The sequence below is a fragment of the Centruroides sculpturatus genome, unplaced genomic scaffold (genome assembly GCF_000671375.1).
Source record: "Centruroides sculpturatus isolate CEXI.00-Female unplaced genomic scaffold, Cexi_2.0 scaffold68, whole genome shotgun sequence".
Lineage (NCBI taxonomy): Eukaryota > Metazoa > Arthropoda > Arachnida > Scorpiones > Buthidae > Centruroides > Centruroides sculpturatus.
Window position 1 is genome coordinate 1,184,105 of NW_019384331.1, and position 63,178 is coordinate 1,247,282.

The window sequence follows — 63,178 nt, forward strand, 5'->3', positions numbered from 1 at the left end:
TTGTATATATTTTAATATGATTTTATGTGCTTTAAACGTTTATCTAGTGATATTACGACTTCAATATTTGTGGCGGACAGACGTAAAGTCGAATAAAATGACTTAAACTTGATTTTTATTTTTCCATATACTTTTTTAACAAGCGACGTATAATCGGGAACGACGTAACTCGAAACCGACGTAAGTCGAGGTATGCCTGTATTATCATTTCCTTTGGTTATTTTTCCAAAATAATGTATCTTGTACAGGAAACTCGTAGTCTTCTTCCTTAGGATCTCCATCTAGTTCCCCAAAGAAATCTGATTGCAGTGGAAGAGGAACAAAATCACTGTTTGATTTCTGTATAAGATAATCAGTGTCACTACTATTGGAACTAGACCTATTAATTAAGAATCTGCTGTAAGCACTTTTCTCGTTTGATTATTACGTTGTTACTTTTGCTCCATAGCCTTACAGATTTCTTGTTTTTATTGGAGTGTCAATCATGATCACACTTTGTCCTTTTTTTCCTTCTGGTAGTCCTGTTTGATTTCTTGGCTGTCGCTTTAGAAAAACTCTGAAATACTTCGATGAAATATGACTTCTTGTAGAAGACAGTATAAAGTGGTATATGTCTAATCCCGCAACACTGAAAAAGCAGTTTCATGAGCGAAAAGACAGCTTAAAAATCATACTTTTACTGATATATCACATGAAACAGAAGTTTTAGTCGTCAGTATATTTTATAGCACTGAAGTTGTACTCCAAATATTTACTTTGAAGATTTACAAACAAAAGAAATCTTACTTACTGTGAAAGTTTCTATCCTTATAAAAATAATTTTAACTGTGTATGGGTGCAATTATAACAGTTATCTTGAAGATAAATTGGTTCTTCAAAACCGCATAAATTTGAAGTAAGCCGCATTGTCTCACTGAGTACCAGGTACCAGTCTCTCCCTATATATACAGTATATAACAATTAAAAGAAGGCTTGTATTTTAAATTTACAGTTCTTCACACTTAAAATAAGGCATGCAGTTAAATGAATAACTGTTTTACATAGCCCTCTTAGAGCTCACAGGACGAAAAGACCTAAAAAATAATATTTTGCAATAACGATAGTAACATGTGAAAACAAAACAGTTATACAACATCACAAGCATTGCGATTATATCACTGTATGGATTTTGTGTAATTTTATGTAAAAGTGTGTGCAACTTTTGTGTAAAAGCAGTGTTGTGCACATACGTTGATAATATTGGCACAACGAAAATAAAACGTTCAGTGGAGCTAGTAGATCCTGCAAAAATCTGTGATTATTTAAGTACAACGAATCATTCCGTTTCCGTTTCTATTCCCAGTATTGCGAATAAAGACAGAAACGGAATGCAATTCTTGATTAATGGCCTTGCGTATTTGAATGTCAAAACTGTCCGTATAATGTTCATCTCTACCTGAAATTTTTGGAAATCCTATTTCGGAAGCCCGAGACAAAAAATTTTCAATGTGTTATGATCACTGTAAACAATGATCCATTCCACAAGATTTATAAATTCATACTTATATTCAATAGTCTGGTTATCAACAGAAGTTTTTCTGTATTGTTCTCAAGTAAACTCGATTTAAGAGATATTTTCAAAATAAAAATCTGCTTTAGAAGCCAAAAATTGTAACAAGCAGGTAAAAGTACTAAATATATTATTAATATGAACATTTATTAGTTCAGGGATAATCTCCAATGACTGCAACTGTTCAAAACCTTCATTATCAGAACCTTAAGATTATTTTGAGTTCTTACGTTTGTATCATAACTGTTTTCTTGTAAACGAGCTGTGTTTGTATTAATAGATGTTAAACCGGATGACCGAGGAGATGGCTGCTATACTAGGTTCAAATTAGGGTCAGGAACTTAAAAAAGTTTTTACGAATGGGCCTAGTTGGCTTATTTGGTTACGGCAACGCCACACGTGGGCGATCTGCCGAGGAGGTATGCCTTCCCAGTAGGTCTTTTATGGGAAACTGCCTTTTATTTAAGTATTACAAACATGTAGAAAAATCCGAAAAACTACTCTGCAAGGTGCAAACCCACGACCAACTATCAGTATTCAGTGGTTTAATCCACTCGGTCACAGGTGAGCCATGGGTGGTCTGTCCGCGATACATCGGGCCTCATTCTTTATTTTCAGTTAAATAAATTAAATAAATTTAGAATTTTGATTGATCTTATAAATTATAAAAATTTTATTGTAATACATTTTCATAAAAATGTAATAAATAACAATAAACTTAAAATACTTCAGCAATTATAAATTTAAATTTAAAAATTAAAATACTATAATCATTTGATATAATACTTTAGGAAAGCTATTAAAACGTTAAAAAGATTAATATATTATTAAATAGCTTAAAAATTTATTAGGAAAAAAAACATTCTAGCATTTAACTTTACATTATTTATTAAAAGCAATTAATTAATTAAAAAATAAATAAAATATGAGATTATTAAACATTTTAAATCGGCAGAGGACGCTTCGATCGAAAATGAGAGGAAGAAAAGTTGGATGTGTCTGATGATCGATGACAGAGGTGTTAATTTGAATTTAGGAGAAAGTATACTTTAAAGTAGTGCTGTATAACCGTTAGTGATGATATTAATAAGTTATATGAATACGAAGGAATATATTATAACATAAAATATGACCAAAGATCGTTTAGCCGCACTCAAAGCGGTAAGCCAACGTTTTGTATACATTTTAATATTATAGGAAGGGAAGGGAATGATTTATAAATGCAATTTTCAAATTATATTATGCTTAAGAACGTAAAATTAAGGTTAAATAGTATTTAAGGCGCAATTTTACATAAAAAATGAAGTTTTTTCTTACTAAATTTCTCATTTTTACCAATTAAATCTCTATTTCCGTTGATAATCAAAGTTTATTTTTGAATGAAAGGAAGCAAAAATGTTTAAATAATTAATTAAAAATTATAAATATGTAGATTTATAAGTTTTTATTTTCCTAAATTTATTTAAATTTAAACTAATTTGTATATTTCATTTGGTTGAAGTTAGCTTTAGGACATGGTAAAATTGCAGCTTTCAAATTTGCAGCCCTGATAAGGTTGGGCCCTTACCAGAGCTGTAGACCATACCCATAGGAATAAAAAAGTCAAAAGAAGAAATGGCCTACATATGGCCCTTTCAAGCAGGGCCGTGCCATGATACGGAGAGGTGACCGCATTGGGTGGCACCGTAAGGGAGCGGCATTTAAGGGGTGGCATTTCAAAGACTTTCATCGTACTGAGAAAATCTGCATGGCCCTGCTTTAGAGATATACCTTTCTACTATGTGATATATCATATAATATATAATAATTACATATATTCTATACACGCATAAAATGTATATACAAATTTATATGCATTTTCTCTTAGGAGTGTTTTAAAGTTCTCTAATTATCAATATTATAAATTCATATTTTCTGATAAGGAAGTTTTTCTTTGATAGACTTAACAAATAAAATTATTTAATTAAAAATATAATCAAACACTGATTCATATTTTTGATTAAATTATCTATAGGAAAATTTATTTCAGTCTACTTTAAAAGTAAATGATCTTATATAAATGTAAGAGTTGACATTATATAAGATTTCTCTGTATCGTACAATGTATTATTTGATGAAACATTTATATAATTTGAAAAATAGTATTATGAAATATTGTGGATTTGACATTTTATGTGATATTGGAATCTTAAAATACTTAACACATTGTCAGTTTTATTACCGTTAATGTTTTTATGGTGCTTGATAAAAGTTCTGATAAAAAAAAAAAAAAGAAAATTATTAGCTTTTAAAAATATGAAACATTTGTATAAATATAAACTTAGATTTGGAATATTTTTCATTATAATTGAGAAATTAAATAAATAAAAAAATCAAATACAATTACCAGCAAATTTTTTAGCATTTTATCTAAATCTCTTCTCTGTCGTATTGCTCATATCCTTTTAAACATCTGTCGTGTTGTTGCAAGATGATAACCTGTATATAAGTAGTAGATAATTGTGATGCATGTAATTATTGATACTTACACATTTTGCATGTCTGATATAAACTATTAGCTTGGTGGTAGTATTAGTTTTTGGTAATAGTCAATTAAAATTTCTTATTTACAATAACTTTTTATAGTATAATAATTTGGTAAATATAATGTGGCCTATTGTAGATGTATGAATTATGTGATTTTATGCACTGTTAAGTTTGACATTAAATAATTTTTTTTTGTAGTAACTTTGTATTTTTTTTTTATTTAAATCAGAATATTTTTTTACTAGGATACTATGAATATTAAAGAATAATAAAGAAGTTTTTTCAATTTTATTTTCTTAATTTAAAACATACTTATATAAGTATATATATATTTTATTTTTGCTTTTGCCATTAGCACTTATTTTATACATATATTTTCATGTTTTTTATAGAAATAAATTATGTATAATTTTTAGATTTCCATATCTAACTTGATTTTTTATGTTTATATTTGCATTTTTTATGTAAATTTGTAGAAAGATCATAAAATACACGAGTGTTTTTTTCGCTATTAAATGGAAAGCATAACTTTTATTATTATTGCTACATATTTGTATATTCTACACATGAAAAGACATCTTTTTGTAATATAGGATGGGGAGAGAAGTTTATACAGAAATGACCAAATCTAAGTTATCAACCTGAAAAAAAAAGGTGGTAGTATAGTTAATACTATGTCTTAATTGCTCTGTGAGATTGCTCCTAGCTACTATTAATTAATAAGAGTTGAAAAGTCTTGGAATTGGATATTATCTGTTTAAATATTCAAAATAAAATTATTTTTGATGAATTTAAATAAATTTATGTATTATATTTTAATGTATATGAAATACATTTTAATTTTCAAAGGAATAATCATTTTTATTTGTAGGAATAAATATAAATTTGGATTAACTTGAATAACTGGTTTAATTCATTTAAAATACAGATGTAAGCGATCATAAAAGTTTATTAAAATTTAATTGTAGATATATAATAGTGATGCTATATATTTTACTAATTATTTACTAATTAATAACGAATAATTTACTAATTATTAAATATAGTATCTACACATTTAAGGTATGTTTTGAATCAACAATGTAATATAACTTAATATAAAATGGTCAGTTGGAAAATTTGAATTTTATTCATGGATATACAATTGTTTTCCTGTTGGCATCCACATAATTGCAGCATTCAGTGTAACAATATTTTATATTTTTTAATTGTTGATAGGATAAATGGTATTGTAATTGCCCATTTCAGATTTACATCTCTTTAATAAGAGTTCTATAAAAGCTATTCTGGAAATATTGCATGACAGTATTATACAAGTTTTTGTTGTCAGTAGATAGCAAAATTTCCACAGGTTTTTCTGATATGTGCCAATAACTATCTGTTTGCCCTATACAGTAATCTTTCTGTTTATACAAATTTACTTTAATGCAGTTGAAAAATTTTAAAAGTTTAAGTAATCAACTTTATGGAAATAGATGATTACATCAAAAAATATGTTTTTCATGATCAATAACCTCTTATATAGATGTATATTTAAAAAATTTTAAAAGTTTTCTACCCCAGTAAGAGTAAAGTACTGTGTTTGAGAATGTGGAACAATTTTCCTTGGCTCTATTTTTGCACTTTTCATTTGTGTGTTACTTTTGTGAAACCAATTACTCACATAAGTGGAGGGAGTATGGTATATTTTGTAGCACAGTCATTTATGAATTGGTAGAATTTATGATTATTGTTATGAAATAAAAACAAAACTATCACTTTTCATAACTTACAAGACATTTGGGAACAATGGATATAGAAACCTGGCTAGGTTGCAACTTGCAGCTTTTAAGTTAACAAAATACAGTCATCTATGGTTAAATTTAATTTTAAAATTACATTTAGAATAAATGATATTACTTGATTCATCTGAACAATTATTATAATTTGATTAATTTATAATTTGGGCTTAATTTAATGCATAATTGTATTTAGAACACACAATGTGATTTTTATAAGCTTACAAATGTAGAACGTTTAGTTTGATTGCAGCATGCATAGTCTAGTTAAACTGTTTGATTATGGGTCATTTCTCATACATTCACAATTGTATTGATTGTGATTACAGATCTTGAAACAGGTTAAAAAATTAGATCAGTATTGTTTAATCCAAAGTTCTTTGTTCTTTCCAATGACATTTTTCCAACTGATGTGGATATAGATTCTTATTAAATATATTGTTGCCTTTTCAGAAATATTTACAGTTTGGCAATGTACAAATCAAACTTTTTTAAACACACTTTCAATGGTTACAATTTTGATACTTGATACAATATAATCCTGAAAAATTCTTATTTATTCACAATCATCTCATGAAAGTATTTTTCTGCATCACTATATTGTAAATGCAAATGTGTGTGGAAGTGATGGGCCATAACTTTTGCTGTGGATAGTTTAAAAATATTCACAAGGGGACTGTTGGAGACCTCATATCTACGTCTTTACACCATCATTATTAAAGTTTTGAAAATTATATTTTATTTCTTTTTTATGTTCAACAATTGGTTTGATTAATGTTAACAATAGCAATATTTTAAAATAAAATAGGATATATTTTAAAAAAATACTACTAATTTTATATAGCATAAGATGGAAGATTTCGAGCTGAATGATTGCATAGATAGCGAGTGATAATTCCTGACATCAAATTTTGCCACCTTGATAAGATACTTTTTTTTTTCACAAGATAAGTTGATCAGCATTATAGAAATAGATAAATAAATAAAAACTCACGCCAAAACACTTTTTTATCAAGAAGTTGATCAGCATTGTATCAGCTTCACTGTTTTTTATGGTTTTGATATTAGAAATCTATTAGTCATTCTTTAACTCTTTTTTGTAGTCATTTTATTGTTAGTACTGTATTCTTTTCTAACTGTTTGACTTACAAATCTGATAATAGTCGATTTGACAATGTATTTGGTATCATAATGGCAGCATATATAAACTATGTTTAATGAAATTCAAAATTTTTTAAACAATTAGTTCACTTTTTACATTTTTATATATTTCTATTATCAGAGATAAAGAAGTGCAGATTGAATTTAATTTTATTAGTCATAATTATTTCAATATGTGAAAAGTATTAGAATTTTGATTCAAAAAGAAGTGGTATTTATTTTATAATGTATATAACAATTAATAGATTTTTATATAAAAATTGATTATTTAGTTATAAAATTAACAATGTATAACAATGTTGTTAATTTTATTTGTTAACAACAAATGTATACAACTACCAATTGAATTAGTATTGCTAAATGAATTAAATTAGCCTTTATATAATCTGATAAATAATTTAGTGACTCATTTGTCAAAATTATTAGTGATGCCACTTACTTGGATGATTATATAGTAGATATAAACAATAACCAAGCCTGATATATTAATAGCCAAATATCAACTGCCAGATTTTTGTACTCTAATTAAACTAATGATACTATGTAATTTGACTTAGATATGCTGTAAAATAATGCTGTATTATCATTTATCATATTATCATTAACTTAATTGCATTTGAAAATTTAATAGTTGATATTTGGTTATACAATGGGAGTCTGTAATGCCTTGAGGCTTTAAGTTTGAATTTGCTCTTGTTTCTTGTTATTTGACTAAGATTTTACCTTCTATTCTCTGCTGATTAAGACCATTTCATAGTTGACAACATTGAGATCAGCCATATAACTTTGGCAGACTTTCTTGTAAGAAACTATCATAATTATTAATTTGTTTTTAATCATAATTATTGTGACATTAATAAAATTATAAGTTAATTGTTGCCATCATAAGTTTTATAAGTCTTTTATATTGTAATGATATTGGATTGTGCAAATATTTGGATAGTGTCTTGGAAAGAAAATTTTATTTTTGTCTATGATGTATTAATTCTAATGGCTTTAAGTTTATTGACAGGCTATGTTAAATGAATTCTCTATTATATAATCTCATTCTACTATAAATACAGAAGTATATCAATTTAAATAAAAACATTCTCAATGAAAATAAATATAAGTTTTGTATAATAAATACAACTAACCTGATGCTCATCTGACATTTGAAGTAATTATCAGGATCAGGCTATTAAGGCTAAATAATTACTAAACAATTTGACAGGAGCCTGGTTGTCTAGCAGCCATAAAATTTTATTTTGAACTTTAACTTGCTTTATTATAGTCCACATAGTTCGATTATTTGTGAATATATGATAAAAATAGATTTTCATAATAGCTTTACACATTAATGTTTTTGAAGATGGATATTAAAATACTTTGGAAGTCTGTTAGTTTTTGATTATTGACATCTATATATGTACTATACTAAATAAATAAATAAAGCATGTTGTAGTTCTGATTATAAATTGTTTGGATTTTGTAAGATAGTGTCAAAACTTTGATCATTTAATATTTTAAGTTAATAATTAGTGAAATATTTTCTAGAATATTTTGAATAAATGAATGAAAAGTTAAACTATAGCAAGAACTGTGTTAACACGTTTAATTCAAAAATAAATCAAATAGCTAGATTATTTACAGATTACTCTAATATTCAATACCAAATTTCTTAATTCAATTTAAGATAATATAAAAATATTGATTATTTATTAGTATAAAATTTAATTTCTGTAATTAAATTATGTACTGTACAAAATGGAGGCATTTGATACTAAATTTTGTATTAATTTTATTGAATTTAACATTATAAATAATCTGGTTGTTTGGTTTGAATAAGTTCTGCTTAATAAAATTAATTTACTATGAATAAAATATAATGAAGTAAAAACATTATAATTATTTAATAATTTATCATTTTGTTGTCATTTATTTCATTGACCAACATTTTATCAATATCAAATTATGCAATGAAGTTACTAACTGGTAATGCTATTAATCTTCGAAATTATATCAAGCAAAATTTCTGAACACAGCATTAGGTGACTAATTTATGGCATAGTTAAGTTTGGAAAATTAAAAGTAACTTTACAAAAAATTAATTATATTTCAAAATCTATTTTAAATGCTTTAAACAACTTTTGAATTTAACAGTTGAATTACACACTTGTGTGGGATGTTTTGGGGCAATTTGAAATCTGTCATCATATTAGATTGTTGTTAAACATATTAAAATATGTAAATAAATATTTTTTTAATAATAATGAAAGGTGGAAAAAAAGCTATTCAAAAATTTCAAAATACAGTATTTGATTTAGAAAACAAAAAAAAATTATCATAATTTCAAGTTTTAAGATAAAAATTTCTTTTGAATGTTTGAAATTTAAGGAATTTAATCTGTGGAAAATTCTTAATATATATTATTCTAAGCAAGAGATCTGAAAATTGAGTTTATAAAGTATGAACTTGATTATTACATTTTCAAATTTTATATGATTAATTTTAATATCAAATTATTGAACTGTGTCAGTTTGTATAGAAATACAAATTGACTTATATTCATAATTCTGTAGGTAACACTTATTAAGAAATTTCTCAAATATGAAACAAATTCAAATTGCTTTCTGTAGAGCAAAATTGGAGAATTCGGTCCTATAAGGCTGCATGGTCCATCGTTAGGAGTGTATAGCTTGAAGTATTAAGTTTTGTAAATGTTACTCAAGAAAAGTGGTTTAAATTGAATTTTAGACATTTTAGAATTTATTTACAATTTTTGTAACTAATAAAATATATAATTAAGAAAGATTAGTTGCTGAAATTAAGTAAAAACTGTTAAATCAATTAAAAATAGAAATAGTATCTAATGATAAGTGTGCTATTTTTATTTTTAATTAATAATCTAAAGGAAGGTTAAATAAATTTAAATGATGAATCAGTTATAATGTCTTACATGTTTTTATAGGAAATAACACATACAAACTAAAATTATAACAAATGTTTTAATAAAATAGCTGGTATTTTTCCTTCTTGTATAATTTAACAAAGCTTTTCAAATTGTAGTTTGAATTGTTGTCAAGGAAAAATGTTTGCTATTTTAGTAACAGCAGTGAAAGTGCTCTTTAGAAAATGAATGCTTTTGTAGAAATGTTTAACTTTTTGAAAGAATTGATTAATGATATGAATGACTTCTGCATATAAAGTAACAATGAAAAAAACTATTTTAAAAGTTGAATAGTTAGAATATATGTTTGTTTATTCAACTGAATATAAAAATTATCTAATTATTAATTTTATTTTAAATAATTGTTACCTAGGAAATGCTTGATTATTATTTATTTTAATCAAGTATTACTTATTAATTTTGATGTTAATGGCAAAACACCCAAAGCAGACCTGCTATTATGGGGATTCTACTTCAGATCAGAACCTCAAATTTTTATGGGTGACTTGGATATACTGAATCACATCCCTCACCAATCTGCTGCCTCCATCATGGATCTGGCCAATGTATGATAGGTGTGATAGAGACATTGCCTCAAGGCAGAGAAGGTCAAATGTAGTTTGTGTGTTCTATTGAGATAACTGCTGATCAGTATGAAGAATAATAGTAATAGAGAAAGAAAAATATAAAAAAATCTTTATTCATAATTTTTAAATTATTTGAATATTTAAGTATTCATTATCTAATAAGAATTTAATTCTGCGATACAAAATTTTTGAATTCATTGTAATAATGTATGAATAAAATGTTTTTAATTATTAAAATTATGCATGATTAAAAATTATCATACACATATATTAAATACTCTTTTAGATAAAAGGAGGAATAGATTTCTTTTAATTCAATAATATAGGTGGTCTTTACTTTCAGATTAGACTTTTTGCTTTCAAATAATTTGTTCTTACATAATACTGTACTTTATTATTTGTAAATCTTTTCCCAACTGAAATTCATAGTGCTGTACATTTTCAGCTGACAAAAATTTTGAGTTATGCAATGGTGTTATTTATTCTTCCTGTTCTTATTTTAGTAGCATCAAAACCATTTTTAAACATTACTTTTTACAAGTTTGTTTTCTGTTTAATATATTATTTGAATGTTTTAATGTTTTATACATTATAACATATTGTAAAAAGTAAAAATTTCCTATCTTAATGTAAGATTTTATAATTTTAAAAGTAAACAGCTCTCTTTACAACATGCTATTCTATTGTTTGACTGTATATATTGGGTTGTTCGGAAAGTAAGTTCGTTTTTTTACCACTAGACGGATTAGTGGTATTTTTCCCGCCATTTTCGTTCTAAACCGTATTATCATTATATATTTTGACAGCTAGCATATTATGGCTTATTTGTAAAAAATTTTGTTTGATTTCGTGCAATTGTTTATTTTTTGTGTCCCATCAAATATGGAAGATCAAAAGCAGCATCTTCGGCATATTTTGCTTTTTTATTACCAAAAAAATAAAAACGCCGTTGAAGCAAGAAAAAAATCGTGTGACATGTATGGTGGAGATGTGTTGACAGAACGACAGTGCCAAAACTGGTTTACAAAATTTCATTCTCGCAATTTCAGTATTGAAGATGCACCACGTTATGGATGGCCAATTGAAGTCAATGAAAACAAAATAACAGTACCGATTGAAGCAAACTGCGGAATAACAACACGTGAAATCACTAAGAGATTAAATTTGTCAAATTGAACTGTTTATGAGTACTTGAAACAAATTGGTTTCGTTTCAAAGCTCGATACATGAATTCCACGAGTTCTTAAAGAGAAATGTTCTATTTGGTGGGATTTTAAGGAAATTTTTTTTGGAGCTTTTACTCAGAAAATTTAACAATTGATTCGAAAGTGTACTGCATTCGAGTAAACAAATTGCATAATATCATCAAACAGAAAAAGCCAGCCAGAATTGATAAAAAAAACAGGTGTAGTGTTTTACCACAATAATGTCAAATTTCACACAAGTTTGGTAACTCGTCAGAAACTGTTATAACTTAGATGGGACATGCTATCAAACCAACCATATTTGCCAGATCGAGTACACTCCGATTATTACTTGTTCCAGTCTATACAATTTTTTTTAACTGTAAGACATTTACTCGAAATGACAATGTCAAAAATCACTTGGATCGGTTTTTTGTAAGCAACGATCAAAACTTTTATGAATGTGAAATCGTGCTACTACCAGAAACGATGACAACAGGTATTTGACCAAAATGGTCATATTTATTATAAGAATATTGCGTTTTTTTCCACGGAAAAAAAATGAACTTACTTTCCGAACAACCCAATATTTTAGGAATGTATTGTCTGGAAATCAGAGATTGTCTATATTTATTTTTCTCTTCTGAAAAAATAAAATCCAAGCTGCTTTTCTTGAAATGAAAACTTTAGAAAACCAAGTAGTTTCAATTTAAGATATAAGTCTGTCATTGGAGATCAACACTAGAAATAAATATTGAAAGAAGACATCAAATTAGTACTATTAGTAAAGCGACCACTTGTTTCTGTCTTTATTTAGAATCTTGTGGACTCTTAATGATTTTCATATAGCTGGGAAACTTGTTTTCTGAAATGTGTTTGGTTCTGAGAATTGAGTTGAATTGTATGTACAGTACAGTATATTTTGAGGATCTTTTCGAAAAGTGTGTTTAATATTGAATTTAGTTTTAAATTTATTAATAAATTAAATTTTTAGTTTTTCAAGTTGTTGAAAATACTAAATTAGCATTAGTTTTGTACAATTTAATTCATATTTTTCACATTTAAAAGTAGTGTTGCCACCTTTTCAAAATTGCTGACCTGTATGGCAGATGAGGTTTGTTCAAACAGAAGTTCCTGACGCATGCACAATGTCATTTTGCAATGCGAAGAATAATGTGCAGTGCATGGTGGTTCTAAATCAGTTACAGTTAGGGAGACTTGGGTAGGATTAACATAAGTAAATTAAGAAAAAGCAACTACAGATGACTCAGCTGTATTGGGTATTGGAGATGTGTACGAATATGAATTGTACAAGCACCCCAAAAAAAAAAGTCAGGTTGCGCACGATATTCCCGGACAAAATTAATAGTTCACCCAAACAGTGAGTTGATTCCCAGATTGTCCAGGTGAAAACCAGATGGGTGGTAACACTATTTAAAAGCATTATATGAAAAGCAACCAATTGAAGTACAAGTAATTGTATATATTAACTTTTTTTTAATTACTTGGAATTGTTTAAAATTGGATAAAATGACAAACAATAAAAAAAAGTTTGACATACTGAATTAAGACTAAATTGTACTGTACATATATAACTTACGTGTAGGCAATAGGAAAGTGAAATGAATTTTTAACCAACTTTCATCATTTACTTTTCATTTCTTTTATTTTTCTTCCTTGCCTATTTCTGAGCTTAAAATCAGGATATGTCTTAAATTCAGAATGTGTGCAGTGAAAATTTGATAGTCATTTCCTATTTGTTTTATATTTCCTATTATGCTTTATTTAAAATGCATTATTTACATTTTTACTTTTTAATAGTTTTTTAGCTGCATTTATTAATCAGTTTTTCTCTCTGAAAATTCTTTTCTACAACTGGGACATACTTTAATGTGGTAATTTTGCTGCTATTTTATTATATGGTGTGCTGAATTTGAATACAACACAAATAAATTTCTTTCAAGTGTTTATTATTATTTTTTTCTGTTTAGTCTTTCAGCATCAGCCAGTATACAAATGTAAGAATATTTGTAATATAGAATTGTTTATTTTTACTGTAGGTATCATCAAAAATGATGTATTTATGCATTCTAAAATACTGAATTTATAAGTAATTTAGTTTTTCATACATATGTTTTACTATAGAAAAAATGAATTTTTTGTAATATCCGTGAAACAATGTTTATACCACTTTAGTCTCCTAAATCAATGATTAACTTTAAAAAATAGTTTATAAGAATTTTTTGTTATTTTAGTTAATTTTACATTTTCTAAAATTAATATTACAGAAAACAAAATGCAGTATAAAGTATCATCATCAACAACAATACGAAATTCTAGTAAGTTTTAAAATTCACTTTTAATATTGCCGATTCATCTTAAAATTATTGATAATGGCAGAAATAATGTTTTTCTTGCATCAAAATTATGACCTTTACATATTTTAAATATTTAAAAATTAATTTATTAAAAAATTGCTATTACATAAATGAGGATTATTGTAAGAAGGATGTGTTAATTTGTTATTTTATAATAAATTGTTGTACGAATTTGTAAATAACTAGAAATTTGTATGCATTGTTGCATATTTAATTGATATTTTTCTTCATTTTGAAAGTAAAATTCTTGGAAAGTATTGGTTTATTATCATTACTAAATATTAGAAATTTCCCTGCCAGCATTTATTCAATCTCTACTTTCTCATAGAAAGTAGAGATTGAAGAATTCAGAAGAGTACTGGGGCCATATTCTGGTCACCGTCTCTGGTCTCTTGTCTCTCACAAGACGGTCTCTGATTGGCTAATCCAAATGATTAGCCAATCAGCGACCGGCTTGTGAGAGACGAGATCAGAGACGGTGACCAGAATATGACCCCTGATTTCAAGAAATTCAAGAAGAGTAGCTAATGTTTCTACAAATTAAGTAGCCTATACTGCCCATCAAAGTATAGTTAATGTGCAATAATACATTATAAATAGTAGGCTCGTTAGATTGTTACTTCTGATTGGATAATAGAATGTCATGTGGTCACTATAAAAAGTTTTTTTTGTAATTGTTGTTGAAGTAACATGATGCGGTTATCTTTTTTTAAAGTTTAAATTTTAATTTAATGAAGTAAGTTTTTAAAATATACCATTTGTCAAAATATTTAAAAATGAAACTTAAGGGAAATTCTGTCATCAAGCATGAACTAAATGAGGTCGCTGACATCACTGCAATGTAAGTGCGATCATCGAGCTGAAATTGATAAAATGTTTATTCTATAGCTAATATTTATGCAAAATAAGTAGTCTATACTTTCCCTTAGGACATAAATTGAATATAATCAAAATTTCATCTGGATTGGACAAAAATTGCAGGAGTTTTAAGGAATTCATAGTTTCATACACACAGATGATGACTTTATGTTATGTAATAACATCATTATAACATCATTATGTTATAATGATGTTATTAATTAGCAATATTTTTGTTTTATCTAACAAATTCTCTAATAAAAAAAAATTATGCTATATCAGAGTTAAGTCGAAATATTTAAAATACTGTAGTTTCAAGCTTTCCTGGCTCATCTTTAGGGGTATAAATTTCTCCAAAATGTTTCCCCCTCCAAAACATTTTCCAAGTATCAATAATTTAATAATTTTATCTACAAAGATAAACCAAAAAGCTTGAAAGCTTGAGTTGCTTATATTTAATGATTTCATGCTGATCAATCATAGCTTGAATTCCAAGAAAATTATGGTTTAAGTTCTGGAAATTTGTTTTTAATGTTTAAATATTAATCTGTGTTGTTATAAAACTAATAGGCTGTCTTACAAATTTTTTGCTGATGTGACTATGTATTTGATGTACTTAATTTTTTGGAGTTTTATAAACAATTAAAATAAGTTTTATATACTTCTTGAATTTTCATTTTATTTTAATATATAAATGGCTAAAAAATAAGGAAAGAAAAGAAACAACAAAATTTGATATAATTTAATGGAAACTGTATTGAATAAATTAATTTAACATTAGAAATTACCACTTCATTATATTCAGGAATAGATTAAATTTTAAATACACAAATTAGCAAAAAGTATTTTATTTTGCTTGCAATAATTTGTTAAATAAATTTTAACTAAAGACTTAATTTATATAAATATCTCATATAATATTTTAGTACAATAAATTTTGTATTGCACTAAATACTGTTTTATGTAAGCCATGTATTGAAAATAAAATATCAAATTACAGTATAAAATTCAGTTTTAGTCTATCATAAAAACACATTCTTAACAATATCCTTGTATTTTTTGCTCTTTAGTTTGAAAGTACTAGGACATAGGATTTGTTTTTATAATAAACTAAACTTTGCTTTGGAGATTTATTGATTTTTAGTTTAAATATCATCAAACAGTATAATATTAATTGAGTTGAGGTGACTTAACTGATATAAAGTTGTGTAGTTCATGTTCACATTTTCATTTACTTTTGTATTCACAGAGCTTTTTTTCATTTATACAAAGATAAGCTAAGATACTAATGGGGATATGCCCCACTGACTTGTAACTATAACTCTGTGATACTGGATGTGTTCTGATATCTTTATCTTAAATTTCATTTATAAGAAATAGGTAAACTATTATATATCAAATAAAAATTTGAATTATTATACATTGTAAATTTAATATTAAGGACTGGACATGGTAACTGTCTAAACAAAGAACAAGCCGATCTGTTCAATAAGACTTGGCATTATTAATAAACTAACAATAGACTAATTATAAATTAAGATTCTATATTACATTATAGAATCATAGAATACATCAAATGTAATATGATATATATTATACTGTACATAAGTTAAAACTATTTATTTTAACTTATTTTTTTAGGCTCAAGGAGATGATGAGGTGACAGTTACTGTGGAAGATAGTCATGGGTCAGGATTTATGGAAGATTTCTTTGCTGAGGTAAAATTTTAAAAATTTAATTTTTAATATGACAGTGATTTTCAGATGATATATTATTAGAAATTGCATATAGGATTTTGAGATAACTATATGAAGATGCAATATCAAATTCTGTGAAAGGATTATCTTCATTAATTCTTGAATTTAAATGCTGATTCTCTCAGATTTTGAAAAATCTTAGATTAAAAAATTCTTTAAACAAAAAAGTACTAAAAAGAAAATTATTGGTTACTATATTCATCAAGCAATAAAATAACAAACTAGTTCTTAAATACAGGTGCTCTCCTACTTATGAACTGGTTAGGTTCCTGAGGTTTTGTCATAAGTTGAAAACTAAATTTTTGAAGCACTAATTGTAAGTTTATAAAAATTGTAAAGAACAGTGAAAAACGTTACTCCAACATTACAAACTTCAACACCATCGATAGAACCTCAGAAGTTGTGCAAAAATGAAAAATGACAATACACAATAGAAATTGGTCTACGTTAGTTATTTATTAAAATTTTATTACTGGCTGAAGACCGATTTCAATGCACTCCACTTTCACCGAGATATTTTCAGAATCTGCACAGAATTTAAATTTTAGACATGGTCAAATTGTTTGTAAATCTGAAAGTTTAAGTTGAACATTTGTAAGTAGAGAGCTCCTGTATAATCTAACTTTATCAATTGAAGCTGAATTTTTAAAAATTTTAATCTTAAATAAATTAATTTTTTATGAATTTTTAAATTGTAATAACAAAATTTATAGCAATAAATTAATCATAAAAATATTCAATTAGCACCATAAAAGTCAAGTAATCAAAAGTTAATCAGTAATTCATAAATTAATAAATTTGTTTTTTATTTGATATAACCATGTTTTTATGAATTGGATATTGATGGAGTTTTGTATTTGTAACCTTTGGTAATGTATGTATGTGATTTCATCTCTTTTGAGGAAATTTGGGCAAAAATAACTTCCAGTTGGCAATTTATGTGCTGGTTCTGATTGTAATTTGGATCTGAATGTTTCATTAGTATAATTGGAAATGCATTTTTCAGATTGTTGAAAATGTCATGTGTACAAACTCATTCATTGAATGGTTTTGTGAAATGAGTTAAAACTATGTGACATTTTCAATATGCTTATGTTGCTGTTTATATAAGTTTAGTTGGGTTGCAATTTGAAAAAATTGTAACCTATAAATTCCCACTGTCATCTATTTGTCAGTCTTTCTTTAATCTTGAGAACAGTTAAATAGTTGAAATACAATATATGGAAACTTTACGGACAGGAGGCCCTGATTAACTATATATGAACTTCAGTATGCACTGGAAGTCATGTTATTTCAATTTAAAATTTTCTCCTGAAAGGTGTTATATGATTGGCATGACTGTATTGTTAAAAGAAAAGTATGATGTAAGACACTATAGTACTAATTTGAGGTGGAGAGCATATATTTTAAATTAAATAAATTAAAAATACGATTAAAAATTGCAGCCTGGCATTGTGACAATACCACAAAAAATAATTGTTCATAGTGTACTTAGTTTCAAGTTGAGATTGACTCATATCCTGTTCCATCCTACTTTTCTGGTTTTTGTAAAATTATTCAATTATATAACATTATTATTATTATTATTATTAATAGATAGCAACATACCTAGTCTCATTAATTTTTTTTAAATTAATAAATTCATTAATTAAAAAGTGGTATTGAAATAGTATTTCACTCAACAGATAAGATTATTTGAAATTTCTAGTTTAGTTNATTTGTATTCTAGTTAGAGAATTAAATCAAAGTGAAGTTTATTTTGAGTATTAAACGCTATGTTAATGGTGAGTATTAATTAAACTAACTAATAGTCATGTCTAATTAAAATGATGTCGTTTCTGATCAAAGTTAATTTAAGATATTTTTTTTAAAAAGCTTTATTTAAATTCTAAAACAATGAATAAATTTTATTGTTTGATTCTAAGAGACATGATTTTGAAATAATAAAACTAATTTTAAGATTCTAAGTAACAGTTAGAAAAAAAAATAAAAGTACAATGAAATAAGGATAATGTTTGTTTCTGAGCTTTGTTTCCATTTATCTTACATTTATAATTACTTTTGTTTTAATGCTATTTTAATGTTATCTTGATGACATTTTAAAAGTTAATGAACATTTAATTTAAACTTTTTCATAAGCAAAGCTCATTTGAACTGATGTAACCATTTAGGAGTAATGCTGAAGTATCTGTTACTGGAGCATAATATGCTATATAATTTATTTCTCAATAACTGTTGATTGTAGTTTTGAAGTAAATGAAAAGTGCCTTTGACTGTAAGGTGAACTTTTGTTTTGAACATTTAAAATGAATTAGAATTGAGGAAATACAGCATATATACATTATAATTTCTTTCAGATAACTTGCGAGTTATCTGCATAAAATTATGGTATATTCTATGTTTAAAAGTCAATTTAGAAACAGATGAGAGTTCTAAATGAGATCATAAATGCAAGTTAAAATTGCATTTATGATCTCATTCAACTCTTTTGTGTAATCTTACCAATATTATCTCTGGAAAACATAAAGTTCTTTGCATACTATAGACTTATTTGTCTACTATCATGATTTTCTCTGAAACCATCTACTAAATGTGTTTATCTCACCTTTAGTTCTTGTTTTTGACTTATCTATCCACACTTTAATCAATGTTGCTAGTCATTACTACTAATTTTTTATAGGAAAGATTAAGTTTTAACGTAGTAGAACAGTTGGCTGAAATACAGGAGATTGAACTTGTATCGTAAAAACTGACAAATTTCTGGTAATTCCTTTCTGTATATAATGACTCTTAGGCAACTATCTAGAAATTGCCAATTTTATTATATGTTAGTTCTATACAGAGAATTAAGAGTTGAGTGGTAAAGTTTTGAACCCATATCATAGGAAAGGAATCTAACTTTTTCTGAGAAGGGTTATGTGAGCTATAAAAGGCGGTGAGGTATGAAAGATATAGTCAAAGATTAATATCAAGAATTTTTTATTTCTGAATAAACAACGAATGCAAATCAATGTGTTTCAACTACTTTTTTGAAAAAATGTTATCAAAATTAAGGATAAATTTTGTGGCACTCAATATTAAAACTTCCTTTAGACATTCATTGGAAGATAAGGTTTGATTGATATTTTGATTTTATATATTTAATTTTCAAAAAGATTAGTTCACATAGGTATATAGAAGCAAAAACAGAAAATATTCCTTGTGCAAACTTTATAAGTCTTAAAATTTTCTTTGTTAAATTTTTACAAATCTCTGCCTAAACTTTTTTCTTTAAATAGGTTTTATAAAAATCATTTGTGGTAAGATCTATTGGGGTGGTTGTAGGATTGATTGGATAAGACAATGCAACATATGGGCCTTCTACCAAGGAGTGCTTCCTTGAAGAACTTATTGTCCCTGCCTCTATTCAGGAGTTATTCATGATAAAAACCCAGAAAACTCCATGTGGCCTGCCTGTTGAAGTATGAACCTGAAGCTATCAGTGTTTAGTGGTTTTATTTACTAGGCTACTGGTTTGGGTTAACAAGGTCTGTTAATTCTAGTTGACTTTTCAAAAGTTTATATGCTGGAACAAGTTCAAATATTGCTGATAAAATACAATGAAAAAGAGATATGCAGACTGGATAAATGTTCTTTAGGGATAGTAAGTTGGAGATCCCTATGTAGGATATCAACATTAAAACCTTTGCTATTTAATTTTTTAAAATTTATTTTAGAAAAAATTATTATTTGATAAACAAAGCAGAAATGAAGCAAAAATTATAAAGTTTTATCATTTGGAGGTCATTTCTGTTTTCAATACTTGTGCAGTTTGAGATGTTTCAAAATACAGATGGTTGTCAACTTTTGGGTGTTTTGTATTCCTAAAAATTTGTATAAAAGTCATATGTCTGAAAGTTGAACAGTAGAGTTATATTATAAAGAAGGTTCCATTCCCAGAGAATATAGAAGAAAAACTAAAATTCTTATCAACGTAGGAAAGCTTTAGTTGTTTTACAATATGCAAAAAAATATTTAATATTTTAAATAATAATATTTAAATCACAATAAAATATGAAAGATAATAAAAAATATATTTTTTTTTGCAAATGATCTTGATGTTATTGAAACCAAAATTGACAGTGGCATCATATAATAGCTCAAAATTTTCATTTGTTGGCTAGAAGATATACGAAAGTACAAATTTGATGCACAAAAAGCAAGCTAAGGGTCCTTAAGTATCATTTACAAAAGAATTATCCAAAAGTTGAAGACTACATGCATTCCACTTTTTCTAATTGTTTCTTTGTTTTATATATATATAATTACATTTACAATGAACTACTAATGAAAATGAAATAAAAGTGGAGGAAATGAAATGTTTGATATGTCATCTTCAAAGCTGGACAAGAGTAAGCTTCTAACAAACTTTGGAGATGCAGGATATATAGTGTGTTGATTATGTGAAGGTTTTATTTATATTCTAACAAGTTTTTAAGGTTATATGCTGCTGTGGGTTATCATGCAAAATTATAGTAATTTATAAGACAAAGGATATTATGATTGAAAAATATAGTAAAACAACATTACCTGCACTTGTAAATTTCCATGAAACTAAACTTGAATAACTTTCTTGTTAGTTAAACATAAACTAAAATATGAAGACATACAAAGTGGATGAACAATTTTTAAGCAGTCTTGAAAACAACATTTTATATATGGATTATACTTCACATTTTTTTCAGATCGGTTGAAATAATCTATATTAACATCTGGAACATTTTATATATATTAAGTGTTCAAAAACAAAATACAGATATACTTTGACTTTTAATCCTATGAAATATGACTATTACTAAATGTACAATGCTTGCCCCATAAAAAAAAGTAATAGTAGTTGTATGGAAAATGTTGAAACAATATAGTTGTATGCAGTGGTGATATTCGAAATATTTAACAAAGGGTTCGCTAGCAGAAAAGTTTTTCTTTTAAATTAAACCCCAAGCCCGAGATATCTCTGGCAAGTTACATAGCGTTACATAAAATTTGGGCATTCAGACCTTCTAAGAATTTTTTTTTTTTTGGATTTTTGGAATGTTTTTTAAGTCTCCAAATTTTTTCGATTTTAATTTACCTTTAATGACGCACGATTCACGCTTAATTGCTTTTTAATTGTTTTTTAATGGAAGTTTGATATCAAATTTCATTCATCGTTCTAAAGTTGTAGTGCACAAATTTTCCTTCGGTAAAGTTATTTAAAGCTAGTTTCTGATGTCAAAAACGACCCCCGATAGTTTTTAAATTTTTTTAATTAATAGATTTTATTATATATAAGTTTAATTAAGTCAAGGGGTCGAAAATCGCAATAAAAATTTTAATTTTTTAAAAATATACGGCCAGCTAGTATTCACCCTACTATAAACCCATCGCCTCCCGAGACTTCTATGAGAATGTTCCGGGAAATCCAACTCCAGCTGTGTTCAAGGTCATCTAGCTGTTTAAACAATGACTCATCAGCGTCAGATTTCACAGAAAGACCAGACAAAGGAAAATAAAATCTGAAGCTTTTTTTTCAGAATTAACGCATTTCTTTCGTTTTTTCAGTTTTAAGTAGTTTTTATGTTTAATTACATTAATATCAACAATTGCTAGAGTCCCAAGGAGTTAACTGCTTTCCCTATGACTTTTTCTCAAGAAAAAACTTTTCTAAATCATTTATTTTATCATTAGGTATTATTATAATAATAGACAGATGTCATCGTTTCTCGAAATACAATATCTTTTTTATTTCCGCAGCCATCTTTATTTCGCTGTCGATAGCCCGACATGTGTTTCGCAGCCATCTTGTATTTTCTCGTGCGCGTGGGATTGTGGGATCCCTCGTATGACTGGACCTAGTTTCAAGAACTCTCTTGAGTCGATCGCGATTAAGGCTGCGTACACACTAGGCATTTTTAAACGTCTAGTGTGTACGCGCGTTTTAAAGAACCAAGAGTTCTACATAGGCGTACACACTCAAACGTGCGCTTTTGGCCAAGCGCGCGTTAAATGCGTGTTTATAGATTTTTCTTAAAACGCGCGTTTTTTGGGCGCTTTAGTAGAACTCTTGGTTCTTTAAAACGCGCGTTTAAAAACGCCTAGTGTGTGCGCAGCCTAAATCTCGTTTCAGTCGAGATTGAAACGGTCGATGGAGGTTATATGCGAACGGCGTACAAGGGGAACATAGCGGACGGGGTATAAGGCTCTAGTTTAGTAGTGTTACAGAGTATAATACGTGTATTTTAATATATTTTTTAAAAGAAACAAAACCGCTGAGAAATGTTACATGTGTTTAACAACGGGTTCGGAAAACTTTGAAAATGTTAACAACGGGTTCAGCCGAACTTGTGCGAACCCGCTGAATATCACCACTGGTTGTATGGTTGAAACAAAGCAACAATGCTGTCAGTTGTATAACTGCATACACAATGTCATATTTTTATAAAAAAAAACTTTAAATAGCTATAAAAAATGGTTTTATTAAATGTAATGTACAGTACTACACATTTTGTTTTTGTCATTACTGACATTGATTACTATTTATGGCCATCTTAGCATAAAAATGTCTCTCAGTATATTTTTGTAATTATAAACAAATTTTTTCCTAAAATATTTTTAATCATCCCTCAATTATTCTCCACTTTAAATGTTTTGGATCTATTTATCATCACTTAACAGCAAAATTAGTTTTTTTGATTGATTAATGTCATAATAAAAACTGAAAAAATAATATTATAAATAGAAGTTTTAATGAATGATATACATCTGTTATACATAATTTATTATTAAAAAAATGAGCAATTATTTATTGTGACATCATCACAATGCTGGGCTTCAAGTTATAATCATGCTTTTAATAATTTCTATTGATAATTTAAAATATATTTTCTCCATCTCAAATTAATAGTGTTTTTCCCTTATACCTTATACTTTTCTGTTAGATGACTGGCACAACTCTATTGCTAACTCCTTTCAGGAAAAAATTTTTAATTGAAATAATGTGACTTCTGGTTCATACCAGAAGTTTGTATATAGTTAATCAGGCCTCCTGTCCCTAACCTTTCCATATCTGGTCTTGGCTTTAATCTATCTAACTCTGTTCTTAATATTAAGGAAAGACAGATGGACAACAGTGGGACTTTATACGTCTACAATTTTTTCAAATTGCAGCTCAATAAACAATCATTGAAGATTTTCTTCATTTTTGAAATCTCTTTTGTAATGGATGCATCTTTTAAAATACAAAAATATTTTAACTTACTTTGTATTAAAATATTAAACAAAATATCTGCTGTTTCAGCACAGCTGTAAAATGTAACCATGATCTCACTGATTATTTTCTCATCTCACACTTATTATTTAATCTCTCATAAATGTTTCAATTAAATTTATTATATGATTAGACTCAATCTAACATACAAAGTTTAAAATACCTTAATGTAATTTGAAATGTAATTAATATATATCTTTGGCAAGTGATGTCATCTATATATATATAAATGAAGATGTATGTATGTTTGTTCGTTATGCACGTTTTGGCTATTCGACCAATTGCTACGAAACTTGGCAGTTACATTCAAATGCTACTAACTTAGATGATGAAGAACATCCCACCCCAAATTATTGATTGGATTTCTATATATTGATTAATTTCTGTGTACAGTACATTTGATTGCTGGCTTTACATGTACCATTTATTGGAAAACATTTAACAAAATAATTAACTAAATATATATTTATTCTTAAAAAAGAGGACATAATTTTAAAAATATATATGTATTATATTCACTGAATTACTGCAACAATGATATAGCACAAAATATATGCACCATAATGCCATTACTTCAACAGATATCACATAGCTCTTGCCTGTGTGGAGTGTAGTAGTGTTTTGCCCTTGTACAATATACTTTTCCTGTTAGCAATAGTCATGCTGGTTATGTATCTAACTTCGTTCAAGGAAAAATTTTTGAATTGAAATAATGTGACTTGTGGTACAAATTGGAAGTTTATATATAATTAATCTACTCTTTTCTCTTATGATTTCCATTTCTGGTCTTGACTTTCATCTCTCTAACTCTGTTCTCGAGATTAAGGAAGGACAGACAGATGGATAACAATGGAAATTTATAGGTCTACAATTTTTTCAAATTGCAACCCAATAAGTATTCTCCAATAATTGAGTGGATAAAACCACTGAACACCTGCAGTTGATTGTTTATATAAGTGTTACTTTGAGATTTTTTTTAAAAATTTAATTTTAATTGGACTGCAATTTGAAAAAGTTGTAGACCTATAAATTCCCACTGTCATCCGTCCATCTTTCCTTAATCTGAAGAACGGAGTTAGATGAAAGATAAGATCAGACATGGAAACCTTAGGGACAGGAGACCCCAATTAACTACAGTAGAGCATCGATTATCTGAAACAATTCAGGACTGGGGTTGTTCAGATAACTGATCATTTACAAAAAAAAATATATTAAACACAAAACTGTACTGTATATATATTTGTATCACACATCTTACAAATACATACCTTACATAAAGTAGTACATTAAAGTAGGCCTAAAGTTGAGGTTGGCAGGGATGCGAGAGTGCTGCAGTGCCACAGCACTAGTGTAAATTTGAATTTGCCAATTGGAATGCTTTCAGTTAACCGATGTTTCGATTGATCAGTATTCGGATAATCGATGCTTTACTGTATACACAAACTTCCGATGCAAGTCGGAAGTCAAGTTATTTCAATTTTCCCCTGAAAGGAATTAGATAGATGACCAGCATGACTCGATTTGCTAAAGGAAAAGTATGATGTACAGGGGCAAGACACTGCTAATTTGAAGGTGGAGAGCATATATTTTAAATTAAATAAATTAAAAATATGATTGTCACAATGCCAGACTGCCATTTTAAATGTCAATAAAATAATTCTTGTTTCTTATAAGTTTACACATACAGGATGGTTCAAAAGTCAGTTAACTGACATATTTTTTAAGGACAATTAAAACTAGTTTGGAAAGCTGCTCATTGTTTAGTTGCTTCCAACGAAGTAACTAGATCATAAAATAGCTGTTCCAAACAAGTTTTAATAATTTTAAAATATATCTTGGTTGACTGACTTTTGGGCAATATTGTGTATTGATTTGAATTTTTATTATGAGAAGGCACTTCTTATAGAATTACAAAGTTTATTTGCAAGGCATTTTTTTAAGTTGAAGTCATTTGATTAATCATCTAAATTTAATCACATCCTTTCTCTTTATTCTGTACATTCTTAGAATTGTTCTTAGTCTAACCCAATTAGATTAAATACATTTTAAATGAGTAATTTGTAAAATTATTTATAAAACCAATTACTTGAATAAACTTTTTAAATGACTAATTTGTAAAGTCATTTAGTAAAATAATTTTTAAAAGCTTTTATAAAATAAACTTAAATTAATTATCCTTTCCATTTCCTTGTTTAGTCTCTATAAGGAAACAGAAAAAACAGTTTGTCATTTAATTTCAGTTAATGTTTTAATCAGTACTTCTCTACGTAAGGAACAGATTTATAAATTGAATCAATTCAAAGCAATATTTTATATTAAATTAAACTCTTAGTGAATACCAAATTTTATAGATTTTTTTTGTTTTAAGTTTAAAAATTATTTGTCAAGAAATTTCGCTTGGAGATACAGCATTAGCTGTACATCAAATTTTATTAATTAATTTTCTACCCAAAAATAAACATAAAAATTTAGTAAAGTTTGATTCTTTAAAGAAACTTCACGAATTTACTAATGTAAAAGCTGCAGAAATTGAACCTTTTACTTTTTCTCTGTAGAAATTGTTTTTACATGTTATACTATTACTAGTCTAAAGTAGGGTCATCATTTTAACAATGTATTGTGTACTTTATCTGCAACACCTGCATTATACAGACTTAGTATCCTACCAAATGTTTGTTTTCCATATCAAGAACATTAAATATATTTCTCAGCCAAAGTTTTTCTCGGTAAGAGATAAATCTGATTTTAAGTGATGGGATGGTATCGGAACGGAATTAGGAATTTTTAATCGGATTATAAATCTGGAACATTTTCAAAATCCATTTTGCGATGCAAATCTTTGTATCATATTGATTTTTGAAATTCATCTAGCATTATAAATCTATACTAAACTGTAGATTAATACTTTGGTATATATCTTTCCACAATATTTTCAAGTATTTCAAGGATTAATAAGTATAACAATAATTAAACATTCTTTAATAAAGATTAATTTCTTTTGATGCTATATAGTTGTTGCAAGTTTGGGAAAATTGTGATCAGAAAAAAAAGTTTTGAGAGAATTAATAAGAAAGATAGAATAAAATCTTTTAGTTTCTAATTTATATTTTTGTTAATGTTTAGTATAAAAATTAGCAAAATATTAATTATTTTAAAAATTTGTTCATTAATTTAATTTCTACAATAATTTGCTCTATTCTGAATTATCTTCCCAAAGCTAACCTCTGACTTTAGAATTAAGTCTAAGGTTAGATTATCCACATGCTCACTATACAAAATTGTTTGAACTACAAATGTTAGAGATATTTTAGTACATCAGTTATAGCAAAGTAGTTTGATTGAGAGAGAGAATCATACTAACATGTTTTGAATTTGTGTCAAATGCATTAATCAAATTGCTACTGTATACATTCACTCTGTTATGTTGTTACAACATAAGAGAGGATACAAATTGGTAAGGAAATTGGAAGAGGAAAGTATAGCTTTTGTTGGGAATTGGACACTTTACCTTGTTGCTCTCAAATATCCAGAAAATGATTGTCTCTACTCATTTCTCCATACAAATGAATGCAATTTATCTACCAATTTATATTTTGTAATTTCAAAATTTTTTTTCTTTTAATATATAATATTTTTTATGATATAAATTTATTTTAAGTTAAACTTTAATATTGTTATAGCAGAAATATGCTAATTATTCATATAATTAACCAGTTTTAATTGAAAATTTATTCAGTAAGTATTGATGGTGAGAAAAGCATTAGCTAAAGAAAGAGAATATTCTTTGAATTTATACTTAAAAGCACAATTCAAACAACTGAAATTAAGACTTTGTAGCTTTTTAAATTTTTTAAAGTTTTTTTTAAAAGAATTTAAGGTTTGTTTTTTTAAAAGTTAGATTAAATAATACAATAGAAACTATAAATACTAGTTAGGCCATATGGTCCAGGCAGTAAAAGCAAGAGTTTTATGGACCCTAGAAGGTTGGCTCAGAAATTTCCTGGATAGGTCGGCACTAGATTGTAGATTGACCTGTCCAATTAATCACATACAGTCTAAATGTAGAGTAACAAATACTTAGCTTTTCCATGAGAAGAAATAGCAGATGAGAATTGTATCAATATAAAGGAAAATATAAAGAACTGGTAGTAGTAGTAGTAGTAGAATAAGAGAGATATTTATCTTTCTTTTGAAAAATAAGTAGAAAAGTGAAATATAACTTTAAAAAAAGTAATTGAGCGCTGTAGAAAACTCATTATTTCTCTTCGTTAAAAAATTGCACTTTGTAATAAAAAAATTCAATTTAAATTGAGTTTAAAAAACAATCGAGTAATCAAAAATGTCTGAAATGGTTTTTTTTCCCATTTTAAAGAAACTTTTATATCTTCAAGCTAATGCACTTAATTTACTTGTTTTAATTTTTTTTACCTATATATATTTTTTAATCTAATCGCACGATCGATCATGATTAAAAAGTTTCTCTCCTGAAAATAATCGAATTGTTCATAAACCAGTCTTACTATGGTTAAATAATTTAAACGTATGCTTATTTAAATATACAGTAAAACCTATATAAACATGTATCGTACAGAACCGAATATTTTTTCCGTTTTATTAATGTTTCGCTTTGAATAGGTTTTAATGTGTGCGTGGTTTTTTTTATAGTTGCACCTCAACGCAATCGAACAACTGTTTTAAAGATTTGTTAATATTTCACTGATTAAATAATAATAATAATTAAACTCTGTTCAATTTTCGATGCCTTTAGTGAATCATTTTCTGATTATTCAATAAAAAAAAAGCACCAAAAATTAATCTGCGGGCAGTTTAAACAGCTGGAAATTTGAAGAGATTTTGTGTAGAAACTTTTATATTTGTGAAATTTTGAGTTTTTCAGTATTCTTTTTGGAAAAAATTCTTTTTATTAGTTTAGTTTATCGCTTTATCATGTTCGATTTCATGACTCTACCTCTCCTAATGGTACGCAAAGGTACGTTCAAACCGATCGATCATAGCGATCGATCGGTGCAAATGCACTTTTATATGTCGAACGTTAGTCTAAAGGGTGGGTCTATCGAAATCGGACAATTTTTCCTAAAAATTGAAGCTTAAAACTATTATTTTCTTATATTAGAGACGTTTGTATATATTTTTTATAATGTAATTTCAACTTCAACACGAATTTTTCGTCCTTAGTTTTCATAAGAACTAATCGTTTTACAAAAAAAAAAAAAAAATAGCATTTATTTATAGAAAAATTATTAAATTTTAAAGTAGTTTGCGAAAAATACATTTAAAATATTTTAATTTTTACGATGTTAGGAAGCGTTTTACGTATTTATGATGCTGCTGATGATGCTATTACTTTCGAGCCATTTATTTTATTAATTACTTCGCATTCCTTTTTTAATCTTGCGAAAAACTGTTAAAAAACGTAATTAATTATCCCGTTAATGCCAAGATTATACACAAAAGTCACGCTTCTATAATTTCGAATCGTTCGAGTTTGTATGTCGAGTTTTGTTGAAGAGTCGTCAGTAAGTGTTCACCATTCTACAGCACACAAATCAAAAAATCAATACACACGCCGAGTCGTGTACGAGAGTTTCGTTCGTTTAGTAACATTGAAAATGTCCACTCAGCTGAGAATTGCAAATTATTTTCCTTTTTCTCCTCTTCAGTTCTCATCTCGAAAGTGGAATTTCTCCAAGGAAAATCGAATGTATTTCATTCTAAAGCGCAATTTTTTTTTTTTAAAGCGGAGTGCTGAATAATTTCTTATTTATCTACTTAATTAGCGAAATTTCTATGAAACTTGTGTAAAATTTCATTAAATTATTACGAAGTGAACTCGCGTGACGTTTTGCCAGGGATGACACGTGATGGGAGTGCTCTTTTGCATGTTCACAACTTCCGTTTCCGGTAGAGGAAAACCTGGAGAAGTGTTTACGAGTATAGCGTCAAATCAGTCTTCCTTTACTAAGCTGACTTTTAGTCGAGCCGAACGAAATGATCTGTTTGGATGCCTGTCCGTAGAAGGGAAGGATCGTTTCGTGAACATTTATCGTTATTCGTTACGCTCCTATATCGATTTTTACGTGTGTCATTACACGTAAAGGTAACTACATACAGTAAAGTTACGGAGATTCTGCCGAAAAGAATTCCGATTACACATTTTTCGAATAAAAATATCACTAAACGGCACGTAATTAGTACAGGAAAACATCGACTTTTATACGGGATGATTCTAGTTTCTAGATAAAACTTTAATTTTCATTATTTTACAAATATATCTTAAAAAATGTATATACATCTACAGAAAAGTGCTTATCACCACATTACAAATGTCCTCCCGAATATATGCTAGAGATTGCCGCATTCGGTACGAATGTCTGTCCGTAACGGTGTTCTTCGAACTTCCGTCCGAAGATTGCCACCCGTTAATGAAATTCTCTTTGTTTCTTAATGCGTAAAAAGGGGGTTTAACTCGATTTTTCACGTGAAACGTCCCACGTGCAGCTACATTTAGCAGGTATACACACACAAATATGAAAGTGCTGAGTCGAATGATGATTTTTCTTTTTGTTTACTCGTTTGACTTGTAGAAACACGAACGTACTGTACTTTCGCAATATTTACTCAGCTTGGGACAGGTTAAAATCGCATTAGCCAGTTTCACCGACAATTGTTGTAATATGGACTCATAGGAAATTCTCGGAAGTCGACGTTGTTTTTTAGTTCTTTTATTATCGGCCGACAAATTTCCGTAAATTTTCAGGAAGTGACGTCAACGGACAAAGTTTTAAAAAATATTTTTAGTATTAATTAATACAGTTGTTTACTTCTTAAATGTTTAAACGGTGTAATTGACGAATTGTTTCTATTGGTTCAGAGTTTTTTTTTCGTTTTTTCAAATTCTGAATGACGTAATTTAAAAAGTGTCCTATTGGTTTATATTTTTTAATTCGATGCTCGTGATTTATAAGACTATCTGCTATTGGTCGAATTTTTCTACTATTAAAATTCAAATTTATATAAAAAAGCACGTCATTGGCCCGTTATTTTTTGAGTTATTTTCCGTCGCAAATACTCGTAATTTTCACAAAAAGTCACTCGCCCGTACAAAGAATATTTACGGAAGTTACATTAGCTTAATTACGATATTGTTTCGCCTGGATCCGCGGTATACGCTCCTCTTACAACTTCCGGTTTCGATACCGCGCGGTATCGCCTGCCTGTGACGTAATGGCGTATCGGTTGGATGCGAAATCCGACGGCACTGCAGCAGGCTCGGTCGCGTCACGTGACGTCCACCATCCCTTCTGCACGCGAGGTCGCACGACCGATATTCTTGGGGGAGAAGAATATACTCGAGTGTTACCTTTTTAATATACAAAAATGCATTATTTTATACGCTGTAGAGGATGTCCAAATTGTCATTTTCCTCCTAACACGTTGCTATGGCAATCTTAACCGTTGTAGCGTGGAACAAACGGAATTTATCTCATTTAATATTGCTTTTGTTCTTACGAAGCGCTTGCGGACAGGAAATAATGCTTTTTATATATAGAAACGGTGTATTAATTTAAGAAAATGCGAATAAAATTTCGTTTTTTCGTTTATTATTCGTCGAAAACGTAACAATAAACCTAGAAAATGTAATATTTGGTGGATGTTTACGCCCGCAAATTCCAAGAAAAATCGATAGTATACTTTGACCTGTTGCAGGCTTTATTTATTGTGAAAAATTCAATAATGTAACAATTGTTGACTCTAGTTAGGATTTATACATTACCTACGTCCAGATCTGTAGTTAGTTAACTGTGATAGATGCATAATGCACTTGTATACAACATGCTCCTATCCTCTAGTGTTGCATAAGCATAGTTTTGTTAAGCATCTGTGCATCCGGATGTGGAATTGATGCACTATCGTGATGCATTTCGTTGTAGTTAAGTGCGTGACAAAATGCACCCAGTGTTTGACAAATATATGCCAATTTCTTGTGGTAATTTGGCCGCTCTGGTTTGTGAACTTCAAAATCTGGCCAGATTTCTTTTGGTAATATTTGCTTACATATATTGCAAACTAATTGTAGTCTAGCGACAGTTTGCTTAAGTATATTAATGGCGAATTTGGCTGGCTGCTCTAGAGTACTTGTAGTTCTCTACAAGAACTGAATGACGTAATTTAAAGTGTCCTATTGGTTTATATATTTTTTAATTCGATGCTCGTGATTTATAAGACTGCTATTGGTCGAATTTTTCTACTATTAAAATTCAAATTTATATAAAAAAGCATGTCATTGGCCCGTTATTTTTTGAGTTATTTTCTGTCATAGTTCTCTGCTTACATCTTTCCGTTTTTGACTGGTCATTTGGGTCACTTGTTTACTATTAGTTGATTACTCCTGTGGAGTGATAATGGCATTAATCTACTCTTGCTGCTCGGTAGAGCAGCCAGCCAAATTCAACATAAGTATACATGCAACATAGGTATATATGCATTCAACATAAGTATAAGTGCAAGGATTCTTGGTATGTCTGTGCAATTTAAGTATCCAAAAGTAGATTTTCAAAAATTGGATTGCTGTGAAACTTTTATAAGCATGTATTGAGCAGCTTAAAAATTAGGGTAAATTTTGTATGGATTGAGACAATGGTTTGAGAATTTAAAATGTTTAGTTAATGTATTATTATAATAAGATACTTAAAAAGTTTGACCTTAATGCATACACTGATCTACTCAGAGCATTGTCTAATTCAAATTATTTGGAAGATTTACACGTAGGCTATTTTTTTTTTTATCACTTTAAACTTTTTAATGGTTATACATTGTGTTGTTAAATAAAATAACTTGTTTAAATATGGAGACATTTTCACAATGTACAAATCAATATCAATATTGTAACATTATGCTAAATTGTATTCTGATGTCTCATCTTTATAATATAATTGCATTTGTAATGTGAAAATTGTATAATATTTTCTCACTGGTTATTGTTGGCATTTGCACGATATTTAAAGTTTAATTTAATAATTGATAAAAGAAATGTATATTATGCATTGAAATTTAATATGATTGATTCTTACATTAAGTCAAATCTTTTACTAAGTTGAATCTTTTCTTTATAATGTAACTCCTGTAAATTTAATGTATTTTGTGTGTGTAGAAGTCAAAATGATTTTGAAGACATGTTTTGTAAATTCTGTGTAGAATTCCAATGAATTTCTTTCATTTTTAATTATTTTTTTTCAGACAACAGAGCATATTAAGACAAACTCGAACTAGAAACAAACATTTAATTATTTTCACTTGCAGATACATATAAAACAACTTGATGTGTTGGTGCCTCAAGCCAAAATACAAGAAATGTAAAGGCTAAGGGCATTTTATGCCTTCATTCTTAAACTCACATTGGTTAGTTAAATCTTATAACTAGCCTCTCTTTTTAAATGATTAAAGGGCTTCTTAAAGATTGTATTACAAATGAAATAATGTGTTTTCAAGGCAATTGAGCAAAGCGAAGATAATGTTGAGGGTGAAACAATGAATTGTTTGTCAAATTTATATAACAAACAAACAAAAATATAATGTATTTATTTGTAATTGTATTGTAATATTTATGATTTCACTAATGTAATGGTAATTTTTATAAATAGAAATTTTGTTAACTCAAATTATTCTCTCTTCTTCCCTTCTACTTCGAATAGAGACAACGTTATATAATTTTCACAAATCTTAAATTGCTCAGCCTGTGTTTTCTTTTATTTGTTCAATAGTTCTTTGGTTATTAAATATTTTTTTTTTATGCATAAAGATTTATGCTTATAAGTAAAGTTCTGTACTAGTACTGTGTATTTTCAATATGTCTGGAGCATATTCTCTGTTGATTATTTTTAAGCTACATTAAAAGTAATTTAATTATTATCAAAATTTGGCGCAAAGATTGATAGTTCTTTTGCTGCATTTTGAACTTAATTCATAATTAATTTCTAAATTTAATTATCTTTAAACACAATGGTAATAAAACTTAGCTTATCTTTAGGTCAAAGCTTGATTATTGACGAAAGGAGATCTCTCTTATAGACGACTTTGACATTAGTGCAACAGTTAATGCCTCTGAAACCACTTAACCAATATAAATCATTTTTTGCATACATATAGAATCCATCTCAATCTAAGTTGTGAAGCAAACAGCATTTTAATATTCGACTCGTGACCGGATATATACAATGCCAAATTTCAGAATGTTAATTCTGTGGGCAAGCTGAACAAGGTGTCTAGTCCATAAAAGTGAACTTAGCACATAATTAAGTAATCTTAATGCAACCTGACAATTATCCAATGGTTTATGTTTTGGTTGTATTCTATATATAATGTATATAAACTATTAAATGAAATGTACATTAAATTTTATTATAGTATATAATTTACATTTTATTTACATACTTTATTGTCAGTTTTAAGACAGATTTATACTTTTCTGTGTTGTACTCAACAGCATTCCAGCAAAAAAACATAATTCTAAGTTTTTAATTAATGAATATCACTTTCACATTTCAGGATAGTTTTCAGATACTTAATACACATTCTAGTGCTGAGTTTGCTCTCAATTAAGATGAGTACATGGAATTCTGCAGAAAAGTTTTTGAATAATTTTAAGCTAATTTTCAATCTAAATGACCTGCATTTTTTTTCTTTTTCATAAAGTATTAAAAATACTCAATTATCTGATATTTAAATTACTTTCATATAACTAATTATGCTGTTTTTCTAATGTAATTAAGAAGCTTTGCTATTAAAATACTTAAATTATTTACAAAATTTAAGTTTATAAGATAATTATCATATATTTCCTTCTATTTTTAGGTGGAAGAAATTAGAGAAAATATTGATAAAATACAGACAAATGTGGAAGAAGTTAAGAAAAAACACAGTGCAATTCTTTCGGCACCGCAAACAGATGAAAGTACGTGCTGTAAATATTCTTAAATTTATTTATTTGTTACTTTATCTCCTAATATTTTCTAAATAATTAATTTAGAAATTAAACAAGAATTAGAAGATTTAATGGCAAACATTAAAAAGACTGCTAATAAAGTTCGGGCCAAGTTAAAAGGTACTTAAACAGATATCTTATGCAAAATTTTGTGCTTTGAATTTTATTATCTTATTGGATATAATTATTATTATTTTTAAACTTAATTTCCCCAGTTATGGAACAAAATATTGAACAGTTGGAGCAGACGAGTATGATGTCGGCAGATTTCAGGATTCGCAAGACCCAAGTATGATTTATAAATTGTAAATATCACTTTATAGAAATAAGAGTGTTGTAGTCTTAGAATTAATCAGGTTTGGTATGAAATTTCTAATTGCAGCATTCCATGTTGTCACAAAAATTTGTTGAAGTCATGACTGATTATAATAAAACCCAAACCGATTACAGAGAAAGATGCAAGGCCCGAATACAGAGGCAATTGGAAATAAGTAAGAGAACTTTGTTAAATTTGATTATATTTTGATTTTATTTATTATGCTAAATTTTATAATTTTAATTTATCAAATTTGTGAGGTTAACATCAATAAGATGCCATAATTTATATTGTTTAGCTGGTAAAGTTACTACTGATGATGAACTAGAAGATATGCTAGAAAGTGGAAACCCTGCCATTTTTACTCAAGGAGTAATTATGCTAATGTCATTTATACTATATAAGAATTTGTTAAATATTGTGTAAGAGTAATTATTGAATGGAAAATGTCTTTACAGATAATCATGGAAACTCAACAAGCAAAGCAAACTCTTGCTGATATCGAAGCACGCCATGCAGATATTATTAAATTAGAAAACAGTATAAGAGAACTTCATGATATGTTTATGGATATGGCAATGCTTGTTGAAAGTCAGGTTTGTATTTTTTGAATTTGATACTTTTAAGCTTATTGCAATTACACATTCAAAGGATATTGCTAAAATTTAAGAACATGCAAGCATTTACTATACTTAGATCAGTAGACTTGTCTTCTGCAAATTTTTTTTCACTTATTCCCAGAAAAATAATTAATTTACAAGAGAAACTCTCACATACTTGACAAATTTAAGATCAACATTAAAGCTGAATTATGCAAAGTATCTGCAAACATGATGGATAGATCATTTTGAACACTTACTGTGATCATACATATATGGCCTGTCTCAAAAGTAAGATACAATCTTTTAATAACTTATTAACAAATTACATTCAAATGGCTAATTGAATTTTTAAAGTACACAGTCTGTACTATTTTTCTATATAGTCATCATTCTTTTCTAAACACTTTTCCCAGTGGGAGATTAGAACAAAAATATCATTCAGAAAATGTCTCCATGTAATGATTTGAACAAGTCCATGACTGCCTGTTTAATCATCTGAAAAGTCTAAGACTTTTCTTAAGTGGTCCACAAAGGTAAAAATAAGCAAATATGCTGTCTCTGATCATCCTATTCTCTTACAGTCTCTCTCATAATACTTGTATAATTTAGTAATAAATGCATCTAAACAGCAAAAAAATCAGCTATATATATATATGAAGCATTCATGCTATAATATTGTAAATGCCAAAAAACTTTTCAGGAGACATGAAAAACATTTTTTCTAATGAATGAATTTATTTCAATTTTACAATAAAATGGTAAAAAAACTCACTATGTTACAAATTCTCTGAAATATCAAAATGATGTAAATATAAGTTGTAGTGTTTTTAAGTGCCAAAAGTCACATGACTTGTACTCTGGCGCTTTAAATGTTATATCTTCACATAAATTCATCTTCAAAATGCAGACACTTACAGTGCCAATATTGCCACAATATTCTTTTGTGGCAGAAAACATTGCATTTAAAATTCAATTCTTCAATAAAATATATTTAGAGAAAAATGAGATTTACAATGTTATTGCACTGCTTGCTTCATATATTATTTGCTGGGTTATTGTATTTAATTGCATTTAGTACTTCTCTTACAGTGCATATATATATATAAAGTATGGAGGTCACATAAACTACACTAAACAGGGAAGTAGGATTTTGTGTTACTTATCAAACTCAAATTTGAGATAGTTTATAGAAATGCACAAATTTCTTTCATTTATATAGAGGTTAATTTTGGCCTAATACAGAGGCATCTGCATTAGACATATACAGTTTGTCACTGCAGCAAGAATACCAAAAGTTCTCAACTTGTAAACATTTATCTCGGTTTAAAATTAAATTTTTCTGATTTACAGTATTAAAAATTCTGAAAGGTTTTGTTTAACTACATAAAAACATTATACCATCACAATTTTCCCCTTTTAGCATTTAGAAGAAAATTTTATTCATTACTGAATTTAGAAGAAAATTTTATTCATAATAATTGACTAATCTTTGCAAAAACACAAATTGAATTCAGTTTTTTTCTCCCCTTTAATTCCTCTGAAAAATTCTTTCCTAAAGTAATAATCAAAAGCACTGTATAAAATTCTTAGATCTTTCATTTGTATACTTCTCCAAAGTAGAATGTGGAAAACTAACTTCACTCTGGGTTCAAATTATTTTTAGATAAGATTAATCCTTAACATATTAAGGAATATGCAAGTACACTCATTGATAAGAGAATTATGCTCCAAGGAGGAGACATTGGAATCAATTGAAACTTTTAGTGCAAATGTAATTATAGTGGTAATAATTTTGAAAAAAAATATACAAAATATCTTATGGACAAACTCTACAAGTGTCCTCCTTCCTTTTTGTTTTTTCACACACCAATAGAAATATCAAATCTTGCAGCAGATTTGACTTTTATCTGGAGCTGCACTGAAAAGACCAAAAGGAACAACTGTACAAGTGGACACTCATAGAGTTCTTCCATAAGAAATTTTGTAAATTTTTTTTTTTCAAAATTATAATTATTGTCCTGGCATTAAATTTTATTTTAAGTGGTAATAATTGTTTACAATACAGTAGAGCGTCGGTTATCCGAAGGAATTCCAGTCGACAAATTTAAATTTTTGCCAGTGCTGTGGCGCTGTAATCTTTGGCTATGTCTTGGGCTACTCAAATATTTTACGTTTTTGATACTAAATTAACTTCTGAAGTATAATTTTTTATTGTTTTTATATTTTTCAATATATTTATTTGTTTGTACAAGATAAAAAAATAATTTTTAACGATACAATAGTCTTCGTTAGGCTTAACATCGACGAAAATTCAACGCGAAGCGACACGCAATGGAGAAAAATTTCAACACGGGATAAATTAATATATTTTTTCGTACATAATTGGTTATCCGAAAAATAAGTTATCCGAACAACCCCAGTCCCCAATTGATTCGGATAAACGACGCTCTACTGTATTTAAACAAAGGGACAATTTTTTGTGAAACAACAGTTAAATTTAAAGAAGACTTTAGTATCTTTTAGGACATTTTCTTGTCTAGATACATGCGGCAATACAATTGGACGTGGAGGCATACAGACACTATGCTGTCCTGTGAAATTTTGCCCACAGATGTTGTAATTGCCACTCCAGATCTCTTGCACTCCTAGATGGCTAAAGTGTGCATGCATTAAATCTGGTTTCACATGATAAATTTGGGTTCTGTGTAGACCAGGGATCGGCAACCTTATGAGTCGGAAGAGCCAAAAATTACAATTTACAAAATTTCAAAGTTTTTAAAGAGCCACAAAATTTTTTCTTGCCAACAATAAATAGTACTCCCATAAATAAAGTTTTTTCATAAAAAAAACTAATCTATTTATTCAAAATTGTCTTGCGACGAAAGCGAATTAAACCTCATAGAAACATCCGATGACGACGTCATTCGAGAGCTTCCGACGGACTGACGACAGTGACGACGCGTGTCACGGGGGAGGGGTGCGATGAAAAACGAGTACAAGTGGCTGAGAGATAGAATCAGTGCCGAATTATCGTTAATCGATTCAGAACGATTTTTAAATGGTTTTTTTTTGATAAAATAAATAATATTTGCGTATGGAACTAAAGAGCCGCAGCTTCACATCCAAAGAGCCCCATGTGGCTCGCGAGCCGCAGGTTGCCGACCCCTGGTGTAGACCAAAGAAGTGTGGAAATGCAATGGAGACATTCCTGGGAAACCCTAGCTCTGTGTGGCTAAGCATTATCTTGCTGGAAAATGGCTGTTTACAGCTCTACCATGAGAGGCAATACACAATAGCAAAAGATCTCTTGAATGTATTACCATACTGTCAGTGTCCCTCATATCACTACTAGGATGACTCTCGCACAACATGGACACATTGCCTGTTGAGAGATCCTACTGATGTGCCTCACTGTTGAATGGTACACTCAACAATAAAACATAGTATGGATGTAGAGTGAAAGTAGACTATAGTGTGAAATTAGGGTAGAGGATCACAGGTGATGCACTCACCTGTGATCCTCTACCCTAATTCACATTCTAACATAGTGGTTGTTTAAGTGACAAATCCTGTTTTTTTGGAAATAAACATGATACACTGGCATTCTGTGCTTCTCAACTACAAACTTCATTTGCAATTGTACTGTGCTAATGGCAAGACATGCAGTAGTCATTGTGCTTGTGAATTTGCTCTATTAGTCACCAGCAAATGGTACAGAAAGAGATAGGGTTCTTTATTGATTCTTGCTCCTTTCTCTAGATGTTGGACAAAGATACTATTGCAGCTGTTTGTGCTTGTCTCCTGGTGATCTGTCTAGGATATCACATGATTTATTTGTCCCCTTACATATCCAGTGTCTCTGACACTTCCCCTCAAACTTAGGTCAGAATGGCCCAGATAGTTGGTACTTTGATCATTTTGCTTCTCTCAGCTTGATGATAAACCCTTTCTTAAATAAATTCCATCTGCTATGGGTGTATCTGTTTGACGGCATCATACAATTGTGCCTAGCATTTAAAGATATCAAAACAGTTGATACACTGAAAATTCTGCTTATAGTGAACCTCTGTGAGACTTTTTATAGGGTACTGGAGTAGCATTTTTAAGGCATTCTGGTGGCATAATCTGGTATGCAATTGGATCATAATTACAATCATTTACACATGTGACATTTGCATGTATAGCTGTATGCTGATTTTTGCAGTAATCTGACAATTCTGTCTGGGTTCATAACTTTTTGTTAATTAGTTTATATTGATAAAGATAATCTTTAATACACAAATGATGGCCGGATAGACAAAATGGTTAAGGTATGTAAATCTTGAGAGATCAGTCTCTTACTCTTAAGTTTTTACAAGGGTCCAGTTCCTGTATTGCCACTTGGCTCCATTGTGAACTTGGCCAAACTTATGGTGGCTGGCTGGGGACATGGACACATTCAGCATCCACATCCTTAGCCAATGTAACCGACGATGGTTATCTAATGTTTAAATATATCTGGAAGAGGAGATTAGAACAGAGGCTCTGGTGACAACTGGCAATGCATCTGCACAGGAAGTAGCAGTTGCAATATGAGTCCTGCTCAGAGCCAATTCGTTTCTTCCAAAATTTTCTAAATAATTTAATTTAATTATAATTATTAAATCTAATAAGAGATGGTGCTGAATACTTCCTTCTAGTAACAAATTATTTAGTAATTAATTTAAAATAGCCCAATATAATCTGGTAGTTGTTAACTTATTACATATATATCTATTATAGAATTTAAGATAAAGTTTTATTGTAAAAATAGATATTTTGCTAAATGAACACAATTAATATTGATTTATAATTTGAATAATTTGAAAATATTTTTGTTTTATAACTGTTATTTAATTTATCAAACTATCAGTTTATTTATCAAAACTTTGTAAACAAGCCACCGAATACTGGTAATTGCTTGCAGGTTTGTACCTGACCACATGGACTGGCCACATGGAGATTTATGGATTTCTTCATGTGTGCAACATCTAAATAGGGGCAAGAGACATCTCATTGGCAGATCATCCAAGTGTTACATTGCCACATCTCATCAAACCATTTTCCAAAATGCTGCCTGTTTAATATCAATATAAATTTAAAAAAAACCACCAAAAAAAAAAAACTAATTTTATGATACAGTATTGTATATTCAAATCCAGTTGCCATCTTTTGATGAAATGCCTAATAATAATTTTCAAAAAGCTTCCAATTTTAATAGTGTATTTAAATTTTGTATCAGTTTCCATCTCTTTGAATTATATTAATATGCATAAATTTAATTTGCATGCTTCTGAATTTGAAACAAAATATTTTTATCTTTGCAGGGTGAAATGATCGACAGAATTGAATATCACTGCGAACATGCCAGAGATTATGTGGAAAGTGCCAAACAAGATACTAAAAAAGCATTGGTATATCAGAGTAAGGCTCGAAGGGTATGTTTGTTAAGTATTATTTTTATATAAGGGTTGACTTTGTTAATCCAAACAACCAACCAAGCAGAACAATTTACACTGTTTTTGTTATTTAGTCATTCATTTTACATTGTTATTTGGTTATGTTTAATTTATGGAATGTTAAGTTTATTTTTTTGTTATTGTTTATTTGCATTTATTTACTTTGGTTCTGTTTATTTTCAGAAATTGATTATTATTATTATTATAGCGGTTATATTAATCATCATTATTGCACTGATCATAGCCCATGCTGCAGGTGCCATCTAGAAAGATGGGGTTTTTCTCAATGGCCCATAGTACGGTCACAATAACAGGGAATGTTTAGCATTTGCAGTCCGAAGAATGCCAGAAAAACTGAACTCTTATCGGGTTATCTTTATGAAAACAGAATCCACATGCACACCATATTTATGTTATATTCAAGACATTGAATGTACGAAACCACTTTTTTAGATTTAAACTCGAGGTTCCTAATTATCGTACTTCAATATACGTGTAATTTTAACAGTTTACCTTTATGTTTTTGTTAATATGTTTTATTTCTCACGGGATATAATGTATTTATGCTAGCATTTTGTATTCATAATTGTTTTCTTACATATTCCAAATTAATTAATTAATTAAAAAAACCTTCCATTTTTTTTATTTTATATATCACGTTCTGTACTTAAAAACCTTATACACGTGCATCTCTTTTTAATTATATATTTTATGCATTACTCTGAGAGAACCAATTTGAAAATTTCTTTGCATTTCAACATGAATCTCTCTCAATTTTGTTTGTTAAATGATTAATTTATAACATTTATTTTTACTTTGTATATTATTTAAATTGTGTACTTACATTTTTGGTTAGTCTTAAAGACTTAATTTCTGTTCCTTTAAACATAAATTTGGACCCAATTTGTTAAATGGATGTTCATCATGCCTCTACCAAACAATGTTTTTATAATCCAAATTTATGCATAAATAATGTAAACAATAACTTAGGAATATATATCTATACATAATTATATATGTCCAAATAAACTATATAACGATGCAATTTCTATTTGTACATTCATTTAAGTCTTTCTAATGGACTTAATTCCAAATTTTAACAAAATCACAGTTAATTATTTTCTAAATTATATATTATATGAATATAAATATAAAATTATGTTTTACACTTGGTTTATGCACAGTTCTGCACCATAGAAGCAATTATATTTTGAGTTAATTTGATTATGTATCATGTTAATTTATTAAGAACATGGAAGTAATACAGGTAAAATTTTTGAAAATAATGTTTAATTTAATTAAAAGAAAACAATCTGCTATATTTAAGAAATATAAATAAAATTATTTATATACTGTTTTTTTTTCCTTGCAGAAAAAGATCATTATCATGATCTGTGTGGTTATCCTTATAATCGTATTGGTGTCGACATTAGGAGGAGTGTTAGGAAGTTAAATTAGGAAGAACTATTTTCTGGGTTTGGCAATCTCATAACGTTAAATTATATTTTTCTTCTACTTTTTTAACACTTTGTATAATTTGTTTTTGCATTCATACCGTCTAGAATGCCTATCTTCACTTATTCGTTCTGTAAATCTTCTTACACGATACTTTGGAAGGAAATTAATTAGAAACAGTTTTAAAAATTAGAAAAGTTAAAGTCTGAAATTAGGATATTTTAATACAAAAATTTATATTTTCCCCTCTTGGAAGATTTTAACACAATTTTTATATAAAACTACTTTAAAAAATTAACAATGATCAGAGATTTAAACATAGCATATAAACTATTTTTCTGATTGTTAACATGCAGAAATTTTTGTAAAAAAAGTTTTAAACACTGTTTTATATCTCTAAATTTAGTTTCTATAAAGATTTGAATATGAAAAATGAAAGGAATATTTTATTTTTTAAATGAAACTTTTTACCTTGTGATGCATAGAACTAGTCAAGAATTTGTTTTGTTATCTTTTCATATAAAGAAATAATTGTGATAATTCTATTTTAGTACTTAAAATAAAAAGGAGCAACACACTACATAAAAATAATATCATTAAATATAATTTATTTTTTATCTGAACATTTTTTATAATAATTAAATCTCTGTGACTAATATATAAATTATTAAATATTGAATTTCTAGAGTTTAAAAATGATGTATTCACATTGGAGAGCAACATATTTGTTGAATATTTATTTATTAATATCCTATGCACGGTGATGGTTTTAGATTATGTGAGGCCCTAGGCAAGAATAGATTTGTGAGGTCTTTTTATATAATGTAAACCTGTATCACACAATGATGTGTAAGATCTAGGATCCAAGTTGATAAAAGATTCAAAAATTGAGTAGCTTTTGTGTATTTGAGGTCCCTAAAAGTGGGGCCCTAAGCAATCGACTTGGCTTTTATGACACCCGAGTGTTTCAAGAAGCTTCTAGAGATGATACACAATTCCCTAATATCCAATACTTTGTTTAATTATTGGATATTGGGGAATCTTGGCACACTTAGGCAAAGATTGGAAACCTCTGCCCTAGGAAAAAACCTAGGTTCCCTAAGCCTAAAACCACCATTGTCCACTTGGCATTTATGAAACATAATTTGAAACACTGTGTTCACATTAGTATTTGTTAAACAAAATAATCTAGAGCAGGATCATTAGTATGCTGCAGATAGTGCTTGTTGTAGAAGTGGTAAAATCAAGAAAATTAACACAATGAAATGTTATATGTATATATTCATTTAAGAGTAATTTGTACTTCTTATGAAAGTTCACCCCCCTTTTTTTTTGGCAAAGATGCAGAAATGTTAGTGCTTTGTTTAGCCATTCTCTTGCAAACTTCAATCATATTGAACACACGATGCCTGAATGTTAAGACGGATCTCTCTAGACTTCCGACTGCAATAATGCCCAAATTTTTCTAAGTTTACTCTCAAATTTTCATGGTAATTTTAAAATATCTGATATAAAACACACACGATTATATGTTCATTAGTATTGTTTGTTATCTAAATTATTAAATGCTGTCATTAAGGAGACACATTCAATCATTTAACGTTTTTATGTATATATTGTACATAGTTTTTAATGATTTGGAATTTATAAATGTTGTGCTATACCTTCAATTTTTGAACTACACAACTCCAGTTTAAACAATTTTCCTCTACTGTGATCACCTGCTAAACATAAAAACCCCAACGAACAATCTTTAATAAAATAAAGAATTTACCCAGACAAATCTGCATTTATTTTGAGAAAAAAAATCAAAATATTTTCTAAATTTGTTTTTGTACTTTTTAGAAAAATGACATTCGAAACTCTTTACAGATTTTGAAGCTTTTTAATAAAATGGAGTTGTGCAGTGTTTATATATTATACATATAATCTATTAATGCAAATGATAAATGTGTTCCAGTTAGTGAAATTTCTATTATAAGTGCGAGAAGGGACGACGTCCTCGGAGAATCCCCAAAAAAATTCAGTTTGACCGAATCCGTAACTTATAAAAATATATGCAATGAAAGACTAAACAGTATTCAATAGTAGGATGTGACGTCGACCCTCCTCGTACGGAATCATAGATATATACGATGTCATTAAAAGATTGTTAAGAATTTTAAAGGGAGTATTGTCATCATAAAAACGAAAAAAATTATACAACTGTATATGTTGTAGTTACGTGCCTCATTAAAAACCATATTTTCTGAACAATGTCTATATAAATATATATATATCTATGTGTGTGTATATTTTACTGTTATGTGAATATGTTTACTTTGTGTAGCATACAAAACATAAAATAGATAACTTGTAGAAATTTGTCAAGCTCTTTCTGGTTTTTGGCAAATTTCATATTTTGTTTCAAAATTATTATGCATTATGTAATTCTTAAGATATTGCCGTCTTCCTCTCAGCGGCGGAACTTATTTAATCATGTTTTGTTTATGGAAAAAAATGTATTTATGTCAAAATGGTGAAATTTCAATAAAATTTTGTCTTGTGAAATGCTTGTTGTTTTCAAATGAAATGTGTCAGACTTCACATTAACTTGTTTGCATCAAGGTTTAGATTGACATTGAAGCAAATTGTGGACTTGAGCTCTGTCCTTTTGACAAAATATAGGCAACCCATTGGATTCGACTTGTTCTGTTCAGTGACTAGCAACACTCGCAAGCAGCCATCATCACTCCATGGCAATCTTTGGCGACAGTCAAAAACAAATGGTCACACAACATAAAAATCAATTTATTTCTTGATTTCTGGATTTTCAAAATTGATTACACTGGTTGTTATAAAATAATTGCTTCCATTAATCGATTATTTGTACCATAATATCAAATCTTATTTCAAAACTATAAATATATGAGGAATATCTTGGATATTAAACTTTATTTGTCAAAGTATTCCAATTTATTTATATTATCAGCACTTTCTCTGCTTGTTTTGGCTCCAGGCCACGTCTTTTCTTCACAATTGTTTCTTCCTTTTGAAAAAGAGATTCTTGGTATGTACTGAGGTAGTAGAAATGAATGATAATTTTAATGTCAATTTACACAAAATGCTATTGAATAGCTGGAACAAAAACCTTTCGAAGAAACGGTGATGTTCGAGCAGACATTTGTGCACCACTTCCAAAAGCTATGTGGATACACCATCTTTTTTTTCACGAGTGTTTTTTGTACTAGTCATTATTTTTGGCAACGCTAAGACCAAACATCATTGCTCCCAAAGCTCTATTGCTTAGACAGTTTTAGATTCTGTGCATTGGAGTGCCTTCACTTCTGTAATGTTATTGCATATGCACAACGTGACAGAATTGAAATCAGGTTTTGAACTGCAGATCGAAGATGTGCCAATTTCATCACTTTCAATGAAATACCAATAAAGAAATATGTACTTGTGCAAACATGCACAAATACACATTTCTTATTTACACTTACTAAGTATTTTCACTTTGCAACAATGGCACTTTTACAGATGGCAATCTTACGTGTTTAAAATGTCGTAGGATGATATACTTTAACTACTTTGTTTTTATAAACATTTTTGGTCAAAATATAATTATTATTCATAATTTGCATTAAAAGTAGCACAAAATCTGCCAATTAAAAAATTAATATATATTTTAAGTAATAATCCAAAAATAAAACATCTGTTATTGGCTTCTTGATTGTTAAATAATCATTATAATTAACAAAGTTTAAACTATCAGTTACATCTGATTAATCACTCAATATTTGTCTACCTGTCAAAGCAAGCGCATTGACTCTTTTGAATTGGCCTTAACAGAAATACAAATTCTTGCATAAAAAGATATTTGTTTAGCTTAAGGCTGCACGACTTAAATTATTACCTTTGGACCCTGTGGTTAAACTATTCTTAAAACTGTGTAAAGCAATTTTAATTATTGCAAAACTTTTTGTAGTTTGTAGACAATTTATTTGATTTCAGTCAAATATTAAAGATGCATCTTTAATGATGGGTTTTAAGAGAGTCCATTTAAATTACTACTTTGTATAAAATAAAGCTTGGTCCAATAGTTAGTTGATATAACTTTCCAGCCATCTTTTATTATTTAGATAGTTCAGATAACTGATTTAATTTTTTGTGATACTACTATGATTAAATGAACCATTCCTAATATTTTTTTTAACTTCCTGGGTGGAAGAGGGTGCTGTTGTCATTTGGTACAACTTTCGTTGATGCTACGTCACCGTCTGCAAATAAACACGTGTGTAAAAGATTCTTGTGCCGGCGATTTTTCAAAATATTGAGTGTAATCGAGCAAGGAATGTGCATTAAATTTTATTTTTGCAACATAATTACTACTATGAAAACATTGAAAGTGTTGCAAAAAGCCATTGGTGGTGTGATAGTCAGTCAAAAACATGAATTTGAGTGTTACAAGTGTTCTAGGAAGATGGAGAAAGCATTGATGACAAACCAGTCTGGTGGACCATCCACTTCAACTGATGAACAATACATTGCTTGAGTCAGAGTGCTTGATGATTGTTGTTTAACAATTAAGGACATTATTCAACATGTTCCAGTATCGTTTGGATCTTGTCAAGCAATTTTACAAAGTCAGTTGGGCTTGTGGTGCATAGCTTCTTGAATCATCCCAAAACTGTATATCCTTGGCCATATTTTTGGAAAAAATTCATAATTCCAAAAACAGTGTGTTTGAGGCAAATCATTCTTAAAACACATCATTATGGGTGATGAAAAACATGGATCTGTGCTTTTGATGGTTCAACAATCAAGTGCATGACACTCAAAATGTAAAGCAAGACTGAAAAGACCATATCAATCAAAAATCAAGGTTGTGTTGACTTTTCTTCAATCGTTTTGTTGTGTATCACGAATTCCTTCGACTAGTCAAACTGTCAACAAAGTATTGTTTTAGCATTTTGTAGAAAATGACTTGATTTGTGGCAAGAAAACTTGTGGATTTTGCACCACAGTGCATCCGTCACAATGCTCTTATTTAAATATGGTTCCACAAGCTCTATTCGCCAAGTATTACACCTCGTGACTTTCCTCCACTAAAATTTCTGCTTTTTGGTCATTGTTTTGAGTCGATAGTGAATTTTGTTTCTTGGCACCAGTCCTGAGGAGGTTTCACAAAACCAATTTTAAAGCATAATTTTTAGGATTGAAAAAGATTTTCTGCATAAGTGCATTGCAGTGGGAGAGGATTATCTTAAAGGGGATGAAAAATTTTGATGAATAAATTCAATCTTGTATTTTTATTGAGCCATTCCTGATAGTTTTTGGTATTTACCCACCATCAAAAAGTCATTGCTTAGAACAAGTATGAGATGCTTTTAAACGTTGCATTCTTGAGTTACAAAGTCAAGACAGAGATCCAAACGAAGGACAATTCATAAATTATTCCTATCATGACTGGCTGGAGTGATTGGTAAAGGATTTTCTCTGCTAAGCATAATTAAGCAAGCTGGATTAAAGTATAAAATTCTATCTACTGATGCATTAGAGTTGTCATCATCTTAAATTTTTTTGCATATTAAATATAAAAGTTGTGACATCTTGTTAGAGCCATGCTGTTCTAGTGTCATCTACCCAATTACGAATTAGTCATGAATTTTAATTCTGTGTTGTTAATTTTGAAATAAAAAATCTGAACTAAAATCAGTTTCTCTGAAATTTAGTATTGGCATGGTCAATGTTCCATTTAGATAACAAGAAGCTTTTAAAATAAAGTATGAGATCACATATCCATGCGAACCAACTAGTTATTGTGGAACAAGATTTTCATGTCTATTTTTTCATGCAGAAATTATGATAATGATTACAAATGTTAAACAGTGAAATAATCTCTAACAAAACTTTTTCAGATTGCAATTTAGTTTTACATAAACTTTGATTTATCAGTTTATGCAATTTTTCCTATCTTTTTTACCTGGAGTCAGTACTTGCCATATTATTTACCAATAGCACATGCATGAAAACTGCATAACATTTAATAACCAACAATTTTATGCTAAATATTTATTTAGGATCTATAAAATATTAAAATAATCTAGTAAAAGTTTCCTTTGGATAATCTACAAGAACTTTTAAAATTTACATTCGGTCTACAATTCGTACGTGGACAATGGAATATATACATTAAAATACGTGAAAGCGGTCTGGTGAGCATCTTTCCTTTCAAGTCTTTTATACACTTATTTTCCACTAGCACCACGGATTGAGTCGTCTTCGTCCATCCAGGAGAAGTCCACATTACAAAAAGTAGTCTGGCTGTGGTTTCTTTGTGGGTATACCTCTGCTTTCCTATAGGAAAAATTGAGATTTTTGATTATTGCTGCATAAAGTTTTAGTCACGTAAACTTACAGGAGGAGTTTTACCTGTGGAGCGGCTTCGAATATGGTAAATTCCCTTTGGAGTCGTTCATCTAATTCTAGAATGGCAGCAACATTCCCACACCTATAAAAAAAATTATAATAGAGATCATTCATCATGGATCTAAAAGAACTTTTCACATTGTGTGAGAGATTTCAAACTGCTGAAATCACTGATCATTATGAAAAAAAAATAACTATTTCATAATTATTCCATCTATTCATGATACTAAATCATATAGTTTATTGGACTTATTCCTTATAAAAAATAATATTGGCTGTTAGTAAAATTTTTCAAATAGTGCAAACTTAAATCTTTTTCTATCATTTGCAACTATGTTCCTAGAGTTGCTAGAAGTATAGGAGGAAAGTATAAGTAAGGTATATGCTTATTAGAATACTCTGGTGGCTGTTTCAGCTATATTTTCTTAGATAAAGATGGTTTGTTTTTGTCTAAGACTTTCTGAATCATCCTGTATAAAATATTTTGCTATTAAAATCTTCTATACATCAAAGAATTAGGTATAGTAAAACCCCGCTTAATGCTGATTCAATATAATGCAGTCTGCTCAAAGCCTAATAAAAAAATATATTAAACATAAAAAAATATACTAAAAATTTACACTGATTTAAATTATTGCAGCATTTTATTGATTTGTACATAATACAATTATTTATGAACACGAACCAATCAAAAAAAGGTGGCAAAAGGTGTACAATCTATGTTTGTTTGGTGCAATTTTGGAAAAAATTAACACCATGGATGCCACATGCAATATTGACTTCCCTTGGCAAGAATTAAGTGATAAATGCATGAAAGAAGTGTGAAAGAAGTTATGGCTGAAGGTATCCAAGAATTCTCAACAAGAAGAGTCTATTGCTGTATCATTAGGTTGATCAAACTGAACCTAAAGACTAAGAGATGTAGATGAACAGGATGTTGAGGAGTTATCACATGTTTTTGGCAGGTCATCATTGATAACTGTGTTATCAATGATGACCTGCAAGAACTGGCAGAACAAGGAATTCATGTAGAACTGGAAAATAGTGATTCTGAAAATGAAGATCCCAAAAAATTTCTCTACAGATTTCCTTAGTAAAAGTTAGGTAATGATAACTGAATTCATTGATCCAGATTCTGAAAGGAGTGTAAAAGCAAAACGAGGCATTTTGGATGAAATCTTCTGCTAACGACATTTGCTTAATGAAAAAAAAAAAAAAGAGACAAATGAAACTTCACAACTTTGTTGCAAAAAAACAAGACTTTCAGAAAAGTCAGGATCTTCATCATAAAAAATTAACTAAACATATTATTATACAAACTGAAGTAAAAGTTTTTTATTTTTGGTCACGTGTGCCCNAGAACTGGCAGAACAAGGAATTCATGTAGAACTGGAAAATAGTGATTCTGAAAATGAAGATCCCAAAAAATTTCTCTACAGATTTCCTTAATAAAAGTTAGGTAATGATAACTGAATTCATTGATCCAGATTCTGAAAGGAGTGTAAAAGCAAAACGAGGCATTTTGGATGAAATCTTCTGCTAATGACATTTGCTTAATGAAAAAAAAAAAAAAGAGACAAATGAAACTTCACAACTTTGTTGCAAAAAAACAAGACTTTCAGAAAAGTCAGGATCTTCATCATAAAAAATTAACTAAACATATTATTATACAAACTGAAGTAAAAGTTTTTTATTTTTGGTCACGTGTGCCCCTATCCCTATTTATTCTATGTTAAAATGACCTTGTTTAACACTGTTTCGTTTAGTACTTTGTCGTCTGGGAATGCATCCCCCGCGTTAAGTGGGGTCTTACTGTATATCTAATAATGGTCCTGATAGCTATCTAGCTCTATAAATTCACTGCTTGCATCTCCGTGCTTGTTGTAATAGTGGATATGGATTTTGCTGATTCATGTGTAAAGTTGTTAGTTACATGCTGTAAAATTGGTTGAGTTGGACTATACATACATACATACACAAACTTAAACAGACTGACTACAAGATAAAAATATTGTAATTTTTTTGTAGTTGTTTTTTTTTCTGTGTTGTAAAAATTAATGCCAATAATATGATCTACTATACAACCATTCCACTGGAATCATTAACATTATCGAGTGCATTATCTTTAAATTACATAAACAATAGCATGCCTTTCCAAAATACGTATTAGGGTGCCATAACAATGTCCCTTGGTATGACACTGATTTATATTAAATACTTGGAAGATAAAATAGTATAGATTTATATTTTGACAGATCTTTAAATAGTTATTTATCAAAACGTACCTGTAACAGTAATTGGGTGCCGACCATACAGTTAAAACTGTTTCACTAAAATGCCATTTGTAACCTTCCATCACCAATTGATGTGCCCTGCAGATCATGTCAATGTCGTTGGCGGCATTAAACTGGCTGACCACGTCACTTCCGAACAGGTATCCCGCACCTCTCGGACTGACACCCCAACCCTGAGTATCTGGAACAAAAATTATTGGATTTGTATAATAAACAAATGGAAAGAATTAAACTATGTAATTAATTTTGAAATATAATTATTATTAAATACACTATAGATTAATTTTTGCAAATAAATAATATAAGCTAACAAAATATAAGATCAACTTAAAATGTTAAAAAATGACTTCAAATTTACAAAAACTCTTAAAAAATTTTTCAAAAAGAATTGATCAATCAATATTATATACTACAATGTAAAATCAAATTTATAAATTTAAGATGATAATAAGATATTTTGGATTTCTTTAACATTTTGGTATGTTTCTAATTGTTAATTACAAGTAAAATTGAAATGATTTAAGTTAAAAATACACTCCAACAGAGCTTCAAGAATTTCTGAAAACTTGTTTATTAATTTTACATCCTTTCCCTAACATAAACAATGGCAGACAATTTGTTAAGTAAATAATATACCTTTAATAGAATATAAAATATGCAAAATGCACAATATACAGTAAACATACTTTTTAATTATTTTCTTATTTCTAGTATATAGAAAGTAACACTCATTATAAAGACAGATGCCAGTTGTCATTTCAAGTTTAATTTGGTTTAACATAAGTAAATATTTAAATACTATTAATAATGAACATCAAATGGGTATGTGCAAAGATATTAACCACCATCCTCAAACAGTATCTGTAGAGAAAATATGCAGTTTAAAACAGTATCCACAGCTATCATATGAATAAAACCAGTATCTTAAATTATAATTTCAAGTTATACAATATTACTTAGTTAAGATGGAAATGGTTATGTACATGCAACATCGTTAATATTTTACATTCCAAGAAAAATTAGAGAATTGGTTTCCTATTGAAAAATTTAGAAAACACTGTATTAAAGTATTATATATCTTATGTACTACTTGACTCTGATTAACTTTGATTTTTAATTCAATCATAATATATAAATTTCATAATTTATATATGATGATTCATATACATTCAATACTGATTGTAAAAAATGATGATCCTGAAAAATTTAATAAACTTCATGCAGCTCTATATGTTTACAAAATTATTTTTGAAGTGCAGTTACTTTGAAAGAATCGACTCTAGTACCAGTGTTGGAAGGTAGTCAGTATAAATGAGGATAATAATTAATTGTGAATTTTCTGTTGAATACAAAATATAAAGGTGACTTAGAAAAACAAATGAGGAATTGTTTACTCCAATATGTAATATGTAAAAGTAAATTATAATTTAAAACAACCAATTCAAACTTCTGAAAATATGTAAAGACAAGCCATCTGACAGTTCAATGCTTACCACAAAAATATGACCAACCTATCAAGTACATCAAATTCTTTAATAGACTTAGTTCTGTCAACTTCAAATATTAATCAATACTATTGTCTCAAGCCTTTCAATGAAAAAAAAAACAAAAACAAAACATTACTCTTGTTTGTTTTAAAGAAACTTCTTTTAATATCTGAAAATAGTATAAATGAAAAACATCTAAAGCTTTATAAAGATTTAAGCTCTACCTGTGAGATTGTTACTTCAAGCAATTTGTTGAAACTGATTCCTCATATGCATTTCCAGTAAATAGGCACTAAAATTTTTTCATATATAATTTCATATAAAATTTTTTCATTTTATATAATTAGAACTTGAAAGTCACTAAAGTAATTAGTGGAAAAATATCCTAATTCTTTGATGATAATTCCACTTATAAATGGTCTATTAGAATCTAGTGGACATACGCAAGAACTTGACAGGAAAAATAATTTTCATAAAATGATTAAAAGAATCAATTGTAAATTTGTTATTAGTCTACTGACGAAATACAAAAATATGGAAAAGAATAATGTATCAGATGACTAACATTTTTAGATTCCCACTTTGATAATTTTTCTATTTCTAGTAGATTGAAAATTATTAAAAGCTAAATTTTTCAAGTTTTAGTAATAGCAAAGTTTCTGAAAAATCAAATACTCCTTGTCAAACCATCTGTAAATTTAATAATAATTATTGATGATGAAAGAACTAGTATTTAAAATTCATTAAAAATACACTGTCCAGATTTCAGTTTTACTGTGTCAACATAATAGTAGAGTAATACATCACAGTGAAGTACTGAAATTCAGAGATATTTAAGGATAATCTTTTGCTGAGGTATATGAAGACACTTTGAAATAGTGGAAAAATAACTAGTGTAGATATCCTTAGTTGAGCAAGGTAGCAAGGGAAAAAATTTGTGCTTTGGCTCAGTACCTTGCAAAAAAGATATTCTTGAAAGCTAGGTTAGTTTCTTTTTTCTGTTATCATCATCTTTCTGCCAAAAAACAGTATGATATTTTTAATATTCAAAATAAAAGATTTTGACAGATGATATTCAAGGACGTAAACTGCAAAAACACTTTTAAGTTCATTTTGTTAATATTGTATATCTGCGCAGATAAGACGAGGTATAAATTTTTGTCAAAGTTTTATAGTTTTAGCATATATCTGTCCTATAAGATGACCCCCCAAACTATCAACAGCCTATGAATTTTGTTTAGATCAGCGATCATCATCTGGATAATAATACTGTATAGTGTATACAGAATTATGTCCTATTTGTAATTTTTCAAATGAGTGAATTTTATTATCTTTCATCTGGCGGCAACTGCCTTACGATTGTTGCATACATTCGTACTGATTCGGGTAATGACCTTGACTATTCACAAAAATGTCATATGGACTATTCTATTTTGTGGACATACTACTCTCTACTAGTAAATAATTACAGTTTGTTGGTTTTTTATAATGTTTTAATCTATATAAATTTCAATCTAATTTTTTTTGTATCTGTCCTATAAGATGACCCCAGATTTTGGGTGTCTTTTTTAATGATTCAACTATTGTCTTATCTGCGCAGATATATGGTACAAGTCGACCCCCCTATAACACTGTTGATTTTTCCATTTTATATGAATTCCATGTTGTACGAGTCACTTAGATTTTACAAATACGTGAGCTGTTCACAGCCTGGCATATGTATTTGTAAAATCTAAGTGACTTGTACAACATGGAATTCATATAAAACGGAAAAATCAACAGTGTTATAGGGGGTCGACTGTAATTATAAGACCATTGGTCACTGGCAAGTCACTAAAGAACTCAAAATAAATGACAACAAAAGTTAACAAGATATAACAATATCATACTATGAAACTAATAAATTTGACATTTTATAAAATTTTTAAAATTTTCAACACTTACATTTCAAAATACATTGATCAGTGTCTAGGTAACTATTTGACAAAATGAATTTAAATAGTGATTGATTTGAATTGTATGCTATTTAAAATATATTAAGTTTTTTTTTATTTGTTGTTGATTTTTGATTAAAATACAAATTTAAAAACAAAAAATTCAGTGATGTGAAAATTACGAGATGGAAATAATTATTTTTCATCTAACAACTTTTGCCACTCATTATCATTACATAAATGAAAGCATTACGTGTGAAATCAGTACAATCACTTGCATTAACTATGTCACTGGAAAGCAGTCACCACATAATATTAGTAATAGCTGCTATTAACTATGATTCAAATTTCAGAAGCTAGAAACCAGTAACCAGCATTGACAACGATTTGTCTATAACAGTGACAAAATCACTGGTCAACACTAACACAAATCTGTAAGCAATTACAAATGTTCAGTGACTATCCATTTGTCCACTGGTGGGCCCATAAATGATTTTACCACCTGAATAAACCAAATACAGAATAACAATGAAAATTTACTCTACTATTTTAGTGATAAAGAATAATGCCTTCATCATGAATTTTATCATCAATTATATGTAAGGTCAGGTGCCCAAATATTGTCCCCCTAAATTCATTCTTCATCATATCTGATGATGAAACTGTCATCTATCAATCAGTGGCTGAATCACCTCACAAGTAGCCAGTTGGACATTAACAGTGAAATGGTGATAGGCCTGTTGTCCATTGCCGCACAATTTAAGAAAATTTATTTGAAGAAGTGCACTTACAGTTTTCCTTTAGCTTCAAACAATCATTCTGACATATTAAGGTAAGTTACAAAGTGTTTCTTTTACATATCTGTAGCTTGCACCCTACTACTTCTATCCCATAGGTTGACCACCTGTGGGTTGAGCAGTTGGACAGAGAATGGCAGCTATACTTATAAATGTTTTGGTCCTAAATCTGCCCCCTATGGAGTTCCTAAACTTGTCCTGAGGATGAATTTAGGCACCAACATTACCCAAGTTATTTTATTTCACTTATTTTCCTTATTTTACCTATTGTTTCAGAAATCTGGATAAAAGCTATTTTATTTTGTTTCATCATCCAACATTTGATACCCTTCAGAGCTGGTACATTGTTTTCGGTGATAGGACCTCCCTCAAGACAAGACTTCAATCCTCCATTGAAAAACAGCAAAAATGTGAATTAAAAAAAGAAACAGACACAGTCTGTGGCTAAGAAACAAATCAACACAATGGGACCAAAAACCAACCAGAAACATCATCTGTGATTCTGCAAAGAGAACGAGGAAATGTGATCTGATTTCAACTGACTTACAGGATGATGCAGAAGTTCCATACATCACTGTCGTCAACAAATGATGACAACAGTGATGACCCTGATGTGCAATGATCTTTCAGCTGAAAATCACTCTCTCAAGACAAGAAGAAAAATGGGTCCAATGCACCAAATGCTACAATTGGTATCATGAAATATGCTCTTTGTCACCAAAAAGAAAGCAATTCATATGCGATCTCTGCTTGGACAAATAGTTTCATTATTTTTAATACTGTTTTTTCTTTTGAAATGTAAATTTTAATAAATTTTTGTACTGGCAGTATTCATTACTTTTCAAGAGATTTTCAACCTCAAAATATTAAATAATGGTAGTAGAGATAAGGGATGGAACCCCTTTTCCTAAATATAAGAATTTTCATTTTGGTTTATTCAGTGACAAAGATACTTTGTTTGGTTAAATTCTAATATTAGGATTTGTTAATAGCTTTATTTGAAAAATTTTGGATTTTGTTAAGGGGGATATTTGGTCACTACCTTATTGTGAGATGCTAAATTTTTCATATAATTCAGTTGTCAGTGACATAAAATCTTGCTGTTAATCATAATTTCTAAAGCATTTATAATTACAGTTCAAACTTCAAGTTACAGTACAAAAAAAATCTGTTAGATGAATGAATTTTATTTATATATTGCATCAAAAAGTTTTAATTGCTAATCACACAAAAAGTTTGTTTGTGAAGAACAGACTTGGCAATGCCATGAATCAGTAATGTTTGTTAATGCCTTATGAGGTGTCATGAGAAACATCTAAATTTTGAGAATTTTATATTATTTACTATAGACTCATGGAATAATATATGAAACTCATCACTGGCATTACAAAGTCTATTACTCACAAGTAAAAACTTTTTATTTGATCATTTTACATATACAGTGGAGTTCCATACAATGTGATATGTTCCATGACATAGGAAATCCCATTATTGAGATATGCATTATCAGATGATTTATGCAAGTTTAAACCTAAGACTAGAAGTTGAAAAAGAATACGTATACCTCTGTATGACAAAATTAGAATTTTGTATGAGTACCTAGTCACATTATTTTTGTCACATTATAAGGGTGTGTGTTATACAGGAGTTTGCTGTACTTAAGGTAGTGAACTCTCATACTGTTCAGTTAATGATGCTCAAACATTAATGATGTTATATTTTGATATTTTAGCTAAAACATCATCATTTTGCATCCTTACTTTTACTAATCCAGTAGGTTTTGCACTTTTAACATCTACAGACTTGTTGTATCTGGATATTATTACATTTATGATATTTCTGGGTTCTGCAAAAGTCTTGTGGTTTGAAATAAAGAATGTGAGAAAAGACTTCAATGCTGTTTTTATTTTTTCAAGTAATAAAATTTCTTACAGTTACAAAAAGTAGTCATTTTTATTTTCAATATTTTTAATGAAAATAAAAAATTTTTACAAATATCTTTTCAGAATACTTGTAAGTTGCTTATGGATCTCTAAGGTTCTATGAACAATTTGACTAACACTATATTAAATGAATCAACTAACTAATTCTGAACTGTTTTCTGAATTTTATTGTTCATTATGGATGTAGCTAAAGTAGATTAGACATTTATATTTTAGTAAAATATTCAAATATACTTACCTTCAGGATCTGACCATAACAAATCACACATGGGACCATCGTGTGGAACTTCTTGCTTACGATCAATAGTCCTTATTTGATCTAATGATTGAATGGAAGGTGAAAGACCACCGTGTACGCAAAATATCTGAATTACAGTGAATAAACTTAATAAATATATTTGCATTTTTGATGTTAAAAGAGACAAGAAAGTAAAAATAAATAAATAAACCTACTTTTCCATCAATAATGGCAGAGAGACTAAGATAATCAAATATTTCTGTACAATATCTCCATACCATAATAGACCCATATTTTCTCAAACATTCATCATAAAAACCATACACTTGCGTAATTTGTCTACTTTCGTGATTTCCTCGAATTAAAGTTATGCGATCGGGATAACGTACCTAAAAATAAGTTATTTTTACCAAGTAAATGTTCATAAATAGAATAATTTAAGTACCTGTAATTCAAAATTTAAAGTTAATAAATACCTTTAATGCTAAGAGGAGAAGGAAAGTTTCTACGCTATAAAAACCTCTATCGACAAAATCTCCCATAAACAAATAGTTAGTATCGGGAACATCACCGCCGACTTTAAATAATTCTTTCAGATCATAAAACTGTCCGTGAATGTCGCCGCATACCTGAAATTAAAATTTGTTTAGAATTATTTCTTTATATCTTATTTTCAAGCTTTTCCAATAAATTACCTTAGATTACCTTAACTTAGCATATTATGTTTAGATTTTTGAACAAGGTATAAAGTTTCACACAATTCTTTGATAATTGACAATAATAGATGCTTTTAGAGAAGTTGTGATGTTTTCTTTTATTTACAACATTCTTAATAATCTACATGTTTATTTTGCTTCAGATTAAAGTTCTGCTCTTATTTTTTAAGATTAAGCAGGCTCTAATCCAAAAATATAAATAAATAAAAATCAACTAATACAAGTTGGGATTTATGTGGTCTTATTTTATGCAATTTTAAAACAATGTAAACTTTATTACAAGCTTACTGAATTAAAAATCAATTTATCATTTTTACACAGTTATAGTCGAAACTAAATTTAAAAAAAAAACAGTAAAACAAAATGATATTGAATGCTAAATAATTGTTAATTGTCTCCTTTCTACAAATCAATTTAATGACAGTGACTAATAGCAAAATGATTGCGATCACTTTCTGAATCAGTTTTGGTAAACAAAATGATATTACAAGTTTCAATAAATAATGGAAATTGCAAAACTACATGAAATGATGAAAATCCAATATATATATATATATATATTTAACATTATTAGCAATGTCTCAATATTTTTCCTTGTCAATTACAGTAGAACCTCGATTATCCGGACTAATTGGGGATGAAGGTAGTCCGGATAAGGAAAAATCCGGATAATCGAAATAGATACTTTAATTTGTCTTTTAATGATAATACAACACGTTTTCTTTTCGATGACATATTGGTAATATTAAAAGTAAATACTGTATTTAAATCGTGATCAAATTTTCAAGAAACAAACGTTCGTATTGAATTTGGACTACTACTGACCAACGCTAACAGACTACCTATTGTTTAAAAGGCCCTCTGGTGGCGCAAGAAGACGGATTTTATAAAATAAAAAGCAGTTGAAACTGCATTTTTATGAATAAAAATTTGACAAACTATTTATCGTTTTATGACGAGTAAAATTTTTTCGTCGCGTTCGCGGCTTTTAAGTAATGCATAAACCTTCGAGGCGCGAGGCCCTTCGGACCGCGAGGCATAGGCGGTGGCCCACGTCGTCCATGCCTTACGCCGCCCTTGGTCATAGAAATGATGTAATTTGAAAATAAATTATTTATAAATACGTATGTCAAGTTATATTTTTATTACTACGTAAATTATATTTAAGAGTTTACGGCCACTGTGCTGGGTGAGACGTTGTTAAAACAAAAAAAGTTATGCATTCCATCACGTACATAAACAGTGTCATAATTCGCCAAGTGCAAATCAGCAAATTCGTAAAATTTTTGTTTATTTTGAACAATCCGGATAATCGAAAATCCGGATAATGGAGGTTCTACTGTATATCATTTTCAATTGTTACTCTAAAGAGATAATTAATGAATCCTGCCTTATGACTGGTATAAATTTTCTATCATCATTTTATCAAATGCTGCTTTTCTTTTGTTAGTAATCTCTGTGCAGGATTATATAGTAAAAATTATATTTTCAGCAGCATTATATTGATGTACCACAATGAACTAAGAAGTAGGACAGCTCACTTTATGACTGTTTGCATAAAGAGAAAATTTTTCAGGACATAATTAGGTCAAAAAAAAGTAGAGATCTATTATAGTTTGTTCCTTTTATTCTGGTAAATTTGTATGCCACTAATAATTTCTCTCTCAAAATTGCAAGTATGCTGTATATACTTTCAATTAAATTAGATACTGAAAGATGTTTATTGTTTAAAATTACAGGTATAAAATTATTGATTGTTATTCAGTTATTTTGATCATCATTTTGTTTTAAATTCAGATTTTCAGTTATATAATGGACCCGTGTTCTACAGCTGCTTGTTCTGATGGTATGAAATTTTCTATTTTCATTGTATGAAATGTCATAATTAAGTACCTTATTTTATTTCGTCAACCATCTATATATGATATTATAAAGTTAAAACTATATTTTCAGACATGTAATCATCAATTTACGATACTGAGTTTATGAAAAATAGACTGACTCACTTAACAATGGCTTTCTGAGAGTCAATTAAGTTAAAAAAAAAAAAAGGATCTACTGATGTTATGATAAATTTTAAATAATTAAAATTGCAAATTAACATCAGCATTTGAATTTCTAATCAGAATGCCTCAATGTCTTGTATTTAAATTGCTATTATGTTAAAAAACTGAATTATGATTATTGTTAAAAATAGTGTAAATAATCTGAATATTTTCTAAAATATTAAATTATTTTTTTCAAATTGAAAAATAGCCTATTTAATGTTTAAATATACATTAATTTAACCATTTATATGCATAATTAATTAATTAAGCATGTAAATGGTTAAGTGATAATTATATCAATATTAAAAAATAATATATTTAAGATTGACAGATGGCTTCTACTAAAAACTAACATACAAAATCACTCATTGGAACAAACAGATGGCAATATAAAATACTGGACTCAAATCTACACATTCTGCTCAAAATGATTTTAAGTTGTTGTTATATACGTGAAGCAACAAAAAATTTGTACTAATGGAATCATGGTAGTATTATGTATAAAAATATTTTAAAAAAATAAATATAGATTTTAAGAAACAGGAAAATATTTTGTGGATAAAGACTTCTAATCAGTGGCGTGCCGTCATAAAAAGCGGTGGATGCGCCGCTTCCCTTGTATTTTCTAAAAAATAAATACATATTAATTTTAATTATATGAAAATAATCACACAATATTTTATTATAACCTCATTAAGTATCTTATTACAAATTTCTATACTACACGTGAAAAAAAAATAAGATTGCTATTGTATATTTGAATATTAGCGGCGGAGTGGAAGTGCTGTATTGTCAGCATCCAAACAGCCAGATTCACGCATCCGCTTTATAGAGCACCAACCTCACCCGGTTTAGCCACTGGAAGCCTAGGACCTCGGGTGGATGCTACATGTATACCGCATCCAATTCTATCCAGGACCGGTTCTGGGCTGTTAGTCGCCTGCCTGCTAGATATTTGGCTGCCCTTGCCCAATTACGTGAATCACGAGTAGATTTATAACTTAACCCAACCGATAAGAATTTACTGGTATGTTTTTACGATAGTTCTGTATAGTTGACAGGAGTTAAAAAAATCCATTAAAATATTTGATGTGTTTTATTTCGCTCTCCGATTTTATATTACTCGCGGATTTCGATGTTAAACCAGTGATATTATGATTTCGTACATCCCATCTCTAAGGGGATGTAGAAAAAAACGTGTACAATTCTTATATAATGTTAAAAATTAACTGTTACTTTGACAGCATCATTTACAACTAAATTCAATGAATGAGAGAGATGCACGAGGTACAGAAAAAGCTCTAGAATTTATTTTCCTTAAATTTACGATTTATGTATTCGTTTGTCATAAATTTTGTGTTTCCACTTTTTCCCGAGACTACAAATATTTGAGTACAAAGTAACCGGTTTTGACTTATTTCTACTTAAGAAGAAGTTAAATAATTAAGCGATTAGGGAATTGGGGATATAAACAAAACCCTGATAAAAGAGCCGAAATTTTACTTAAACAAAGCCTAACCAAACCAATCTCTAGCCGAGTACAGTTGAGACTGATTTCTTCGAAATATTAGATGTAATAAAAACAGACATTTTTCCAGTTCAACTACAGTGACCAAAAAGTTGTAAATTTTGGAAATTTTAGAAATGTTGCATTTATGTTCTATTCTTAAGTTTAAAATTTGTGTTCATTTTTGTCTGATGAAGAAAGCCGTGTGTCTGTAAAAGTACTCGCAATTTTTAATAATACAGGTAGGCCTCCTACAACACGGTATCTTTACAACGCGCTTTTGCTCCAACGCGGTTGGAAAAATGCAGAAATTTTCTTACAACGCGGTTTACGGTATTTAGAAATGAATTATCTTTCACATAACAGAAAAATCGTAACAGATCACTTAATACGCGCCGCAGTTCGGTGTACAGAGCTAAATGTCCTCGAAAACAGCTGTTTGTCCACATTGACATGTTATTCCCATGAAAGTTTCAGGGGAAGACTGGTTTCTAGACAGATGTGCATCAGTTACCATAAACACTTAAATATATCACTGAATTTTCGATAATTTATACTCTTTCAATAGGTGGGAACCGCAAAAATGGTCAAAAATACAGTATAAACTTCTATTGAGTGTATATTTTTAACAACATAGTGAAGGGAAGTTATTTTTTGCTATTTTTACTGTCCACAAAACTGCTTGAAAAAAGTTTAGCTGTAACAATGTCGAATGAAAAGAAAGGACCATCGTTAAAAAGGAAATTTATATCTCTTCAAATAAAGATAGAAATTTTGAATAAAATTAAAAATCAAGAGCGGATAGCTGATATTGGTAGGCATTTTAATTTAAATGAGTCAACTATTCGGTTGATTAAACAATAGGAAGAAAAGATTAGGAATTCGGTCGCATCCGGATCATCTATTCTTGCAAAAAATGTTGCTCGTCCGAGAGCACCTATAATAAAAAAAA

At 28.7% G+C, this 63,178-nt stretch overlaps 2 protein-coding genes across 5 annotated transcripts; one reads left to right on the forward strand and one right to left on the reverse strand.

Annotated features, from left to right (window-relative positions):
• The first annotated feature begins 2,501 nt into the window (after window positions 1–2,501).
• LOC111630201 (syntaxin-1A-like) lies at window positions 2,502–45,398 on the forward strand. 4 transcript variants are annotated; one of them, XM_023374267.1, is made up of 11 exons: window positions 2,502–2,710; window positions 14,003–14,053; window positions 16,592–16,669; window positions 34,869–34,968; window positions 35,044–35,118; window positions 35,214–35,287; window positions 35,381–35,489; window positions 35,613–35,686; window positions 35,773–35,910; window positions 41,262–41,372; window positions 41,577–45,398. In XM_023374267.1, the coding sequence occupies exons 1-11, from the start codon at window positions 2,678–2,680 to the stop codon at window positions 41,658–41,660; spliced, it is 927 nt and encodes a 308-aa protein (XP_023230035.1). In that variant the 5' UTR covers window positions 2,502–2,677; the 3' UTR covers window positions 41,661–45,398. The 4 variants fall into 4 exon arrangements, with proteins under 4 accessions (XP_023230035.1, XP_023230042.1, XP_023230049.1 ...); XM_023374274.1 differs by having other exon boundaries at window positions 42,766–45,398; XM_023374289.1 differs by lacking the exon at window positions 2,502–2,710 and adding an exon at window positions 7,748–7,815.
• Window positions 45,399–48,188: 2,790 nt separating this feature from the next.
• Window positions 48,189–58,604, reverse strand: LOC111630228 (serine/threonine-protein phosphatase 4 catalytic subunit B-like). The gene is made up of 6 exons (XM_023374297.1): window positions 58,432–58,604; window positions 58,171–58,344; window positions 57,956–58,082; window positions 51,548–51,737; window positions 49,266–49,344; window positions 48,189–49,190 (listed from the first exon to the last, which is right to left on the reverse strand). The coding sequence occupies exons 1-6, from the start codon at window positions 58,495–58,497 to the stop codon at window positions 49,140–49,142; spliced, it is 687 nt and encodes a 228-aa protein (XP_023230065.1). The 5' UTR covers window positions 58,498–58,604; the 3' UTR covers window positions 48,189–49,139.
• Between the last annotated feature and the right edge of the window lie 4,574 nt (window positions 58,605–63,178).

Bases quoted from the DNA above. Each gene is read 5' to 3' on its own strand.
- LOC111630228 (XM_023374297.1), bottom strand. From the start codon at position 58,497: ATGGGAGATTTTGTCGATAGAGGTTTTTATAGCGTAGAAACTTTCCTT. The intron at 51,738-57,955 runs GTAAGTATATTT...TTTTTGTTCCAG, and splicing joins GTTATGGTCAGATCCTGAAG to ATACTCAGGGTTGGGGTGTC. The intron at 49,345-51,547 runs GTACGTTTTGAT...TTTTTTTTATAG, and splicing joins GCACCCAATTACTGTTACAG to GTGTGGGAATGTTGCTGCCA.
- LOC111630201 (XM_023374267.1), top strand. From the start codon at position 2,678: ATGACCAAAGATCGTTTAGCCGCACTCAAAGCG. The intron at 35,119-35,213 runs GTACTTAAACAG...TAATTTCCCCAG, and splicing joins AGTTCGGGCCAAGTTAAAAG to TTATGGAACAAAATATTGAA. The intron at 35,911-41,261 runs GTTTGTATTTTT...TTATCTTTGCAG, and splicing joins CAATGCTTGTTGAAAGTCAG to GGTGAAATGATCGACAGAAT.